The sequence below is a fragment of the Cnephaeus nilssonii genome, assembly GCF_951640355.1.
Source record: "Cnephaeus nilssonii genome assembly, chromosome: X".
Classification (NCBI taxonomy): Eukaryota; Metazoa; Chordata; class Mammalia; order Chiroptera; family Vespertilionidae; genus Cnephaeus; species Cnephaeus nilssonii.
This window is the reverse complement of record NC_137071.1, coordinates 92,587,315-92,659,403: the sequence shown is the minus strand read 5'-3', so window position 1 is coordinate 92,659,403 and position 72,089 is coordinate 92,587,315. Positions and strand designations below refer to the sequence as shown.

General features: G+C 40.7%; 1 pseudogene across 1 annotated transcript; it reads left to right on the top strand.

Moving 5' to 3' along the window:
* Window positions 1–25,547: 25,547 nt before the first annotated feature.
* Window positions 25,548–60,508, top strand: LOC307095381 (integrin beta-1-binding protein 1-like; annotated as a pseudogene). Its single transcript has 3 exons — window positions 25,548–25,638; window positions 25,750–25,949; window positions 59,958–60,508. The product of its transcript is annotated as an integrin beta-1-binding protein 1-like (transcript).
* The last annotated feature ends 11,581 nt before the right edge of the window (window positions 60,509–72,089 follow it).

Below are 72,089 nucleotides of genomic sequence, written 5' to 3'. Positions count from 1 at the left end.
TGAAAGAACAAACACTTGAAGATGTGGATTATCACAAACTTCTGAAGAGGTAGAATGGTGCAATGATTAGGCACTCAGGGAATCAGACAACCGTGGCTTCACAATCTAACTCTTCTATTGGTTTAGCTGCAAGATCATAGGTAAGCCAATTATTTAATATTTTGAAGCATCCTTCCCTTGTCTGGAGTTAATTATATGTACCTATTGTAGTACCATTATTGTGAAGACTAAGCAAGATAGTATAAATGGAGGGCTTGGCCCAGAGTCAGTGTCAAAACCATGCTCCAGTCATTGCACTACCTGTGGATTTCCACAAAAGCAAGGCTCTTTCTCGCCAACTGAAGTCCTCTTTGCTCAGTCAGAAACACAACCTCTATGCCCTTTGCCTCACCTGGCTCATTCTACATGTTCTTTGGTGTGCATTCAGAGTCACCTTCTTTATGAAGTCTTTCTTCTTATTATTTGTGTTAAGTGTGATAACAGTTATGTTTTAAACAAATTAAAAAAGCATAATAAAATTCTTATTTGTGGAATGACATGATATCTGTGATTAACTTTGAAATACTTCAGGAGAAAATGAGGGAAAGAGAATGAATGAAGGTCAGTAAAATACTGATAACTGTCAAAGCCGGGATATAGGTACATTGTGGTTTAATATACATTTCCCTTTACTTTGGGGTAAATTTTAAATTTTTCATAAAAAACAAACAAAACTTATTTGAATTCCCTCCCCAAGCTGAGGTGTCCTTCCAATATACTCATTAACAATGCTATTATATTATCTCTTAAATGCTCTCCTTAATAATCTGTTTCCTGCATAGTCTTCACTATTAGACCATGAGCTCCTTCAAGGCAGAGGCCTGCATATTATTCATTAATGTATCACTATTCCTGGGACAAAACATAAAAATGTAAAAGGATCATTTGGGAGCAAATTACTTACTGAGTTAAATATACATTTTGTTTGAAATGCCTCTTTTATGTTTTGAAGCCTCCTTCTCCGATGAGCTCCTTTTCAGTACCTTCTGAGAGCAGTCTCAGCTACTGATAATGCCCTCCTATTTCAGCCACTGGCTTTTAGAATTAATTCAGGAGAAAAGCCATTATAACACATCCTGTGCTCAGAACTGAAAATATTCCAGCACTAGTTTTCTTTAATTAGAAGTAGGCGAATTTCCACTCTGCTCAAAGAATGAAATGTCCACCTTCTCCCAAAAGTTTTAACCTGAAACTTTGCTTTAACAGATGTGTACATAACACTTCCTTAACAGTTCTCCAGGAATGGCTGTGGCCTCCAAAAATATAATTTTCTAGGTTTTGAATATAGATTTAAGGCATATTTATGACAATGTTCGTGGTGCTACCTATAGGTCTCCCAAATGACCACTGGCCCAGCACTTTGACATTGTATATAAAAGTAACAACATATATTTAAAACACATGGTATGTATTTGAAGACCTAAGTGTTGATGTCAGAATCATTCCATTTAATTGTCAAGTCTCTAGCACTGTTCTGCCTATCTTGAAGCATTAAAGCCTATTATCATCAAACTAGTGGCCCGGTGCACGAAATTCATGCACATTAAAAGGGAATTAATAGAGGAAATATTTTAATATTGCTATTTGCCCTTTCTCTATAATAGAAGTGTCAGAGATGAAAGAAAATTAGTAAAATGTATATGGAAATCTTCCTCCAGTCAGAGTCTGAGGCACGCCGCAGGACCCAGAGTCAAGTCCCTGCCCACACTCATGCACCGCAAAATCATGTGAGACCCAGAACCGGCCGTCCCCATCTCCATTGGGTGATATCCAAACCTAGTTGGCCCCAGCCCCATCAAGCCCTGTTGGGCGAGGGGCGGAGCCTCAGGTCCCCTGTCAAGCCTAACCAGGTGGGGGTGCAGCCTCAGGTCCCCCAGCACACACCAGGCAGGGAGCGCAGCCTCAGGTCCCCCAGTGCACCCTCAGGTTCCTTGGCCCGGTGCCGGGGCAGGGGTTGTGGCCTGAGGTCCCCTGGCCTGGCACCTGAGGTCCCCCATCAAGCCCCACTGGGCGGGGGCCGCAACCTGAGGTCCCCTAGCCTGGTGCCGGGGGCGTGGCTTGAGGTCCCCCGGCCCAGCACTGGGGCAAGGGGTACGGCCTGAGTTCCCCCGTCAAGCCCCAGTTGGCAGGGGGCACAGCCTCAGGTCCCTTGTCCCGGCCCAGCACCATGCAGCCTCAGTTCCCTGCTGATTGCTCCTTATGGGAACCCCACTTCCGCTGTGGGCGCAGCCATCTTGTGATGGTGTGAGGGTTAATTTGCATATTACCTCTTTATTATATAGGATAATTAGAAGCAAGTTAGTCACTCAGTCAACAAATATCTCTTAACCTCTTACCATATGTTCCAGACCCTATTCTAGGCACTAGGAATGCAGTAGAGGATGAACCACAGAAACACCTCTGCTCTTTGGAGTTTACATTTTGGGAAGTTCCACTAGTTCTATCTTAGAGATGCAAACAAATAATAGGAAAGTTCTAATTGGAAGACCTCAGTTAGCGTTATTCATTAATGTGCAATACTCACCCTTCTCATCTACTAGTCAAGGGCCTTACCATAATCATTCTCATCTCTCCCTCTGCATCATCAGTTTTCTTTCTTGTACTGATTTATTTTTCATCAACATATGCATCATGTCACAATTTCTTCCAATTAAGAAAAGACCCTCTTCACCCCACATTCCTCTCTAGCTACCACCATGTTTTTTACAGTAAAAATTCCTGAAAAAAGTTGCCTATGCTAATTGTTTCCACTTTCTCTACTCCCGAATAGTCACTTTTTTCTCTCATTCTTTCTGGAACCCATTCATATCAGCTATTTCCCTTCCACAGGAATAGCTTTTGTCAAGCTCACCTATGACCTGCACTTTGTTAAAGCCAATGATCAAGCACCAAGTCCTTATTTTGCATGACCTGTCAGAAGCATTTGACTGTTTATCAATTCCTTCTCTTTGAATCACATCCGAGACACTAGATTTTCCTCTTCCTTTACTAACCATTTCTTCTTAGGGGATCCTTCACTCTCCAAATTATCTTTTTCTGGAGTATTCTCCATCTCAGGAAATGGGAATTATCTCCTCCCATTTTTCCAGTCAAAAATCCTCAAGTCATCCTTCACTCCTCTCTTTCTCTTACCCAACATCCTACCCTCTAGCAAATACTTTCAGCATTACTTTAAAAATATATGTAGAACCTGATAATTTCTCTGACCTCTACTGCTCTCATGTTCGTCCAAGCCAACATCATCTCTTGTCTGTTTTAGCATTAATATAGCCTTATAAAATACCTATCTGCCTTTACCCTTGCCCTCTATAGTCTGTTCATAACAGCCAGAGTGGCTGTGCTGGAATATAAATCAGATCTGATTATTCCCTTCCTCAGAGCCCTCCAATGCCTTCCTATCTCCTTTAGAGTAAGAGTAAAGTTTCTATAATCACCTACCGGATCTCTATGTTTATTCCTTCTTCCTGGAATACTTTCATCACAGATATTCACATGGTTTGCTCTTTCTGCCTCTCAAATATCATGTTCGCAGTAAGACCTTCCCTGACCACTCTATTTAAAAACTATAATCGTCCTCTCCCCACAATCCATACTCTCTCCTCTGTTTTACTTTTATCCATAGGACTTGCCATAATTTAACATACTACATATTTTACTTTCTTGTTTATCTCCCATGCCCCCTCCACACACATATTCTATAAACAATAGAAGAATCAGGGATTTTTATCTGTTTTAATCATTGCTGAATCCCCAGTGCATAGAACAATGCTAAGCATAAAATAGGCACTCAGTAACTATTGATTTATTGAGTGAATGAACACTTATTATTTTCCAGACCAAGAGATACAGTAATCAACAAGACATGATCCTATTTCTATTAAGAGGAGAAATAGAAAAGTTACCAGAATTTCTGTTCAATATGCTAATTGCAATTCTTGGGATACATGCCAAGAGAGCTATGGGAACACATGGTAGACACTCAATAAATGCCTGTTAAATGTTGAGTGAATAATTTCAAGTTAGTTTCATTAATAACAACAGAAATACTTATCTTGAAATATTAACAACCTCCTAATGACTCATCCTTTTCATCCCCTGGGCAAGAACTGGAAACTAAAGAGATATTGTTGACATAACACTGACCAGCTCTACCTTGCAAAACTTGAAGCATTGATCTTTGTTATTTGTTAAAATTACAAAGAACTAGAGTTAAACTGAAAGCAAAAGATAAAAATGTGCCAGGATATGTAGTTCCCCAGAGAATTTCAATGAAACATTAGTCTGCATTAAGATGTAAGTCTTATAGTCCTTTCAGTCAATATTTGCTGATTGTACATTTATTTTAGCCAAAGGTGAGTCAGTTTGAGGACGAGAAAATAACAGAAGCATGAATTATTTTGGTTAATTGTAACCTTTCCCCATTGCTACAACTTTGCACTGGAGCTATGTCTGACAACAAAGCAATAGATCGAAAAAAAAATTGAGTCAACCAATTGTTCTGTCCACATGACACATATTCTTTGACTTCTTTTCCCACTGAATTTATATTGTGTATATGTACTTTTAAGGGTATAAAATGGGAAAGTGGAGGGGAGAGTATTATAAGATCCATTTGGGTACAGATCCTTCTCTTTTTCTCATTGTCTAGCTTTTCCTGGATTGTAAGAGATCGGGAGTCAGCATAACTGTTTTGCAGCTATACCAAACATTGCATATTGGGATCCCAGATACTCATGTTTTATGTTTCTTCACATCTTGGGAATATTATACTTTTATCTGTGCTAGAAATAGATTAAGTTTTCACAGGGGCCATTGATAGTTGGTACTGTGGAATAGGGGTGCTCACCTAAGCACAGTGAAGAGAATGAGAAGAGGACCATGGCTGAACTTATGGGAAACTCTACATTGAAGGGGGCCCATAAGAGAGAGAATGTGAACTGTCATAGAAGTTGGAAATAGAAGAGCTGTCATAGAAGTTGGAAATGTGGTCTATTTCAGTAGACAAGGCAAGAAAGGATTTATGATGGAGGTGAGCAGTGTCACGTGCTTCTGAATGGTCAATTAATATGAGGACTAGCCAAAAGGTGATGATTGCACATGTAAATGTACTAAATGTCACTGACTTGTACAGTTTAAATGGTTATTTTATGTTAATGTGAGTGTCATCCAAGTAAAAAATAAGATTAGGGCTGAGAAGTGGTCAATGGATTAAGAAGTCATTAAGACTTATATGTGAGCAGCATCAGTAATGTGGTAGGAGTAGAAGCCAGACTCCAGTCAGTTGAGGCATAACTAGGTATTAAGAAAGGGGTTGCAAGGAATATAGAGAAATCTTTCAAAACAGAGAAAAATAGGGTTAGATTTGGAGGGTTTAAGGAGGGTGTTGTTTATTAACTATAAAATGTGTGTGTATGGTGGGGTCAGGATGGGGGGGGGGGGACCTGAGTCTTTGTATTATTAACTGAGGAGAAGGAGCCAATGAGAGGTAAGGGTTGAGGATACAGAGAGACATTGGTTGTTTGATAGAGCAAGGACCTTGTGGAGGAGATGCTGATAGGAGCCAGAGAAAAGGTAAAAGGGTGAGGCTTAAATAGAAGGCAGGCAGGGCTATGCCTTTCCTCAGATGGAAGGCAGGAAGTAGGGATGCCAAAGCAAGGGATGTGGAGAGAAAGTTGAGAATATTTCCATTTACTCTCATTATCTCTATGAAATGGGAAGAAAGGGCAATACATAGAAGAATGATTAAAGCTAACCACTTGGAATAGCTCCATGAGGTTAACATGAGATAAGACTTATTTCCTATAATTCATAATGGGAGAACAAAAACTGGTCTCAAGATTTTTTAATTGTTATTTATTTCAAATGTTTATAATGGGCTCATATATTTTATCTTATAAATCCTCACCATCCCCCCCACACATATTTAAATTTTGAATTTCACTTGTGTAATGAGTAAATATAATTGTAATAATAAAATAACAGTAAATTTAGAGAGTGATCCAATTATAATAATCTTAAAATGCAGTGTTGCCCTAGCTGGTTTATCTCAGTGGATAGAGCGTCAGCCTGCAGACTGAAGGGTCCCAGGTTCCATTCTGGTCAAGGGCACATGCCCGGGTTGCAGGTTTGATCCTTGGTTGGCGGCGTGCAGGAGGCAGCCAACCAATGATTATCTTTCATCATTGATATTTCTCTCCCTCTTCTTTCCTCTCTTAAATCAATAAAAATATATAAAAAAATAAATAAAACACAGAGTCCAAGGCATCTAAAGTTCAATACCTTAGCAAGTTAATTAAGTTAAGTTAACTGAAAAAAATCTAATCTCCAGATAGGTAACATGGTTGATTATCTGGTTGATTATCTTATGTACTAGTGGCCCAGTGCATGAGATTCATGCACGGGAGGGAGGGTGTCCCTCAGCCTGGCCTGTATCTTCTCCAAACTGGGACCCCTCAGGGGATGTCCAGCAGTTGGACATCCCTCTCCCAATCTGGGACCGCTGGCTCCTAACTGTTCACCTGCCTGCCGGCCAGATCGCCCCCAACTGCCCGCCCCCGCCAGCCTACTTGCCCCAACTTCCCTCCCGCCAGCTTGCTCAACCCCAACTGTCCCCCCTACCGGCCTGCTCACTCCCAACTGCCCCTCTGCCAGCCTTCTTGTCCCCAACTGCCCCCCCTGGCCTGCTTGCCCCCAACTTCCCCCCCACCACCAGCCTGCTCACCCCCAACTGCCCCCCCCCCCGCCATCCTGCTCCTAACTGCTCACCTGCCTGCTGGCCTGCTTGCCCCCAACTGCCCCGCCTGCCAGTCTGATCACCTCCAACTGCCCCCTGCTGGCCTGCTTGCCCCCAACTGACCCCCTGACAGCATGGTTGCCCCCAACTGCCCCCCACCCCCGATAGCAGCCTGATTGCCCCTAACCACCTCTGCCTCAGCCCCACCACCATGGCTTTGTCCAGAAGGACGTCCGGAAGTCTCCCAGAAGGTCTCACAGTCTAATTAGCATATTACTCTTTTATTAGTATAGATGCTTAAACAGAGTAATAGAGGTCATTAAAAGACTTTTTAGAAGATTATTCATTGACTAGAGACCCAGTGCACAAAATTCGTGCATGCAGAGGGGGTTCCTTCAGCCCAGCCTGCACCCTCACCAATTGGAGACCCTTGATCCCACAGGAATCCGGCCTAAACCAGCAGTCAGACATCCCTCTCGCAATCTGCGACTGCTGGCTCCTAACTGCTCACCTGCTTGCCTGCCTTATCACCCCTAACGGTCTCTGCCTGCCAGCCTGATCACCCCTAACTGTCCTCCCCTGCTGGCCTGGTTGCCCCTAACTACCCTCCCCTGCCGGCCTGATCTTGCCCCCAACTGCCCTCCCCTCTTGGCCTGGTTGCCCCCAACTGCCCTCCCCTGAAGGCCTGATCTTGGCCCCAACTGCCCTCCTCTGATGGCCAATTTGGTTCTGATTGGTTGGTTTCTATGCCAGTCAGCATCAAAAGCTCCACCTCCTAGGCAGCAATTGGCTCCCCACAGCACCCAGATTTGGTTCTGATTGGGTGGTTTCACTGAGATTTCAGTGGTATAATATTACAACTGTTAAGATATTTGGTTATCTAGATTCCTCTGTTTCCTCCAAAATATCATCATAATATTTTATTCTCTTTTTTTTATAACTACCTATTTCTAAAAATATATACCTAAAATGACTTCTGAAGGCAAATTAACTATCTTTTCTGGAATATTCCATATATTAAGGCTACTGATTTCAAAACATTTATCTGGGGCAAACCATGGGCTTTTGGAGGAGTTCATGTTGATTCTAATTCACTTGGATTACTCACTTCCAAGTTTACAAGTTACCTTCACCAAATGTCTGCTATTCTGGCCATTTGAGAAGCATAAAAGACAATGCAAAGGATTAAATTAAAAATAATGGAGAAAATTGACAATAATACATAAAGCAGCTGTGCTTAAAGAAACCTTCAAATATCCCCTACCTCATCATTGGCACAACTGTAAGGTAAACTGCTGTAAATGAACATGTTTTATTTGGATAATATAATGAATTTTCCCATAACACTTAAGCAATTAGCTAAGCATTGGTGTTTTGCATAGAATTTTGTCCATGTTATAATAATTGCTTACATGTTTATATCACTTTATTTTATTTCATTTTTTATTAAGGTATTATATGTGTACATATCTTACCATTGCCTCCCCCACCCCACTCCCATACATGCCCTCACCACCCAGTGTTTTGAGTCCATTGGTTATGCTTATATGCATGCATACAAGTCCTTCGGTTGATCTCTTATCTCCCCCACCTCTCCATTGTATGTTCATGCCTCCTTTGTCAAATATTAACTGAGCATAGTGGTTTGGGTATATCTGGATGCTCTATTCTATTCCATAGGTCTACATGTCTGTTCTTGTGCCAGTACCAGGCTGTTTTGAGAACAGTGGCTTTGTAATACAGCTTGAAATCTGATATTGAGATCCATCCTACTTTATTCTTCTTTCGCAGGATTGCTGTGGCTATTTGGGATCTTTTTTTATCCCAGATGAATTTTTGGACAGTTCTTTCTAGGTCTGTGAAATATGCCACTGGTATTTTAATGGGGAGTGCATTGAATCTATAGATTGCTTTGGGTAACACGGACGTTTTAATGATGTTGATTCTACCAATCCATGAACATGGTATGTTCTTCCATCTGTTTACGTCTTCCTCTATCTCTTTTTTCAGTGTCCTGTAGTTTTCTGCGTATAGGTCTTTTACCTCCTTAGTTAAGTTTATTCCTAGGTATCTTAAGTTTTCGGTGCGATGGTAAATTGCTTTTTTAGTATCTCTTTCTGTAAGTTCACTATTGGTGTATAGAAATGCCATATATTTCTTGGTGGTAATTTTGTATCCTGCTATATTGCTGAATTAATTTATTAAGTCTATAAGTTTTTTAATGGAGTCTTTCGGTTTTTTGTGTACAATATCATGTCATCTGCAAATAAGGACAGCTTTACTTCTTCTTTTCCAATTTGGATGCCTTTTATTTCTTCTTCTTGTCTAATTGCAATGGATAATACTTCCAGTACTATGTCAAACAAGAGTGGTGAGAGTGGGCATCCATGTCTTTTTCCTGTTCTTAGGGGAAATGGTTTTAGTTTTTGCCCATTGAGTATGATGTTGGCTGTGGGTTTGTCATACAGGCTTTTATTATGTTGAGGTAAGATCCTTCTATTCCCACCTTGTTGAGAGTTTTTATCAAAAATGGGTGTTGGATTTTGTCAAATGCTTTTTCTGCATCTATTGATATGACTATGTGGTTTTTATCTCTCAATTTGTTTATGTGATGTATCACGTTTATTGATTTGCTGATATTGTACCATCTTTGCATTCCTGGGATAAATCCTACTTGGTCATGGTGTATGATCTTTCTGATGTACTTCTGGATCTGATTTCCTAGAATTTTGTTGAGGATTTTGGCATCTATGTTCATGAGGGATATTGGCCTGTAATTCTCTTTCATTGTGTTGTCTTTATCTGGTTTTGGTATTAGGCTGATGCTGGTTTCATAAAAGGAGCTTGGAAGTGTTCCTTCCTCTTGAATTTTTTGGAATAGTCTGAGGAGAATAGGTTTTCGTTCTTCCTTGAATGTTTGGTAAAACTCCTCTGTTAAGACGTCTGGCCCCGGGCTTTTGTTTGATGGAAGCTTTTTGATGACTGATTCAATTTTTTCCATAGTTATTGGCCTATTGAGCTGTTTAGATTCTTCATGATTGAGTTTTGGAAGGTTATATTTTTCTAGGAATTTGTCCATTTCCTCCAGGGTCTCAAGTTTGTTGGAATAGAGTTGTTCGTAGTATTTTTTAACAATCCTTTGTATTTTGTTGGGGTCTGTTGTTATTTCACCTCTTTCATTTCTGATTTTGTTTATTTGGGTCCTCTCTCTTTGCTTCTTGGTGAGCCTGGCTAGAGGTTCATCAATCTTCTTTATCCTTTCAAAGAACCAGCTCTTGGTTTTGTTGATCTTTTGTATTGTTTATTTGGTCTCTATGTCTTTTATCTCCACTCTGTTCTTTATTATTTCCTTTCTTCTGCTTACACTGGGCTTTTCTTGTTGCTCTCTTTCTAACTCTTTGAGTTGTAGGGTTAGGTAATTTATTACCATTGTTTCTTGTTTTTTGCAATAGGCTTGTAGAGCTATGAACTTCCCTCTCAAGACTGCTTTCACTGTGTCCCGTAGATTTTGGATTGTTGTGTTTTCATTGTCATTTGTTGCCATGATGTTTTTTATTTCTTCCTTGATCTCTCTTGTAAACCAGTCACTGTTTAATAGCATGTTGTTTAGTCTACATGTGTTTGATTTTTTTGGATTGTTTTTATCATAGTTGAATATCCAGTTTTATGCCACTGTGATCTGAGAAGGTGCTTAATATGATTTATATTTTCTTGAATTTGAAGAGACACTGCCTATGTCCCAACTTATGGTCTATCTTTGAAAATTACCCATGTGCACTTGAGATGAATGTATATTCTGTGACCTAGGGGTGAAATGTTCTGAAGATATTAATTAATTCCTTTGGTCTAGTGAGTCATTTAGGATTGATGTTTCTTTGCTGATTTTTGTTTAGAGGATTTGTCCAATGGTGATAGTGGGGTATTAAAGTCTCCTACTATTATTTTATTGCTATCAATCTCTCCCTTGATATCCTCCACAAGCTTTTTTATGTATTTGTGTGCTCCTGTATTGGGTGTATATGTTTATCAGAATTATTTCTTCTTGTTGGATTGCTCCCTTTAGTATTATGAAGTGGCTTTCCTTATCTCTTGTTATGTCCTTCACTTTGAGATCTAATTTGTCAGCTATAATATTGCTACCCCAGATTTTTTTTGCATATCCATTTGCCTGGTAAAACTTTTTCCATCCCTTCACCCTCAGTGTGTGTGCGTCTTGTTTTCTGAGGTGGGTTTCTTATAGACAGTTGATATATGGGTCTTGTTTTCTTATCTAATCCATTATCCTATGTCTTTTGATTGGGGCATTTAATCCATTTAAATTTAACGTTATTAGTGATAGGTGCTTGTTTGTCGCGATTTTTATTCTTTACCTCTGTGTTCCTTCTTTGCTTCCTATTTTTTTTTTTTAATATCAGACCCTTTAGCACTTCTTGCATTGCTGGTTTGGTGGTAATACATTCCCTTAGTCCTTTTTTGTCTGTGAAGCTGCTGATTTCACCTTCAATTTTGATTGATAGCCTTGCTGGGTACAGTATTCTTGGATTCAGACCCTTCCTTTACATAACTTTGTATATTTCATTCCATTCTCTTCTGGCCTGATGAGTTTCTGTTGAGAAATCAGTTGCTAGTCTGATGGGGGTTCCTTTGTATGTAACTTTCTGTCTCTCTCTGGCCGCTTTTAAGATTCTTACTTTGTCATTGGTGTTTCCCAATTTAATTATAGTGTGCCTTGGTGTTGGTCTATTGGGGTTCATTTTGCTTGGGACTCTGTGAGCTTCTTGGATATGTGTGGGGTTTTTCTTCCCTATATCAGGGAAGTTTTATGTCATTATTTCTTCAAACAGGTTTTTTACTCCTTGCTCAGTTTCCTCTCCTTCTGGAACCCCTATTATGCAGATGTTGTTTTGTTTCGTATTGTCCCAAAGTTCCCTTAGGCTCTCCTCCTGCTTTTTAATTTTTTTTTTCTAGAAGCTGCTCTACTTGGGTATTTTTTCCCACCTTGTCTTCTAGCTCACTGATGTGGTCCTCTGCTTCTTCTAGTCTACTTTTGATGCTTTCTATTGAGTTCTTTACAGCCGCGATGTCATTTTTCATTTCTTCTTGGATCTTCTTCATTTCCTCTTGGTTCTTACTCATATTGTCAAATTTGTCTTCCATTCTTTTCAGCCACCTTATGACCATTTCTCTGAATTCTTTCTCTGACAGGATGCTTGCCTCTATTTCGTTTACTTCCTTTTCTGGCGATGCCGGCTTATCTTTCATAGGCGGGCTGTTTCTTTGTCTCTCCATGGTCTCTCTTCTCCAGATGTCTGGTTATGTAGTTCTCTCTCTCCTGTGTTGATTTAAAGGCACAAAATACAAAAGAACCAGGTACAACACACAAGGCACTGAACAGAAATGTATTCATGATATTAATAACCCCCAATAAAGGTGACTACCAGAGAAAGGCAAATTAGGGGATAGGAGAGAAAGAAGATGAGGAAAAAGAAAGAAAAAAAAAGGATTGCCAAAATGAAATTGGGAAAAGGAAACAAAAAGTAAGAGAGAAAAGAAAGAGACTAAGAAAGAAAAGGGGAACAAACTATATATATGGGGAGAAAACTCCAATAGAACAGCCACTAATCCCAGCAAATGCCAGCAACAAGTACCTGGAGATTAATACAAACTACCAACAACAACTAATATCAAGCAAGGTGAAGGAAAACAGAAGCAAAAAACAAACAAAAACAAAGCAAACAAAAACAAACAAACAAAAGAATAAGCAAAACAATATCACAAAAAAGCATAAAAATTTATATAATCAACATTCAAGCAACAACAACAAAAGGAGAGAGAGAAAAACAATTTTTTGGATAGTTAGGACAGAGAAGAGAGAGGTGTGTATGGACTTGGAGCAGAGGATTTGAAATTAGATATATAAGTAGGGTGAAATTTTAACAAGGGGTAAACAGAAAGAATAGGGAAAATCTAAATCAGGAAAAGGGTAAGAGAAACAGGACACCAAGAGGGGAAAAGTTAGGAAGAGAGAGTGATGGCATAAAGGTAGACTTGAGATAGAGTAAAATGATGCTAAAGGAAAGATGAAAATAGAATGTAGAATACTTATCCCAAAGTAAAATAAAGAGAAAATAAAATGACACTTTAAAAAAAGAGTAAAATAGTAGTAGTAGTAATACTGATTGAAAATACAAATGTAATAATTAAAAAGGTAAAATCAAGTGAGGAAAAAAGAAAAAAATTAGTTTCTTAAGTAAAAGATGAAAATAAGGAAAATAAAAAAAATAAAATGTGCAGTAGTGAAGGTCATTCACTTCCTCTATTGTTCTGTTTGGCACGCCTGTTGCCCAGTCAGTACAGTATTGCAGTTTTCTGCATTCCACTGCTCCTCAGTGTTGTAAGCCAATCCTGATTTTTAAGCAGGTGGTCTCTTAATTTCTTGTATTCCTTTATTTTTGATTACACAAGAGTCAATTTGTGATTCAGCCCCTGGGTGGCAGTGTTTCTGGATTGACTTCCGGGTCTATATGGCCTCTCTAGCCAGTGCTTAGATTCTGCTTTCCCTGTGGCATTCAATACAGGTTTGTGAGAGTGGGCTGCCCCAGAACTAGCTCTCCGATGGTCACTCCCCGCTCTGATCCCCAGTTTCCAGAAAAACAACTTTCCCCTTCAGTCTCCCAGGGTGTCCCCAACTGGGTGATCCTATGTATTGGGCTTAGTAATCAGAAGCAAGGATTTGAAGAGGAAAATGCCCAAGTGTGCGAACAATGGGGCTGCACGTAAGTCTCCGCAGTCCCCTTTTCCCTCTTAGGTCTAAGCATCCGGCACACTTTTAAAATTTTTTGGCTGTCCTTTTGAGTCAGATCAAAATGGGTTGCTTTTTAGAGATCCCTTCTGTTAGCAGCTCTGAGGACCCCCTTCCACATTCACGGATCACGCCAGCCCCAACAGCCACGGATTTTTCTAGGCACAGACTTTCCCCGGTCCTCCAGCTCCCTCAGTGCACGAGTTTCTCTCTCCCGCCAGGACCAGAGACTTCACCTTATCCCAGGCGAAATGTGACCTTCCTGTGGTGGAATGTAGAGCTCCTCTGAATCCGCATGTTTGCACCAATTGCGAACCAGTGTTCTGGGGCTCGCAGCTGTTCGGTGGTTGCCGCAGTTGTAGATTTTCAGGCTTCTGATAGCATCCACTTTCCCCTTCAAGATGGCCTGGTCTCTGCATCCAAGCCTGTAGCTCTGGGAGGGGACCCAGCAGCATTGGGGGCTGCCCGGTCAGGGGAACCCCGTCCAGCAGTCCCACACCTTCTCCTGGAGTATAGCTGTCCCTCAACTCACCAACAAATACTCCTCGTGTGACCCTCAGCTGTTCTTTCTTTCTGCTCTGGGAAAAAGCTCGGGACCTGTCTGTTTATTCCGCGGCCATTTTTCTTCCAAGCTGTTTATATCACTTTAGAGTTTGCAACAGGCTTTTATGTACACTGTCTCACTTTAACAAGTTACCCAACAGTTCATCTATGCCAGACATATGGCATTCTATGCTCTATTTCATTAAGCCCCCACAACAACCCCATGCAGTAGGGTTTGTGATCTCAGTTGGTAAATGAGCAGACTTAGGCTTGGCTTGGGTAAGTGCCTTGTGCCTGCTGATGTAGTTAGGAAATATAGCCCTACTTCTAACTCTGACTCAAGTGACCAGGAGCTCTTTACTACCATGCTCTGTGTCCTCTCTTTGCCTTCTCTTTCTGCCTGTTTTACCCCCATCTCTCACTAACTTACCATCCCTTTTTATGCAAAAGCTTTATTTATAGTCACTCTAAATAGTGATATAAAAAAGTGCTAAACAATGCCAACCTAATTACAACCATAAAAAGAGTAGTTGGTCATATTTATTGAGCTAAACTGACTATCTGGCAGTCCATGGGGGCTTTAGATTCCTTATATCATCAAATCCCTACATCATAGTTGTGATGCATTTGATCCTTACTCAGCCCTTTGAGGCTGGCAAAGCTAGTATTATTTTTCAATTTAAAGGAAAGAATACATGTTCCTTGAGGTTAAAGGGCAGCTTTAAGGTAACACTGCATTTCACAAATACCAATGCTTGGCCACTATGCACCATTGATGATACTCTCTATGCTTATTTACCATTTTATTTCCACAGTGAATACCAATACTGCATTAGAATTAATGCTTGTGTCCCTCTTTAATGTTCCTCTATTCAAATTGCTTTATGCTCCAAGGATAAGCAAGTGATGGTCTTTTAGTTAATCTGTGTCTCTTTTTCATTTTGTCTTATCCCTGACAAAAAAAATCTAACTTCTGATGGGGATAGATAAAGCTTCTGACACATTGAGCTTCAAGGCAAGAGTGACTCACTAGAATGAATGTGTTGTCCTGGAAGTCTAGAGAAGTGATTTTAAGAAAGAAGTGTATGTACTAAAAAACTATGTCTCTCTCTAGGATGAGTTACTGAATCGATGTCCCAAAGCATATAGTCCATTTTCTCCAAAGTTCTGTGAGACACATAGCTACTTTTCTTCCCTTATATAGAAGGAAGCCAGAGCATAGGAGTCAGGAGAACTGCATTGTAGACCCAGATCTACCACTTATTAGTTGTGTGACCACTTTCCTTCTCTAAATCTAAGTCTCTTCATTGCTGAAAGATGAAAGGAGGATGTTGTACTAAATACTCTCTAAATGTCTTCCTGCTTCAAAAATGATAGCTAAGGTTTGTAGAAGACTTTATGAACCACTTCTATGAACTCTATGTCATTTGATCAGTACTACAATACTGCAAGGTGGGTAATTGTATATTTTAATTTTACAGATGAGTAAAGAACAAGGGCTCAAGAGCCTAAGTGACTGGTCTAAGGTCATACAGATAAAAGTGAGAGTTCAGAATCAAATTCATGTCTCTTTGATCTTGAACTCCATATTCTTTTCACTACCAAACACCTACATTTGCTTATTCTATGTACAATTGTGCTAAACATTTTTCTAGATCTTATTGATTGATGTGAAAGTCCCAACAGTTGATTCAGTTGTTTGTATATATTTTTTTCTAAATGTCCAAACATTACCTTAATTTGTTGACTTTCAAAGCAGAGCATAATATGATATAATTTTGTGGGAGAATAACCTTTTTAGATAGGGGAAAATTAGAAAGTAAATAATCTCCTGAATAGAAGTTAATATTTACAAACATCTCTCTATATTTAGGGCTTAAGCTTACTCAGAACCCAACAAATCCTGAAAAGAATTTTTCCTTCTGCAAGGCCAGCCAAGAGCTTCTTCACAATCTCTAGCAACCTCTGCTTTCCAAACAAAAGTCTGATATAGAGACTCTAGCTGATATATGGCTTGTCGTTTATACTTTGTGACAGAGACCAGGGGGATATAGATCTAGCTAGAAAGAGATTTACTTTCACCTGGGTTTCTGAAGGGGAATTCCATCTTCTCAAAAACAGAAAACATACATGACATTTCTTTTTTACTTCTTAAAAAAATAAACTTTTTATTGTTGATAGTATTACAGGTATCTTCCCTTTCCCCCTCTTTACCCCCATCCTCCCAGCCCCTATCCACCCTCTCATGTCTTCACTATCCTATTGCCTGTGTCCATTGGCTAAGCCTATAAATATATAAGTTATTTGGTTTATCTCTTCTCGTACCCCCAACCCCACATCGAGGTATGTCAGTCTGTTCCATGCCTCCCTGCTTCAGGTCTATTTTGTTGGTCAGTTCATTCTGATCATTAGATCCCATAAATAAGTGAGATCATTATATTTATTAAATTTGATTATTTCACTTAGAATAATATTTTCCAGGTCCATCCATGCTGTCCCAAAGGGTAAGACATCCCTCTTTTTTACAGCTGCACAGTATTCCATTGTGTAAATGTCCCATAGTTTTTTTTATCCATTAATCTACTGATTGGTGGAGAATTTTGGAATATATGGTTTCTAATGGTCTTGTTAAGTTTTACTTCAGTAAACATGCACTGATCTTCATAGAAGGCCAACTCTGTGGTAAGTGGGAGGAAGAATAAATTTTAAGAGAGGGATGGTTTCAATTCATAAGGAGCTTGGATCCAAGTGGTAAAGAGAAACAAATCATAATTACAATTCCACACTGAATGAAGTAATTAATACATGAAAATATGAACAAGGAATGGGCTATGGAAGCCCAGAGTGTTGAATAAAGTAAAACTGATGTGGCAAGGCCTGGGGAGTAGAATTGATGAAAAATTTTACATTTTCTCTAAGTATTTTTCAGTCTGTTCCCTCCTCTCCATCACAAGTTCACCATCCTCTCTCACCTGGATGACCAAACAGCCTTCTAACTAGCCTCCTTGCCTCCTGGCTTGCCCCCTAAAATCTGTCCTCTACTCTGTTGCCACAGTGATCTTTCAAATGTGCAAATTTCATGTCCCTTGATTTAAAATCTTAGGTGGATCCATCTCTACTGCCTTCAGGAGACATTTGTGCCCCCTTCCCCCTCATAAGGTATCCAAGTCTGCTTGGGGCCTTCCCTGGAATACATACCTTTCCAATAGTATATATTGTTGCTTACCCATATGGATCCAACATTCTAGTCAGACCGACCATTCATACTTCTCATAATTCAGTGTGAACACTCATGCCTTAGCATTTATTGCATCATGTACTCCAATACTGCCTGGAGAACTATTCTTCAGGTCTCAGATCCTCAGCTCTTCTCTGAAGCTTTCTTGAGTATCCCAGGCAGGTTCTTCTCCTTGCCTTTATTTCTGTCCCCATACTGCACCATTTACACACTCCCATTATTAGAATCACCATGCAGGATTGTCCTTGTTTTACTACAAGGGTTAGTGATTAAGATGGACTTCAGAATCAGACAAACCTGAGTTCATACCCAACACAATAATTTGCTATTTGTGTGACTGTGAGAAGAACATATTACACTCTGCAGAACAATTGCGAGGATTATTTAGGACAATGTGTGCAATGTACACAGCTTAGTGACAGGCACAGAGTATATGTTTAGTATCTCTTTTAATTAGCAAGGCAGAAGATGAAAAGAGGGTAGATTAAGAAGATGGTGTGGGCTTCAGGGACAGAGGAGCTGCTAAAGAAGGTTTAGGCAAATTACACTGCAGAACATGGACAGGGTAACGTAACTTTTGGACCTGATTGTATCAGGTCTATGGGAAAATGAACAGCTTCCACTGAAGTATATTGCTACACAATGACATTTTAAAGATTTGAGTTAGAGTTAAGGCAATGGAAGTGGCAAGAAGGAATGTTGAAGGTTTCCATTGGAAGTTGCATGTGATATTGTACTTGGGAACCCTCACTTCTCCTATGCCAGAGATCAAATTGGCCTAACAGACTGAGGGAAAAATGGAGTCAATAGTGATAAGTAATGGGAAGAAGGCCAGCTGTGGAGCCACCATAGATACCAGTGAAGTTTGAAGTATCTTATTTCACTAGTTGTTCAGGGTTTTGACAATTCAGAGGCATGAAACTATGTATTCCTTCTGAGTCAGGTATAGAAAATGGATCCTGTCCAGCCTTGACAGTGGTTGAGAACTGACCTATGAACCAGGAGGTCACAGTTTGATTCCTGATCAGGGCACATGCCTGGGTTGTGGGCTTGATCCACGATCATGTAGGAGGCAGTTGATCAATGAGTCTCCCTAATCATTGATGTTTCTATCTCTTTCTCCCTCTACCTTCCTCTCTGAAATAAATAAAAAAGAGAAAAAAATGAAAATTGATCCCAAAGCCCTGCTTCATGATATGATTTCTGCCAGCCCTCTATCTTATAACTTTGTGTCCAACCTCAGAAACCAAATCCCCTTTAATTACTTTGTACCACTTTCTCCTGGAAGACTCTTATGACTTTGGTCTTTGGAAACTTCTATGCCATGAGAATGGGAAAGAGCTGCACAATCTTCTTTTATGGTCTGAGGTCCTTATTGGTGCACTTTTTGCTTTCATGTACATTCCTGGAAGGCCTTCCTGAGTGTTTGACTAGTATCTTAATTCCAGTGGAATATATATCCTGATGCTCTGATGTCTAGAACCAAGGCAGGCCTAAACTGGAGTGGTGACCATTTATAGCGACTGATGTTCCTTTTGTTTGTGAAGCTTGGGTCTCTGCTCTGATAAAGGAAGAGATGAGGGAGAGAGGGAGAAATGAAAGAGAGCGAGAGGGTGAGAACAAACAATTCACTGTGTATTTTAAAGAAATCAGCCAATAAAAATATAGACATTGGAGACAGACAGATCCAGCTTCACCACTTTTTAGGCTAGTGGTGTGAGCTTAGTTATTTCATCTTTCTGAGCTTCCATTCTTTCATTGGTAAAATGAAGAAGATACCATCGCATGAACATAAGCATGAACAAGTGGGAATAAACATACACAAAAGCTGTGGACTTTTTTTCATATTGTGTTAAAGAAATATTGTAAAAAGCAAAAGCTGGCCCAGAAGTTATCTTATTGAAAGCACAGTGATTTCAATATGCACCCTGACCTATGATGGAGTCCTGGCTTGTGTGAGAGTGATGAAGTCACATAGGATTTCAAAGCCTCAGTGGGGCTCTGAGTGTTAAACTTCTTAAATTGAATTAAAGTCAGTGTAAAGCTAACATGAAGTACCTAGTCCAATTTATGAAGCATAATTGGCCCTTAGCAATTGTTAACATTATTTTTATTGTAATCCTCCTCCTCTTCATCTTCCTCCTCCTAAGCATCACCATCATCATTGTATTATGAATGGTGACACAAGCAGGGAAATAATCATCTCTGGAACATACACTACACATCTTTGCTTTGTCAGTTTTGTTGTCACTAGCATAAACAAACATTTATTTGATGTTTATTTTATTCAATCAGGTATCTTCTGTTTGTTATCTCAGTTATTAATTAAATGTTGAATAGTCTTGAGTTATAGAAATGAGAGTATATACAATATACTGTATATAGAAAGTCCCTAAAACTTCTTTATCCTAAAAAATATGAAGCCTCCTTATATCACAGGGAACAGGTATTGTCTTCAGGTCCTGAAGCAGTTGCTATCTATTTTTAGTCCCTACATCAAAGGGTTTTTTCCTTCCCTCTTTTGCATGAATATGAGATGAGTGCTGGTTGTTGAAGGAAAGGAGCTTGAGGATGGAAATCTGCCAAATCTCTTCCTTCTTTGTCATTTAAAAAAATGATTCAACTTTCCATTTTGGAAGAATCTAAGGGTCATCTTTAGTCAATTATAACTCATTTTTGTTTTTTTGTGTTATATTCTTAGATTTAAAAACTTATACAAATGGGATTTTATATGTTTTCTTAACAGTGGAAGTGACTAAAACTCACTAAAAATAAAAGATGTGTGTACAGGTGTCACTTAAAAATAGAAAAACAAATATTTTATAGAAAAAATAAACTCATAAGTAGTAGTAATTCACTCTCTGTTAACAATGCCAAGGGGGTGAAAACTTATTTCAGAAATTTAAAAAATGGAAATGGATGGACTTAACTTTTCATATCCTGAATTGTTAACAAAAGAACAAAAACAAGAAATACTTCAGTAGGCTGACATGCACATACACCTGGGACCAATTAAATACTTAAGCAGAACACTGGAACTCCTCTATTTCATAGTAGACCTACATTCCTCAAGTTTGTTTATTTTAATGTTATTTTTAACAAGCCAAGTTCACTGATATTAATTGATGATTTATTTAAATAAATGAAGGGAGGAAGAGAGGTAGAGATAGAGAGATGATAGATATATAGATAGATAGATGATAGATAGATAGATAGATGATAGATAGATAGATAGATAGATAGATAGATAGATAGATAGATGATAGATAGATAAAGAATAATAGTCTTTAAGGTAAGCAGGCAAGGCAATATTATCTTCTCATTTTACACATAAGGAAGCTGAGTTTTACATCAGTCCAGGATTACACAGGCTCACACATTAGCAACAGAGCCAGATTCAAACCCAGGTCGTCTGAATGCCTATCCCAGTGCTCTTCCAGATGTACTACCCCATGACTCAATTCTTCTTTGTTTCCTTTCCACTGATTTAAAGTTTCATGAAGAACTGTATTAGTTTCCTGTAGTTGCTCTAACAAAGTACCATAAACTGCCAGTTTACAACAATAAATATTTATTTTCTCCAAATTCTGGAAGCTGGAAGTCCAAAATCAAGGGTCCAGCAAGGCCACATTTCCTTGTAAGGCTCTAAGAATGAATATTTTCTTTCTCCTGCATACATTTTGGTGGTTACTGGCAGTTCTTGGCATTCCTTGACTTATAGCTGCATTGCTCCAGTCTCTATCTCCATTGTCACATGGCCCTCTCGCTGTGTGTCTTTGTTTCTGTGTCCACATTTCTCTCTTTTCATAGAGATAACAATCATATTGGATGAGGGCTCACTGTATGGCCTCATCTAAATATCTACAACAATGCTAATTACAAACAAGATAACTCTCTAAAAAGTACTGGGGGTTAGGACTCCAACTTCAAAGTTTTGGGGAGACACAATTCAATCCATAACAGGAATGAACCATGGCTTTCTTTCTCTGGGGTATAATTTGACATATTATACTAAAGACCATAATATTTTATCACATGAATAATCAAAAACATATATAGATAATGACAAAAATAACTTAAGCAGTAGTATATTGTTTGGTGATTGGAATCTATATCACAGATGGCTGGTGGGTTGGTACTTTTATTACACTTTCTGAACATTTTCTTGTGTGGGGGAATGTTTTCAAAAATAAGTGACCTCTCTTCTTTGAGTGATACTAAAACCTTTTTGTTCCCAAGGGGAAGGGTGGTTACTATGATAGGATATTTTTGGAAAATATCTTTAGGTATTTATTTGCGTCTTTCATAATGTGCATTTGGATATCACAAAAGCTAAAATAGGACCCATGTTTGAATGTGATTCTCAGGAGAAGTTGCTTTTGGAGGCTGCTTTGAGGGATTTTGTAACTAGATAGGAATCATAAGAAATATCTTCAGAATGTATTTTCTTTCGACTTAGACAGGAGTGTAAGTTTAGCTTTGAGGGATGGCCTGGGTCAATCTGTGTGGTGAAATATCCATTACATTCATGACAACAGGCCTTGAAGAAGAAGAGAAATTGAAGACAGGGAACATAGACTATTATTTTAGGAGATTTGCTGAAAAAAGGAAGGAGACAAATTTGGTAGTTACCAGAAGGGAAATCAGTCAAAAGAAGGTTTAATTTTTAAAGTTTTGGTCAATATGGAGAAAATAACAGCATATTTTTATGTTCTTGAAGGAGAACTTGAGATGGAGAACAGTGGGGGGTGGGTTAATTGGAACAAAGAAGTTCTTGTTTCAGTGAGGGGATGGAAAAGTTCATCCATAGTATCTGTATGCAAATGCAGGTAGGTGGGAGTTTGTGGGGGTTCTCTTCTATTTTGTCACCAAAATAGGCAACAATGTTACTAGCTGAGAGGGAGTTTTGGAAATGTTAGAGGTATAAGAAAAGAAAGGAAAATGTAAGAGTTTTCCAGATCAGTGCAGGAGAAAATCGACTAAGAAAATATGATTGCGAGAGAGAGACAAAATGGTGGTAGAATAGACAGACGTGTCCCGAGACTTGTCCCAGAGAAGATAGAATGAACAGCTGAAACAAATAACATCCAACCCAAACTGGCGAAGGAGACTCAACGGGTGAGACAGTTTGCAGCCAGGAAGGGCATAGGATCCCTGGAAAAAGGTAAAATAAAGGTTCTGGGCAGGAGAGTCTGCCAGGCCTCTGAGCCCAGAGGGTCAGAGGGAACCTGTACAGCACCAAGCCACATCCCTGGGGACAGGCCCAGCACCTGACTATGGAACAAAGGGCCACAGGACTGCTGGACCACAGGGGATTCTAGAAGTGGGTCCACAGTCACAAAAGTCTGAACCCAGCGGGTGCAGCCTGAAGGGCTGGCCAGACCACACAGCGCCAGTAAAAGAGGAGCTCGCAGAGGCTCAGTCTTTCCCCTCTCTGTGGCCTGAGCCTTTCTTCGCTGAGCCTAGTTCACAGGACCTTTTGGATACAGACACCCATGGCTGAGGAGAGGGAGAAGGTGCAGACTCTTGGAGTCTGGGGAGAGTAGGGGGTTCAGGAGTAGTGGAGTGAGTCTGAAGCTGAGTCATACCTGAGCCCAAGACCTGGGAAGCCATTTTGTCTTGAAGAGATAGCCCCTTCCTCCAGTTTCCAGGCAACCAATACAGCCACACCCAGATCCCACCCTGAATGGTATTTAAAAAAAATCTAAATAGCCCCTGAGAGTCCAAAGGGACTGGCCTAAAGACAGTACAGAATACTGGGATCTTAGGCCAGCCAAAGGAATGACACTGTAAGACCCCCAAAAGGAGACCCTTACTCTGTCCCACGAATCGACGGCAACCCCAATCAACCACAGGAGGCATCACTTGATGCAAACAGCAAGAGGCTTTATTCCAGCATGCTGGGGCTCAACTCCTAACTCACGCAGGAGCAGAGGAGTTAAGCAGCCCAGTAGGAAATTTTACAGGCTTATAAAGGCAAAAACTACACGTTGGGAGGGGTCACACACGAGAGGGAGGAAAAGGGGACCAAATGCTGCCGGGGAATTCAAAGGGGGAGCTGGGCTAGGAGTTGAGATAAGATACGCAGCTTTACAACTTTGAAGGTCTTGTTCCCATCACAGGAAGGGAGGGACACCTTGGGGAGATAAGACACACAGTTTTACAACTTTTATGGTCTTGTTCTCATCATTGGGAGAGAGACCTTGGGGAGTTGAGATAAGACAGACAGCTTTCAAAAAATTCTTTATTCTTACAACACTTCACTTTTTCATTTTTATTTTTATTTTGTTATTATTATTTTATCTCTTTTTTTGCTTCTTTTTTCTTTGATTCCTTGTTTTTATTTGTTGCTTTATTTTCTATTTCTTTTCTCATTATTTTTCTATCACTCTATTTTATTTTATTTTTATTTTTAACCATTTTTGAAATCAATTTTTTTGTAAATTTATTATTATTATTTTCTTCTCATTCTCTTTCTTCTTATCCACCCATCCCCTTTCTACTTCCTCTACACTGAACTGAGGACCTCTCCATATTCATCCAATTCTTAACCTTATTTTCTGTATATAAGCTCAGTCTCTACAGATTCTGCCCCCACATACTTTGCTGGGTGTTTGGTGTTTGTATTTTTTTGGTTTATCTATTGATTCTGTAGTGTTTTCCATATATATATATATATATATATATATATATATATATATATATATATTTCTCCTTTTTCTTTCTTTTTCTTTTCTCACTTATCTTTTTCTCTCTCTTTGATATCATTTGTGATCTCTTTGCTCTCCCCTCATTCTCTTTTCTCAGGTGATAACTTATAGTGCGGTCATTGGTGTTGTGAGTATAATTGTGCTTTGTTCCCTTTGCGTTGTGTCTTGTTGAGGTGAATCTTATCCTGTCTGGCCAGGAGATAGTGAGTCACATTAACCAGATACCTGGAGAGAAAACTTGATCCATGAACAGGTCAATAACACCCGAGACACAACTACAGAGGCAGGAAGAAGACGGCAGTGAGGGAGAGAGAGTGAGGGAGGGAGGGAGCAAAAGAGGAGTGTGTTGTCATGTGGTGTGTGTGTGTGTGTGTGTGTGTGTGTGTGTGTGTGTGAGTAAGGCACAGTTAGATCCTTCAGTACCTTTGGGGGCAGGCTAACCAGGCTTGCTTAACTAGGCGGCCTATGCTACCATTGCAAATAGTACTGGGAGGTTGGCTTGTCCACAGAGGCCTAGCCTTTTTGAAGGGGAGAGCTGCTGTAACTGGGAGCCCAGCCTCACCTCCACCTAGGGTGCCCTCAGAGAACACCTGGGACTCTAAAGCCACCCTTGCCAGGGACCTGCTACCTCGGCTGTGATCCCATGGTTAATGAGTCTCCAGCCACCCCGGGTGCAGGATCCTGTGAGTTCTGAAGCATGCTCCCCTCTGACTGGCCCAATATTTTAGCCCAGGGCACTGCAACCACGTGAGCAACATACACATGAGCAGCCCGCTACTGTCCAAGGAGCAGCAGCCCCATGAGCAGAACACCCCAGGACTAAGATCAGCAGCCTCAAGTGGCCTGCCCCTGTCCAAAGATCAACAGCTGTATAAGTGGCTCACTCCCCAGGCCGAGGAGCAGCAATGATGCAAGCAGCCCCCCCCCCATCTGAGAAGCAGCAGCCGCAAGAGTAGCCTGCCCTTGATTGAGGAGCAGTAGCCCCACGCAACCCACCCCCATCTGAGTAGCAGCAGCTGCATGCAGCTCACACCCTGCACCAGTCCAAGGAGCAGCAGCTGTGTGAGCAACCTGCTCCCATCCGAGGAGCAGCAGCCTCACGAGCAGCTTGCCCCCATCTAAGGAGCAGCAGCTGTGGGAGCAGCCTGCCCCCGTACGAGGAACAGCAGCCGCCCAAGCAGTCCACCCTGGACCAAGGAGCAGCAGCCACACAAGCAGACAGCTCACGTCCGAGGAGAGGCAGTCCTGCACAGCCAGAACTGGTCCGAGGAGCAGCAGCCACACGCAGCTTGCACCTGTCTGATGAGCAGCAGCTGGGAGTGGCCTGCCCCCATCCTAGGATCAGCAGCCGCACATGCAGCTCACTCCTGCCTGAGGAGCAGCAGCCGCCGTGCAAGCAGCCTATCCTCCGTCCAATGAGCAGCAGCCTCCCAAGCAGCTCACCCTGGACTGAGGAGCAGCAGCCACATGAGCAGACTGCCCATGTCCAAGGAGCGGAAGTCCTATGCAGTCTGCACTGGTCTGAGGAGAAGCAGCCACACACGCCTGCACCTGTCCAACAAGAAGGAGCCGGGTGAGCGTCCTGCTCCTGTCTGAGGAGCAGCAACAGCACGTGCAGCTCACTCCCACCCAAGAAGCAGCAGCTGCGCAAGGAGCCCGTACCCTTATGAGAATGACCACCCAGCAAGCAACCTGCCCCTTTCCAAGAAGCAGGAGCCTCATGACCAGCCTGCACCATCTGAGGAACAGCAGCAGCGTGCAACCAGCCCTGACCCAAGGAGCAGAAGCCACATGAACAGTCTGCCCCTGTCTGAGGAGAAGAAGCCTCATAATCAGCCCACCCCATCCAAGGAACAGCAACTGTACGAGCAGCCTCCTCCACCAGTCAGAGGAGACACCACTGCTGCTAACAGCACCCACCAGAGGAGCCACTGCCAACTGAGGAGCTGCCACTTCAATGACTGCCTGAGGAGCAACTGCAGCCCAGGGAGCCACTGCCACCCAAGGAGCAGCTCCTGCATGACTCAACATCTAGATCAGTTGGTAAGACCCAAAATGGGTAGACAAAGAAACCCCCAAAGGAAAGAAAAGGTGGAATCACCACAAAAGCAATTAAGTGAAACAGAGGTAAGCAATATGTCAGAAAAATAATTCAGACTAAGGGTCATACAGTTCATAAACCAGATGGAGGAAAAAAACAACAACTTATGTAAGAATCAATAAAAAATAGTTGAAAATATCAATAACTTATTAAGAATCAAGAAGAAATTAAGAGTGATATAGCTGCAATAAAAAACACCATGGAAAGTTTCAACAGTAGACTAGGCCAGTGGTTGGCAAACTCATTAGTCAACAGAGCCAAATATCAACAGTACAATGATTGAAATTTCTTTTGTGAGCCAAATTTTTTAAAACTTAAACTTCTTCTAACACCACTTCTTCAAAATAGACTCGCCTGGGCCATGGTATTTTGTGGAAGAGCCGCACTCACAGGGCCAAAGAGCCGCATGTGGCTCGCGAGTTTGCCGACCATGGGACTAGGAGAAGTGGAGGACCGAATTAGCAAATTAGAAGACAGGGAAGCAAAACACACCCAACATAAACTGCAATTGAAGAAAAAAATGAAAAGACAGGAGGATAGCCTTAGGGAGCTATGGTACAACATGAAACGAAGCAACATACAAATAATAGGGGTGCCAGAACAACAGGAAGAAGAACAATGGTTGGAAAACCTATTTGAAGAAATAATGTCAGAAAACTTCCCTGATGTGGGAAAGAAAAAAGTCACACAAGCACAGAGAGTCCCAAACAAGATGAACCTGAAAAGACCCACACCAAGACACATCATAATTATGATGGCAAATGTTCAGGACAAAGAGAGAATCTTAAAGGCTGCAAGAGAGAGACAGAAAGTTACATACAAGGGAGCTCCTATTAGATTATCAAATGATTTCTCTATAGAAACACATCAGGCCAGAAAAGAATGGATGGAAATTTACAAAGTGATGCAAAGCAAGGGACTGAATCCAAGAATACTCTATCCAGCAAGGCTATAATTCAAAACTGAAGGGGAAATAAGGAGCTTCAATGACAAAAAAAGGCTACAGGAATTTATCACTATCAAGCCAGCAATGCAAGAAATGCTAAAGGGACTGGTGTAAAAAGGAGAAATAAAAAAATAAGAAAGAACAAAGGGACAAAAAATAAAAATGGCTACAAACAATTACCTTTCAATAATAACTTTAAATGTAAACAGACTAATTGCTCCAATGAAAAGACATCGAGTGAGTGAATGGATAAATAAAAAAATAAAAAAACATGACCCATATATATGCTGTTTACAAGAGACCGACCTCAGAACAAGGGACTATGACATACTGAAAATGAAGGGGTGGAAAAATATCTTTCAGGCAAATGGAAATGAAAAACACTAGGGATAGCAATACTTATATCTTACAAAATAGACCTCAAAGTGAAGGTCATAACAAGAGATATGGGAAGGCCATTTCATAATATTAAAAAAACTCCTGGAAGATATCAAGGGAGAGATCAACAACAATACAATCATAGTAGGGGATTTTAATACACCACTGACATCACTGGATAAAATATCTAGACAAAAAATCAGCAAAGAAACAGCAATCCTAAATGATTCACTAGATCAGATGGACTTAACTGACATCTTCAGAACATTTCACCCCAAAGCCACGGAATATATGTTCTTCTCAAGTGCACATTGGACATTTTCAAGAATAGACCACATATTTAGTCACAAGCAAAGTCTCCCCAAATTCAAGAAGACTGAAATCATACCAAGCTACTTCTCAGACACCAATGGCATAATATTAGAAATAAACTACAATAAAAACAGCCCAAAAAAATTCAAACACTTGGAAGCTATATAACATGCTATAAAACAGTAATTAGGTTACCAAAGAGTTCAAAGAAGAAATTAAAAACATCCTGGAAACTAATGACAATAAAAACACAACAATCCAAAATCTATGGGACACAATGAAAGCAGTCCTGAGAGGGAAGTTTATAGTGCTACAAGCCTACCTCAAAAAACAAGAAAAAATGGTAATAAATCATCTAACACTACAACTCAAAGAATTAGAAAGATAGCAAGGAGAAAAGCCCAGAGTGAGCAGAAGGAAGGAGATAATAAAGATCAGAGCAGAAATAAATGACATAGAGACCAAAAAAAAAAAAAAAAATACCAAAGACCAATGAAAGCAAGAGCTGGTTCTTTGAAAGGATAAACAAGATTTATGAACCTCTAGCCAGTTTCAACAAGAAGCAAAGAGAGAGGACCCAAATAAACAAAATCAGAAATGAAAGAGGGGAAATAAAAACAGACCCCACAGAAATACATAGGATTGTTAAAAAATACTATGAATACTATGAACAATTCTATTCCGACAAACTAGACTACCTGGAAGAAATGGACATATTCCTACAAAAATACAACCTTCCAAAACTCAATCAGGAAGATTGTAAAAATCTCAGTAGGCCGATAACTATGGAAGAAATTGAACCAGTCATCAAAAAGCTTCCAGCAAACAAAAGCCTGGGGCCAGACGGCTTCACAGAGGAGTTTTACCAAACATTCAAGGAAGAACTAAAACCTATCCTTCTCAGACTATTCCAAAAAATTCAAGAGGAATGAACACTTCCAAGCTCATTCTATGAAGCCAACATCACCCTAATGCCCAAACCAGATAAAGACAACACAATGAAAGAGAATTACAGGCCAATATCCCTCATGAACATAGATGCCAAAATCCTCAACAAATTCTAGGAATCAGATCCAGCAGTACATCAGAAAGATCATACACCATGACCAAGTAAGACTTATCCCGGGGATGCAAGGATGGTACAATATCTGCAAATCAATAAATGTGATACATCACATAAACAAATTGAGAGATAAAAATCACATAGTCATAACAATTGACGCAGAAAAAGCATTTGATAAAATCCAACACCCGTTCTTGATAAAAACTCTCAGCAAGGTGGGAATAGAAGGATCATACCTCAACTAAATAAAAGCCGTATATGACAAACCCACAGCCAACATCATACTCAATGGGAAAAAACTAAAACCATTTCCCCTAAGAACGGGAACAAGACAGGGATGCCCACTTTCACCCCTTTTGTTCAACATAGTACTGGAAGTATTAGCCATTGTGATCAGACAAGAAGAAGAAATAAAAGGCATCCACATTAGAAAAGAAGTAGTAAAACTGTACTTCTTTGCAGATAACATGATACTGTACATAAAAAACCCTAATGACTCCATCAAAAATCTATTAGACTTAATAAATGAATTTGGCAATGTAGCAGGATACAAAATTAATGCCAAGAAATCTATGGCATTTCTATACACCAATAGTGAACTTACAGAAAGAGAGACTAACTCTGAGGGGTGAGGGCATGTATGGTTGTGGGGTGGGGGTACAATGCTAAGATATGTACACATATAATGCCTTAATAATAAAAAAGTACTTATCCATAAAAAAAAGAAAGAGAGACTAAAAAAGCAATCCCATTTACCATCGCACCAAAAAAATTAAGATACCTAGGAATAAACTTAACTAAGGAAGTAAAAGTCCTATATGTGGAAAACTACAGGACACTGAAAAAAGAGATAGAGGAAGACGTAAACAGATGGAAGACCATACCGTGTTCATTGAATAGTAGAATCAACATCATTAAAATATCCATACTACCCTAAAAAATCTATAGAGCCAGTGCACTCCCCATTAAAATACCAATGGCATATTTCACAGTTCTAGAAATAACTCTCCAAAAATTCATCTGGAATAAAAAAAAAAGACCCTGAATAGCTGCAGCAATCCTGAGAAAGAAGAACAAAGTAGGTGGGATCTCAATACCAGAGTTCAAGCTGTATTACAAAGCCACTGTTCTCTAAATAGCCTGGTACTGGCACAAGAACAGACATATGGACCAATGGAATAGAATAAAGAACCCAGAAATCAACCCAAGCCACTATGCTCAATTAATATTTGACAAAGGAGGCATGAACATACAATGGAGTCAAGACAGTCTCTTCAATAAATGGTGTTGGGAAAATTGGACAGATACATGCAAAGAAATGAAACTAGACCGCCAACTTACACAAAGATAAACTGAAAATGGATAAAGGACTTAAACATAAGATGGGAAATGATAAAAATACTAGAGGAATTCACAGGCAGCAAAATCTCAGACATAGGCCGAAGCAATTTTTTCACTGATACTGCTCCCTGGGAAATGGAAACTAAAGAGAAAATAAACAAATGGGACTACATCAAAATAAAAAGCTTTTGCACAGCAAAGGAAACCATCAACAAAACAATGAGAAAGCCCACTGCATGGGAGAACATATTTTCCAATGTTATCACTGATAAGGCTTTCATCTCCAACATTTACAGGGAATGGAAGATAAACAAACCAACCAAAAAATGGGCAACGGACCTAAATAGATACTTTTTGAAAGAAGATAGGAGTAAGGCCAAGAGGCATATGAAAACATGCTCAAAGTCACTAATCATATGAGAGATGCAAATCAAAACTACAATGAGATACCATCTCACACCTGTCCGAATGCCTATCATCAACAAATCAACAAAAGACAAGTGCTGGTGAGGATGCTGAGAAAAAGGACCCTCATGCACTGCTGGTGGGAATGCAGACTGGTGCAGGCACTGTGGAGAACAGTATGGAGTTTCCTCAAAAAACTAAAAATGGAACTCCCATTTGACCCAGTGATCCCACTTCTAGGAATATATCCCAAGAAACTAGAAACACCAATCAGAAAGGATATATGCACCCCTATGTTCACAGCAGCACAATTTACAATTGCTAAGATTTGGAAACAGCTTAATTGCCCATCAACAGTAGAGTGGATTAAATAACTGTAGTGCATCTACACAATGGAATACTATGCTGCGGTAAGAAAGAAGGAGTTCTTACCATTTGCAACAGCATGGATGGACCTGGAGAGCATTATGCTACGTGAAATAAGTCAGTCAGAGAACAATAAATATCACATGATCTCACTCATTTATGGAATATAATGAACAAGGTAAACTGATGAACAAAAACATATCCAGAGACAGAGAAACATTGATCAGACCATCAAACCTCTGAGGGAAGGTAGGGAAGGGTGGGGGTAAGGAAGAAAGATAAACCAATAATCTCCTCCTTACCTGCTATTAGCATGGAGAGGTATGCTAAACTAAAGATTGATACCCTAGAGAGCACCACTTCCTGCCTACTCTGAACCTTCAGGAAATTTGGGGTCAACTCATTACATATCTCTTTAAACTCTTTACTTATAGAGCAGAGGAAGTAATTGTAAGGACTCTTAGTGCCTGGATTCACACAATGGCTTTGTCACTTACCAGATGTGGGACCCTGGGTAAGTGTCCTAATCTGTCAGCACTGCCATGTACCCAGCTATAAACTGTTCTCATTTGTGAATAAGCACTATCTTATTAGGTTGCTGTGAGCCTTCAATATTTGATGTTCAATGATATCATACTTGAAAAGTGCTTAGTCAGTGCCTAGTATGTGTATTATCTATAGCTTCTTGAGTCTTTTTATCAGTATTGAAATAATCTCAAGTGTCTTCCACCTAAAAAATAAAAGTCCTTGTGGGTCCCACAAACTACTCTAACTATTGCCTCATTTAATTGCCACAACATAAGAAATGAACAAATATTCTGTGTACATTGTACTCAGGTCCTCCTCTCCCCTCCCATTCATTCTTCAAATTCTTCCAATCTTGTCAAGGTCACCAATGACTGGAGTGCTGCAAGATACAACAGATGCTCTTCTGTCCTTATCTTATTTAAACTTTCTGAAGAATTTCCATGGCTTCTGAGCATAACCTCATAACTGCTTTTGATTTCAGGACCCCCTTGATCTTAGTTCTCCTAACATTCTAGAAGAACCTGCACAACCTTTGTTGCCCAATTCTTCTCTACCCAAACTTTTACTATCGTGTTCTAATGTCTCTATCCTTCTCATGACTTCAATTACCAACTGCATTAGTCACTACAGGCTACAAATTTGCTATGGTCACAAATTAGTCCTGAAATATCAGGGATTTAACACACAACAATGATTTATTTTTCACTCATGGCCAGTGGAAAGACCGAGCTGATGCCTTGTTTTATCACTATCTCATGAAATGGTATCAGTGGCCACCAGATTAGGGAAGATAGAACATGGAGAACTTCCACTCCCTAATAAGTGCCTCAAACTTTACAGTGACAGATGTCACTTCCACAGCCAAAACTATGCATATTACCCAACCCAAATGCAAAGGCGATTTTGAACTCATATTATGAGCATAGAAAGAAGAAAAGAACTGCATATGGTGAGTTCTGTAAATTTCTACTGCAGTATCTATATGCCAATAATTCACCAAATGGTATGTCTAAATCATACCTGTCTTCTGACCTCTAGATCTGTTTAAGTTGAAGCTCCTGATTACAAATGATAGAAATTTAACTCAGATGAATTATGGAGATTACATAATTTGTCTGAAAGATTATTAGCCTTTAAAAATCTAGAGTCTACAACATCTTCCAGGAATGAACTGGAACCAAGGAAACTAGAACCCAAGAAGGACTATGTGCAGTTACTGCTTATATTCTTTTTTCTGTATGTATCTAATTCATGATTTCCTTTTGCTCCTACCTGAATGTTTCTGCCTCCAGTCATCATAGCAGAAGAAGATAACTGCCAGCCCCTAGGTTTCAAAGTCTTCTGTTTTGGCCAGCAGAAGAGAGTATGACTCCTCTTCATCAGTCCTGTGTTCCAAATGCTAGCAAGGAATGCTTATTTTCCCAATTGGGGTAGGTGTCAGCTCCCTGGCTAATTTATTGTGTCCAGAGGTCAGCAACCAAGTTAGTGATCAGTAAGAGGTATGCAGTGGGGTAGGCAATTCCTAGAAATTAAGGGAAGTTCAGAAACAAACAAAAGAGTAGATGTCAAATTAAAAAAGAAATTGTTATAGATTGAGCAAAAAGTTAATGGATGTTCACCATATTCATGATCCTATTCTGTACACTAGACATACATTACTGAACACAATATGATAAAGCCCCTGCCCTTAAGGAGCTATATTCTGCTGGAAGAAAACTAATATAACAAAATAAACAATATAATCTTATGTGATCATAAATATTACACAATAAAATGAGATAAATGGGATAAAGAGTGGTAAGGAGTGACACTCTTGATGGGATAATCAGCAATGGGTTGGCTCTTTGAAGAGGTGGTATTTGAACAGATACCTAAATGAAATGTGAAAACTATTTATGAGACTATCTCAAGAAAGAGTGTTCCAGGCAGAAAGAAGAGCAAATATAGACGTTCTGAGGCCAGAATGAGTGAGACATGTCCTAGTAAGAGCAAGAATGTCAATGTGACTGAGAAAAGTGAGCTAGGGGCAGGATGGTTGGAACTGAGCTTGGAGAAGCAGGCAGGGTCAGGTCATGGAGAGGCTTGTTGGCTCTGCTCAAGAATTTGGATTATAATCTGAACATAGTGGCAAGCATCTGAAGAGGTTTGAGAAGCAGTATGCCATGATCTGATATACATATTTTAAAGATTATTCTGGCTGCTCTGTTGATAGTAATCTCTAGCAGAGTGGGAGCAGAATTAGGGAGCTCAATAGAAGACTGTGGCAGTTGTTCAAAGGAAAGAGGACATCAACTGGTACTGGGGTGGTAACAGTAGGGATAGTGAAAAGAAGTGGTTGGACTGTGCTTATATTTTGAAAATAGAGCTGCCAGATCCTCTGATAGACCAGGTATAAGGAGTAAGAGAAAGGGAAGGATCTAGTGAGATTACTACATTTTTAGCTGGAGCACCCATATAGATGGCAATATCATTTATTGAGATGGGAATGATAGGGAGAAGCAGGTTTAAATATTAAGTGAGGATTCAAGTTATGGATTTTTGAAAAAAATTAAACTTGAACTAATGGATGTTCACAAGGTGGGAGCCACTGGCTTATCTTACCTAATAATAGACAAATATGTATATTGACCATACCTCCACTACACCCATAGCCAATCAGAGTGAGTATGCAAATTAACCCAACAAAGATGGCGGGTTAATTTGAATATGCAGGCACAGAGTGGCCGGAAGGGGTGGGACTCTGCTATGAGGGTGAGGGGGGCGTGGCAGAGGGAGCTACAGGAGCGGTGCTCTGGACAGAAGCGAGGACTTGCTGGCTCTCGGGCGGGCCGGGAGCAGGGACTTACCAGCTCCCGGGTGGCTGGGAGTGAAGCCAGGGAAAGGAAGGCCTATTTTTGCACGAATATTGTGCAACGGGCCTCTAGTTGATAATATAAATCCAAGAGATTGGATGTGTCACAGGCACGTCAAACCAAGCTCACAAGCTTCCCACATTTTCCTCTTCAACCTGTAGCTTCTCCCTGAAAGAAGATATCCAATCACCAAGTTACAATTTATTTCAAAGCCAAAATAGTCCTTGAATCCCACCACTTGTCACAGAAGTGATCATGCCATTCCCTTGCTCAAAACTATTCAAGAAATTTTCAATACTCAAAGATAAAGCCAAACCCTTCCCCATGACCCACAAGGTTTCAGGTGACTGAACCACTGCTGTCCTCTCAAGCTTTATCTTATATCTCAGATGGTTCTTCTCTGGTGCATTCTGTTAGTGTCATACTGGCCTTCTTTCAATTCCTTGAACAGATACAAACTCTCTCCTGCAGACCTGTCCATTTATAAAAATACTCTTTCTCCAACTCTGTGCAATTTAATTTCAATAGGCAGTATAACTTTGTAGTGACAAGGGCAGGCTCTTCAGCTGCAGAATCTAGGTAAACCACCTAAATTTTCTGTGTATTTAAGTTGACTGAACTTATTCAATGAAGATACATAATTTTGTGAGGATTAAATGTGTTCTCTGGGTCCAATTTCAGTGTCCCATCCTCTTTTTTTAAAAAAAATATATTTTATTGATTTTTTACAGAGAGAAAGAGAGGGATAGAGAGTTAGAAACATCGATGAGAGAGAAACATCGATCAGCTGCCTCTTGCACACCCTCTACTGGGGATGTGCCTGCAACCAAGGTACATGCCCTTGACCGGAATCGAACCTGGGACCCTTGAGTCAGCAGGTCGACGCTCTATCCACTGAGCCAAACCGGCTTCAGCTGTCCCATCCTCTTTTTTTTTTTCAATGACATTTTTTTTATTGAGGTATTATATGTGTACATATCTTACCATTACCCCCCCCACCCCACACCCATACATGCCCTTACCCCCCAGAGTTTTGCGTCCATTGTTTATGCTTATATGCATGCATACAAGTCCTTTGTTTGATTTCTTATCTCCCCCACCTCTCCCTAACTTTCCCCCTGTAATTTGAAAGTCTGTCTGTTGCTTTACTGTCTCTGTATCTATCTTTTTGTTCATCAGTTTATAATGTTCTTTATTATCCACAAATGAGTGAGATAATGTGGTATTTTTCTTTCATTGACAGACTTATTTCACTTAGCATAATATTCTCCAATTCCATCCAGGTTGCTGCAAATGATGAGAATTCCTTCTTTTTTATGGCAGCATAGTATTCCATTGTGTAGATGTACCACAGTTTTCTGATCCAGTCATCTGCTGACAGGCACCTAGGCTGTTTCCAAATCGTAGCTATTGTAAATTGTGCTGCTATGAACATAGGGGTGCATATATCCTTTCTGATTGGTGTTTCTAGTTTCTTCGGATATATTCCCAGGAGTGGGATTACTGGGTCAAATGGGAGTTCCATTTTCAGTTTTTTGAGGAAACTCCATACTGTTCTCCACAGTGGCTGCACCAGTCTGCATTCCCACCAGCAGTGCACGAGGGTTCCTTTTTCTCCGCATCCTGGCCAACACTTGTCGTTTGTTGATTTGTTGATGATAGCCATTCTGACAGGTGTGAGATGGTACCTCATTGTTTTTTGATTTGCATCTCTCGGATAATAAGTGACTTTGAGCATGTTTTCATGTGTCTCTTGGCCTTCCTTCTGTCTTCTTTTGAAAATGTTCTGTTTAGGTCCGTTGCCCATTTTTTAATTGGATCATTTATCTTCCTTTTATTAAGTTGCATAAGCTGCCTGTAGATGTTGGAGATTAAACCTTTATCAGTGATGGCATTTGCAAATATGTTCTCCCATGCACTGGGCTTTATTGCTGTTTTGTTGATGGTTTCTTTTGCTGTAAAAAAGCTTTTTATTTTGATGTAGTCCCATTTGTTAATTTTCTCTTTAGCTTCCATTGCCCTAGGGGCAGTGTCAGCGAAGAAGTTCTTTTGGCATATGTCTGAGATTTTGTTGCCTGTGGATTCCTCTAGGATTTTTATGGTTTCCCGTCTTATGTTTAAGTCCTGTATCCACTTTGAGTTTATTTTTGTGTATGGTGTAAGTTGGTGATGTAGTTTCATTTTTTTGCGTGTGTGTCCAATTTTCCCAACACCATTTATTGAAGAGACTGTCTTGACTCCATTGTATGTTCATGCCTCCTTTGTCAAATATTAATTGAGCATAGTGGTTTGGGTCGATATATGGATTCTCTATTCTGTTCCAATGATCTATATGTCTGTTCTTGTGCCAGTACCAGGCTGTTTTGAGAACAGTGGCTTTGTAATACAGCTTGAAATCTGGTATTGAGATCCCTCCTACTTTATTCTTCTTTCTCAGGATTGCTGCAGCTATTCGGGGTCTTTTTTTATTCCAGATGAATTTTTGGAGAGTTCTTTCTAGGTCTGTGAAATATGCTGTTGGTATTTTGATGGGGAGTGCATTGAATCTGTAGATTCCTTTGGGTAGTATGGACATTTTAATGATGTTGATTCTACCAATCCATGAACATGGTATGTTCTTCCATCTGTTTACGTCTTCCTCTATCTCTTTTTTCAGTGTCCTGTAGTTTTCCGTGTATAGGTCTTTTACCTCCTTAGTTAAGTTTATTCCTAGGTATCTTAATTTTTTTGGTGCGATGGTAAATGGGATTGCTTTTTTAGTCTCTCTTTCTGTAAGTTCACTATTGGTGTATAGAAATGCCATAGATTTCTTGGCGTTAATTTTGTATCCCGCTACATTGCCGAATTCATTTATTAATTCTATTAGTTTTTTGATGGAATCTTTTGGGGTTTTTATGTACAATATCATGTCATCTGCAAATAAGGACAGCTTCACTTCTTCTTTTCCAATTTGGATGCCTTTTATTTCTTCTTCTTGCCTAATTGCGACAGCTAATACTTCCAGTACTATGTAAAAAAGGAGTGGTGAGAGTGGGCATCCCTGTCTTGTTCCTGTTCTTAGGGGAAATGGTTTTAGTTTTTGCCCATTGAGTATGATGTTTGCTGTGGGTTTATCATATACAGCTTTTATTATGTTGAGTTATGATCCTTCTATTCCCGCCTTGTTGAGAGTTTTTATCAAGAAAGGGTGTTGGATTTTGTCAAATGCTTTTTCTGCATCTATTGATATGACTATGTGATTTTTATCTCTCAATTTGTTTATGTGATGTATCACATTTATTGATTTGCGGATATTGTACCATCCTTGCATTCCTGGGATAAATCCTACTTGGTCATGATGTATGATTTTTCTGATGTATTGCTGGAGCCGATTTGCTAGGATTTTGTTGAGGATTTTGGCATCTATGTTCATGAGGGGTATTGGTCTGTAATTCTCTTTCATTGTGTTGTCTTTATCTGGTTTTGGTATTAGGGTGATGCTGGCTTCATAGAAGGAGCCTGGAAGTGTTCCTTACTCTTGAATTTTTTGGAATAGTCTGAGGAGGATAGGTTTTAGTTCTTCCTTGAAAGTTTGGTAAAACTCTCCTGTGAAGCCGTCTGGCCCCGGGCTTTTGTTTGATGGAAGCTTTTTGATGACTGCTTCAATTTCTTCCATAGTTACTGGCCTGTTGAGCTGTTTAGATTCTTCCTGATTGAGTTTTGGAAGGTTGTATTTTTGTAGGAATATGTCCATTTCCTCCAGGTTGTCCAGTTTGTTGGAATAGAGTTGTTCGTAGTATTTTGTAACAATCCTTTGTATTTCGTCGGGGTCTGTTGTTATTTCACCTCTTTCATTTCTGATTTTGTTTATTTGGGTCCTCTCTCTTTGCTTCTTGGTGAGCCTGGCTAGAGGTCCATCAATCTTGTTTATCCTTTCAAAGAACCTGCTATTGGTTTTGTTGATCTTTTGTATTGTTTCTTTAGTCTCTATGTCGTTTATCTCCTCTCTGATCTTTATTATTTCTTTCCTTCTGCTTACACTGGGCTTTTCTTGTTGCTCTCTCTCTAACTCTTTGAGTTTCTGGGTTAGGTAATTTATTACCATTGTTTCTTGTTTTTTTGCAGTAGGCTTGTAGAGTTATGAACTTCCCTCTCAGGACCGCTTTCGCTGTGTCCCATAGATTTTGGATTGTTGTGTTTTCATTGTCGTTTCTTGCCATGATGTTTTTTATTTCTTCCTTGATGTCTTTGGTAACCCAGTCATGGTTTAATATCATGCTGTTTAGTCTCCATGTGTTTGATTTCTTTGGGTTGTTTTTATTGTAGTTGATTTCCAGTTTTATGCCACTGTGATCTGAGAAGATACTTGATATGATTTCTATCTTCTTGAATTTGGAGAGACTTTGCCTATGTCCTAACATATGGTCTATCTTTGAAAATGACCCATGTGCACTTGAGAAGAATGTATATTCTGTGGCTTTGGGGTGAAATATTCTGAAGATGTCGATTAATTCCATCTGGTCTAGTGAGTCATTTAGGATTGATGTTTCTGTGCTGATTTTTTGTTTAGAGGATTTGTCCAATGGTGATAGTGGGGTATTGAAGTCTCCTACTATGATTGTATTTCTGTCAATCTCTCCTTTGATATCTTCCAGGAGTTTTTTTATGTATCTTGGTGCTCCTGTATTGGGTGCATATATGTTTACCAGAGTAATTTCTTCTTGTTGGATTTCTCCCTTTAGTATTATGAAGTGGCCTTCATTATCTCTTGTAATGTCCTTCACTTTGAGATCTAATTTGTCAGATATAAGTATTGCTACCCCATATTTTTTTTCATTTCCATTCGCCTGGAAAACCTTTTTCCATCCCTTTACTCTCAGTCTGTATGCGTCCTTTTTTTTGAGGTGGGTTTCTTGTAGACAGCAGATATATGGGTTTTGTTTTCTTATCCAATCTGTTACCCTGTGTCTTTTGATTGGGGCATTCAATCCATTTACATTTAAAGTTATTATTGATAGGCACTTATTTGTCACCATTTTTATTCTATACCCCTGTGTTCCTTCTTTGCTTCCTATTTCTTTCTTTCTTTCTTTTTTTTTTTTTTTACAGCAGACCCTTTAGCATTTCTTTCATTGCTGGTTTGGTGGTGATAAACTCCCTTAGCCCTTTTTTGTCTGTGAAGCTCCTGATTTCACCTTCAATTTTGATTGATAGCCTTGCTGGGTACAGTATTCTTGGATTGAGACCCTTCCTTTGCATGACTTTGTATATTTCATTCCATTCCCTTCTGGTCTGATGAGTTTCTGTTGAGAAATCAGTTGCTAGTCTGATGGGGGTTCCTTTGTATGTAACTGTCTGTCTCTCTCTGGCCGCTTTTAAGATTCTTACTTTGTCGTTGGTGTTTAATTATAATGTGCCTTGGTGTCGGTCTTTTGGGGTTCATTTTGCTTGGAATTCTGTGAGCTTCTTGGATTTGTGTGGGTTTTTTCTTCCCTATATCAGGGAAGTTTTCTGTTATTATTTCTTCAAACAGGTTTTCTATTCCTTGCTCCATTTCCTTTCCTTCTGGTACCCCTATTATCCTGAAGTTGTTTTGTTTTGTGTTTTCCCGAAGTTCCCTTAGGCTCTCCTCATGCTTTCTAATTTTTGTTTCTAGAAGCTGTTGTAATTGGGTATTTTTTTCCATCTTGTCTTCTAGCTCACTTATGCAGTCCTCTGCTTCTTCTAGTCTATTCTTAATGCTTTCTATTGAGTTATTTACAGCAGTGATGTCATTTTTCATTTCTTATTGGTTCTTCTTCATTTCCTCTTGGTTCTTACTCATATTGTCGAATTTGTCTTCCATCCTTTTCAGCCACCTTCTGACCGTTTCTCTGAATTCTTTCTCTGATAGGTTGTTTGCCTCTAATTCATTTACTTCCTTTTCTGGTGATGCCTGCTTCTCTTTCCTATGGGGGCTGTTTCTTTGTCTCCCCATGGTCTCTCTTCTCCTGATGTCTGGTTATATAGTTCTCTCTCTCTGGCGTTGATTTAAAGGTACAAAATACAACACAACCAGGCACAACACACAAGGCACTGAACAGAATTGTATTCACGATATTAATAACCTCCAATAAAGGTAACCACCAGAGAAAGACAAATTAGGGTATAGGAGTGGAAGAGGGAGAGTAAAAAGAAAGAACAAACAACAACAACAACAAAAAAAGTGTGAATCTGAACTTGGGAAAAGAGCAGAAAAAAAGGAAAAGAAAAAAAAAGTAAGAGAGACAAGAACAATACTAAGAGAGAAAAGGGGAACAAACTATATATATGGGGAGTAGACTCCACTAGAACAACCACTAATCCCAGCAAATTCCAGCAAGATGAGCCTGGAGATTAATACAAACTGCAACACCAACTAATATCAAGTGAGGCAAGGGAAAAAAAAGTAAAAAACAAACAAAAACAAAGCAAACAAAAGAACCAACCAAACAAACAAAAAGAATAATCAAAACAATCTCATAAAAAGGCATAAAAATTCAATCTAATCAACATTCAAGCAAACAACAACAAAAGGCCAGAAAGAAAAATAATTTTTTTTGGTAGCGTAGAGAGAGGTATGTATGGATTTGGAGCAGGGGGTTGGGAATTAGATATATAAGTAGGGTGAAATTTTAGCAGAGGGTAAACTGAAAAAGTAGGGAAAATCTATAGCCAGAAAGGGTTAAGAAAAACAGGAGACCAAAAGGGGAAAGGTTAGGAGGAGAGTGATGGCAAAATGTTATCGTTGAGATAGGGTAAAGGAAAGATGCAAATAGAATGTAGGACACTAATCCCAAAATACAAGAAAGGGAAAATCAAATGACATTTAAAGAAAAAGAAAAAAAAAGTAAAATAATAGTAATAATAATGCTGATTGAAAATAAAAATGTAATAAGTAAAAAGGTGAAAATCGAGTGAGGAAAAAAAATTTAGTTTCTTAGGTAAAAGATGCAAAAAATGAAAATAAAAAAAATTAGAATAAAAAAATAAAAAAATTTGAAAAAAGAATTAAAAATTAAAAAATAGGAAGACTAAAATGTGCAGTAGCGGCTGTCATTCACTTCCTCTATTATTCTGTTTGGTATGCTTGTTTCCCAGACTGGGCGGTATTTCAGTTCAGCTTTGTTCCACTGCTTCTCAGTGTTGTAAGCCAGTCCTGCTTTTTGAGCCGGCTGTGTCTTAATTTCTCGTATTTATTTTTGATTACACCAGAGACAATTAGCGTTTCAGCCCCTGTGTGGCAGTGTTTCTGAATTGACTTCTGGGCCTCTCTAGCTTATTTTTTTCCCCCTCTATGGCACTCACTACAGGTTTGTGGAGGTGTGCGCCTCAGAGGTGCCTCTCCGATGGTCACACCCAGCTCTGCTCCCAGGTTCTGAAAAAACAACTTCCCCCTGCAGTCTTTCAGGGTTTTTCCACCTGGGTTTTCCTATGTATTGGGCTTAGTAATCAGAGTCAGAAAGAGCCCAAGTGTGCGGACAGTGGGTCTGTGCGCCAGATTAAGGAGCCCGCACTCCTTTGAAAATTCTTAGTCTGATCCTCCTCGTCAGATTAAAATGAGTTGCTTTTAAGAGGTCACTTCTGTTAGCAGCTCAGAGGACCCCCTTCTACATTCACGGATCACGGCAGCTCCAACTGCCGCCGATTTTTCTAGGCACAGACCTCCCGGTTCCTGCTGGTCCTGCGGTTCGCGCGCTTCCCTCCCACCGCGGGGATTAGAAACCACATCTTATTTCAGGCGAAATCTGACCTTTCCGTGGTTCAGTGAAGGGTTCCTTTGAATCCGAATGTTTGCGCCGATAGGGGACCAGTGTTCTGGTGCTCGCAGCTGTTCAGTGTTTGCAGTTGTCGTGGAAAGTCAGGTTTCCAATACAATCCTCCTTTCCTTGCAAGATGGCGAGGTGCCCGGTGAGCCTGCAGCTCCGGGAGGGGACCCAGCCCCTGTGGGTGCTGCACGGTCAGGGAAACCCTGGCCAGCACTCCCCCGCCTTCTCCTGGAGTTTAGCTGTCCCTTGGCTTGCCAACATGCACTCCTCTGCGAACCTCTGTCGCTCCTACTCTCCGCCCCAGGACCAGACTCCAAGCACGACTCTATTCCGTCGCCATTTTTTCCTCTCCTCTGTCCCATCCTCTTGATGCTGGCTGTCCATACCTAATTTAGCTTTCCCTAGTAGATGAGCCCATGGTCCACTCAATATATCTTAATTTCCCTGATCACAGTTGTACTTTTGGGTGACCCTAAAGTTAGAGTTACTCCATTCCTGGGTCATTTGCCTCTGGCAGTTAAGCACAGTGTTATAGAGAGGTATTATCACTAAACCTGCACCTAACTCTGTTAACAGTTTCAACATCAGTCATTAAAGAAAGTAGTGCAGGTAAAAAAGTAATTCCTTTTAAACACAGGGTTTCACGGATATATTACTACAGTGAGTCATCCAGACACCTACCTCTGTGAAAAGTAGTTTAAATATATGTTCTTAAAGAAATGTACATGTAGCTTGTATTGCTAAACAGTGTTTCACACAGATGTCGCTGTAGTGACTCATTCACGTATCTAATTGTGTTAAACACCATTTCAACATAGGTCACTAAAGAAAGTAGTGCATGCACCACATACCACTAAACATAGTATTTCACAGAGATGACATTATAGTCAATAGCACATGCATTTTGCCCTGTTAAACAGAACATTTTTTATCATATTTAGGGAGGAAGGAGTGGGTCAAAGCCAGGGCTTCTCTGTCTTGCTTGCTCCTTCTCATTCCTCCAATTTCTACCTCATTCCACAGCCTGCAATTCCCATAGGATCATTTCCATAGTCCAAGGGATGAGTACACATATACATGCTTCCACAAGAAATCCACTTATAGGTTCACTCCAATACTTAGGAATGTTTTATTGTCCTTGGACTGGAGCCATGTACAGTTCCCATCTCCACAGAGAGCACCCCCACCTTCAGACCTCCTCTGTGTATTCCCCAGCAGCTTTAGGAAGGGTCCACCATACCTAGAGGGATGAGGTAGGCCTTCAGTAAAATCCATGCTTTCCCTCCTGGGCCACAATTATTTCCCATCACCCATGTCTCAAACTTGGGTCTAGTTTATAATAAATCCTGCTGCTTAGGATTGAGCACTTCATCAGTAACCCCAGATAGGCTTCAGCACTCCCCTTCCATTCTCTTTGACATCTCCCTGCTGGAGTGAAGGGCTAACTAACATGCTTTCTCCTTCCAGATGAACCAATGTGTACTTGGAAAAAGACATAAGCATACATACAGACATACGCATACACCCAAATAACACATACAGATTCTCCAAACAGAGTTGCCTAAATCTTTATTAAAGAAGAGAAACAATTCCTGACAGCACGGTGATCAGCTCAGCTCAGGACCCCTCTGGAGGTAACATTTTACTCTATTATGCAAAGTTGTGTCAGTCCCTCTTTGTTCATTTTATTGCTTTTAAGACTGTTCCCTGGGGGCCTGTAGGTGCATAAGAAATTTCCATTACCAGGCAGCTTACCTCTTAATGGCCACCACTTAGCTACAAAAACACCTGGCAGAAGCTCTAAAATGAAAGTTTTCTTTGTCTTGCCTTTTTGAGTGTGGTCACTTTGCTGGGCAGGGTGCTCAGCTGTAATCTCAGTGGGCCCAAGGGGGTCCAAATTGAGGATCTAGTATCCTCTAGTCTAAGTAACTGCCTGGACTGGAGATGCTGATGGGATAACAATGTGCTGTTCTTGAGGTTACCTACAAAATGATTTGAATGATTTTTAACATCTATATTTGCCTCAGACTGAATGTTCTATGTTTGTCCCCATATCCTAGTACCTGACACATAGTAAGTGCTTAATAAATATTTAATCAATGAATGAATCTTCTGTAAGTATAAGTAGGTGATCATACTTTTAGATATAAGGGAGAAAAGAATTCAAAGAGCTGTAGTGACAGAGCTGGTGGTGGAAGGTTTGAGAACAGAAAGGGAACTGGCCAAGTTCACTAGGCAGTAAGGGACTCCAGGAGGTGAATTTGTATAGGATTTGTTCTGCCAGCTACTATTGGTCCAGATGAAGAGGTGAAGTCTTGAGGCCCAGGGCTATAATGCAGTCAAAAACTCAGCATCATGAAGTGGCAACTTTCCTAAGGAGGAAGCCAATGCAGGGGAGAAAGGATAGGTTCCAGAGGTCTGAGCAAGCACCCTGGTAGAGAAACAGTCCTGGTGTACACAGAAGCTGGATACTGGAAATTAGAACTTTGGCTCAGGGTAGCTGGCAACAGGGAGCTGATATACAAGCCCAGATGAACTCATCAATAGAAGTCACCAATTCACATACCCAGAATATGAATCCTAAGCACAGAACTATGGGGTCTGAGCAGCAGACCTGGAGTAGCAGCAAAATTTGACTCAATATTGTAAGAAAGAGGCTGTGCATCCTGTCTAAGGCAAGAACTAGGCTCCAAGTGTTGGCAGAATGAAACCCCCAAGTGGAAACTGACTTGATTCTGGGAAAGTTTACAAACTAATGGCGGAGAGCCAGGCAGCTCCTCACAACAAAGAATGATGGGATTAAAATGTATACCTGAACTATTCCAACCTCTTTAGCATAGTCACATTCATTTATATTTATTCCTATACATTTACTTTTGCACCTTCTTTTTTCTTCTTTTTGTCAATTTCATCTATTACTTCCATTATTATTATTATTATTATTATTATTGCTGCTAATGTCAAATAGGTAATATATGATTACTTTTTATATTCATTTATATAAGATTCTGACTTTAACATTAATAACTTCTCTGAAATTCAGCTCAAGACCAATATATTTTAAGAAATCTTTTTTACCCTGACCCCATTCTGATGTTTTAATGTGTCTCCTTGGAAATTCTGATTCTGTTTCTTCTTTATTTTTTCTGTCCCATTAATATTATCTCAATTATGGTCACTTTGTAAACTTTCTAGAATTTCATTTACACCATTGAAAGATTTCAAGGATAGTATCTATTTCCTTAGTAATCCCCATTATCAATTCATTCACCTAAAGCACATATTGAGTACTTTTTTTGGTACTAGATGTTGTTTAATGTACAGATTAATTGCTTTCAAAAGTAGAAGCTGCTGATCAGAACAGAAAATATATTTGTTGTCAGATATCTTTTTTTAAAAAAAGAATTAAAGAGTAAAGTAGTTAATATTGTGAATGCTGATTAAGCAACCAAACTCAGTCCAATTTTATGGTAGGACTAATAGTTGGTCTAAAATAACTGGATTGGCCATTTGCCAGGTTTTTTTTTTGTTTGTTTGTTTGTTTGTTTTTTTGCACAGCCTCAAATGTAGCCCTCTGATACCTGTTCCACTGACAGGGAAGTTAGCTGTTCTTGCTAAAGGTCATCATTATTGCAGGCTGCTCTAGTTTATTGCTCTTAACCTGGAAGTATTCCCTTTAACAGGCTCAATTTTCATAAATTCTTTTCTGCTCCTGGACCAGCCATAATTTAGTGTCTCCAATTAAATGAGGAAGCTAAAATTTCATATAGTTAACTGCACCTTCAATCAGTATTTGGTGCCTAGAAAAAAGTCCCCAATGGACATTTTCCCCTACAAGTCATACTGCACTGAAAAATTGGTGCCTGTTTGTAGACTGTTTCTCCTTCAAATGTTCAAGTTCAGTAATGATATCTGTTGGACAAGTGGAGAATGTTTCTAAGAAAATTAGCATTCAATGCTACTCTAAGATATCCGACAGAGAGATGGAAGTGACTTTACTTCCTTCAGGTAGGTAAGTCAATGGTTATATTATCTACTGTTCAACTCATGCTAAAAGAGTGAGGGTCCCCAAGAAGCTATCTATTTTATTCCAATCCTCTCTAATAAAATGGTAATATGCAAATTAACCATCACTCCACTACATAAACCACACCCACCAGCCAAGCCACGCCCACCAGCCAATCAGGGCAAGTATGCAAATTAACCCCAATCCAAGATGGCTACAGCCACAGAGAGCAAGGTTTCCCAGGTAACAGAGTAAGCCAAGCTTTCCATAGCCGTTGCAGGCCTAAGCCTCCACTCAAGCTACAAAGTTTCAATTATAGAAGGTAAACAAATTCAAACAAATGGCGGCAGAATGGAGCTTGAGAGAGCAGGCCAGGCTTGCCGGGGGCAACAGGGGAAGCAAAGCTTTCCGCACACCCTGGCGGGGCTCACCCGCTTAAGGCTACAAAGTGTCAATTGTAGAAGGTGAATTAACTGCCACAGAAATGGCTGCCGGAGCCCCAGGCTTGGCTCCGCTCCAGGCTACAAAGTTTCAATTGTAGAAGGAAAATAAATTCCAGATACCAAAGCCTCCCCTTGGGTTGCCAGGGGGCGTGGCCGGCCTGCAAACCACCACAGGTCCCTCGCTCAGGCCGCCCCACACCCCAAGGGAACCCCCACCCTTATCTGTGACACCCTTCAGGGCAAACCAGCTGGCCCCCACCCGTGCACCAGGCCTCTATCCTATCTAATAAAAGAGTAATATACAGATTGATCATCACTGCAACACACAATATAGCTGCCCCCATGTGGTCAAAGATCCTGCCCCCATGTGGACACAAGATGGCCACCACAAGATGGCCAGCAGGAGAGGGCAGTTGGGAGGCACCTGGCCTGCAAGGGAGGGCAGTTGTGAGGGACCAGGCCTGCAAGGGAGGGCAGTTGAGAGGGACCAGGCTTGCAAGGGAGGGCAGTTGGAGGTGATCAACCCTGCAGGAGAGGGCAGTTAGGGGTGACCAGGCTGGCAGAGGAGGGAAGTTGGGGGCAAACAGGCTGGCAGGGGAGCAGTTAAGCATCAACCAGGCTGGCAGCGGAGTGGTTAAGGAGTGATCAGGCTGGCAGGCAGAAGCGGTTAGGGGCAATCAGGAAGGCAGGCAGGCAAGCAGTTGGGAGCCAGCAGTCCTGGATTGTGAGAGGGATGTCCGACTGCCCGTTTAGGCCCGATCCCATCCTGGTGGGATCGGGCCTAAACGGGCAGTCGGACATCCCTCCAGGAGTCCCAGATTGGAGAGGGTACAGGCTGGGCTGAGGGACAACCCCCCGCCGTGCACAAATTTCGTGCACCGGGCTTCTAGTAGGTTATAACTGTTTGGAAGAAGCAGTTCATCAGCACAGTTGCTGACAGGACCTCACCAATAATGGATTATTCAGATATGGCAACTACCCCTATGTACTATTTCAAACCCCCAGGAAGAAATATTTTCAAAGGTTCACACAGAATTCTGACCATTGTGGGAAAGGGCCAAAACCATGGCTGGGAATTCAAGAGATCTGGGCTCTGGGTATATCTCTGCCATCAACTCCTTATGTGAGCTCGAACATGGTCCTTCCAAAATCCTGTCTCTGTTTCTCCCTGTCTAGGACTCTAAATTTTGCCATTTACCTCTACAAATGGCAAGAGGACTACTAACAATTGTTCATAGTTGCCTTATTCATAATAGTGCAAAAATGGAAACAACCCAAATGCTCATCAATTGGTGAATGGATAAACAAAATGCAGTATTCCCACACAATGGAACAACATGGATGAAGCTTGACTACATCATGCTAACTCTAAGAAGAGATACACAAAAGGCCACATATTATATCATCCTATTTATATTAAATGGACAGAATAGTAGTAAAATTAATAGGGACAAAAAAGTAGATTAGTAGTTAGTAGGAGCTGGTAAGGAGGTTGGCGAGCACAGGTTTCCTTTTGGGGATGATGAATATGTTCTGGAATTGGATGGTAATAATGGTTTCACGACTTTGTGAATATACTATTAAAAACCACTGAGTTATACACTTTAAAATAATAAAAAAAAAATCACCAGAGTAGTTTGTTGAAAAATATGGATTCCAGTCCTCTCCCTTATAGGTCCCACAATCAGAAAGTCAGAGGTGGGTACTGAATAATCTATATATTTAAGAAATGGAGAGGTAACTTTAATTGCCAGTTAAGTTTATTTCAAAAGAACTGTTGTAATGACCTTTTCCTAAGGGCTCTTACAGGTCTCTATAGCTTCTTTGTTATTCGCATTACTCATTTTTTAATCTATGTGCTATGTGCTGTATCATTGAAGCAATGTACCAGACAACCCCCTAGAGAGGTAGAGGTGGGTAGTACTTTGGATGCAGAGGATGATTCTAAATGCCTTTTAAATTTTAATTCACATTCTACTAAACCAAAATATAGTCATGTTCTACTTGATGATGGGGATACTTTCTGAGAAATGTGTCATTAAGCGATCTCATCATTGATTGAATACACAGAGTGCATTTACACAAATCTAGATGGTATATCCAACTATACACCTAGGCTGTATATATAATCTTAAGGAACCACCATTGTATATGTGGTCCATCATTGAACAAAATGACATTATGAGGTACATAACTGTACTATAAAGAGAGAGCCCAGCTCTAGCTGGTTTGGATCAGTGGATAGAGCATCGGCCTGCAGACTGAGGGGTCCCAGGTTCAATTCCAGTCAAGGGCTCATGCCCGGGTTGTGGGCTTAATTTCCAGTAGGAGGTGTGCAGGAGGCAGCCAATAAATGGTTCTCTCTCATCATTGATGTTTCTATCTCTTTCTCCCTCTCCCTTCCTCTCTGAAATCAATAAAAATATATTTTACATAAGAGAGAGAGAGAGAGAGAGAGAGAGAGAGAGAGAGAGAGAGAGAGAGACCAGCCCGGCTGGGCTTGGCTCAGTGGTTGAGCATCGACCTATGAACCAGGAAGTCATGGTTCAATCCGGGGAACATGCCCGGATTGCAGGTTCAATCCCCACTGTGGGGTGTGCAGGAGGCAGCCGATTGATGATTCTCTTTCACCATTGATGTTTCTAACTCTCTCTCCCTTCCTTTCTGAAATCAATAAAAATATATTATAAAAAAACACACAGAGAGAGAGCACAGCACACCTACTTAATAAAATCATTTTAGGTGGAAAAAAATCAGGGTAGCAAACTGTGGCTTTCAACCAAATTACCCTCCTCAGGTCTAGTCCTGCAGAGCTCATGGATGTCTTTCAGAATCCCCATGGTTTGGTTAAATTGATAACTGGAGAGACTTGATGGTCTTTTGGAGGAGTTCGAATCATATGAAAGACTCCACACTGAGGCATTATTTCTGAGGCAGCTCTAGTTCATGGCAACACAGAAGGCTGAATACATTCAAGGTTTGAGGGAAAGCCTTTCTAACTCATAGATGGGTGGGGGTTCACAGCAGATAACTGTCTTGGCACGGGAAAAGCATTGCTTCTCACACTATCTGTGGCTGTCACAAAGCCTTGAAAATTCTGAGGTTGGCCTTGAGAAAAAAATGAAACCACTACATAATGGTGAGATTGAAATTTCAGAAATAGTGCCACATTAACTAATGCTTAATGTTTGGAGACAAATTGTCTGGAAGTTGCTAATGTTTTCTAATGCAATAGAAAATTATGTATTCTTAACCAATAATAGGCACTCAATAAATTTTTAGAATTGAATTGAGGAAAAATGATAGAACAGGCTTTAAAAAGAAGGAGGGCACCTAAAAAGTTCACAGAATTTATGTATTCTTGGCAAATTCTCCTGCTGCCTATCTTCTCTACATCTTGAGAACTCTAATGGTCTTCAAAAGGGCCTTTGCAGAAAAAGAGAAGCGAGGTTAGAGGAGGAGGTGAGAATGATGTAAACAAATAATTCACTTTTCTTGCAAAAATATTTCTGCTTTATATAGAGCTAACCAAGAATATCCTTTAAAAAACCCCACAAAACTAGAGTGCTGGAAGGCTCATGAAGATCTTCTGGTTCTAGCCCCCATGCCTCTTGACAGAACTAGGTAGGATAAATCTGGAACAGGCTTATCTATGGACTTCCCTTCATCTGGTTGGTTGCAGCAGGGATTCACACTTATTTCTTCCCTTTTTTCTTCTCCCTCCATTCCCCTCTCCCTCTTCCCTTTACTTTCTCTACCTCTTATTTCCCTGCCTCATGACCTGATCTAGATTCTAAGGAACCAGAGATAGTGATTTTACCTCCTGGCTCACTGTCATCTCTCCAATCCTACTCCTGTATTAATTATTGGTGATTTCAATACCAATGTAGATGATCCTTCCAACACCCTGGCCTCTCAGTTCTCGACCCTTTCCCTTTTTCCACTAGCCTTGTTCTCTACGCATCCTCAGCCAGCCACTACACTAGCTCATTCATTACCAATAACTGCAACCCCTACAGCTTCAGCTTTATGTATCCTATTCTCTTTTGGTTACTTTCGATCTTTCTGGATCACTTCCTTTAATACCTTATCTCCAAGTGTCCCTTCAACTATAGCATTTTAATTGCTTTCTGTATATATCCTCAAATCCTTTGCTCCACTCTCACTTTGCTTAACAAGATCACAACCTACTTTACAACTGTACTTGTATGACCATACATGACTAGGAACAACTTCACAGTGATGGTTGCTGGTCTTACTTTAAATTCACAGCCATGATCCTCAAGTCGATCTTTATTATTGCTCAGCAGCCATACACTACTTGCCAGGTCCTTATACTTTGCCATTCTCCAAGATGACTATTTCATACCTCTCCTCAATCCCTAACCTCCACCTCCTCCTCTCCATCTTCATTTTCAGCTTATAACCGTGCTTCTTCTTCACTGAGAAAATGCAGCCAATCAGAACAGTTTCCTTAGACTCCTGCCATGGCATTTACTGGCCTGTCTTCCCTCCTATTAATTTTAGAAACTATTTGTGATAAATCTAATCTGCAATTCTTACTTCTCGTCTTACTTGACTTAGCAACAGCTTGTTTACAGAGTTGAGTATTCCCTTCTCCTAGAAATGCTTTAATCACTTAACAATCAGGGATCCCAAACTCCTAGTTTTTCCTCCTCACTCTCTGGCTGCTCCTCTTCAGTATCCTTTGCTGACTCCTCTTCATATCCCCAATCTCTAAATACTGGATTTGCCTGGGACTTCTTATCTATCTGCACCCAGGGTCAGTCCTGGGACTTCTCTATCTACATCCATTTCCTTGGTGATCTCTTGCAGTCTCTTAGCTTTAAATATAATATGCATGTTGATAACTCCCACATTTATATCTCCAACCTAGACGTGATCATTCTGTATAAAAAAATGGAACCTTCCTATATCCCCAGCAATTACCATTTGCACTTAATAGGTTGTATTTTGTTTTTATTTTAGCATATAGCAACATTTAAGGAACTATGTGATTTTTAGAGATGTTTGTTTTAAGATTTCCCCTATTAGATTTAGCTCCATTGAGACAGAATTATTTTCTGTGTTAATGTTCAAGATGGTACCTTCTATGTAGTAGATTATATTAAATCAGAATTTCCAGAGGAAAACTCCTGGCAATTAGTATATCTTACATGAACCCAAGGTAATTAATGGTTAACAGGGAAGTTGGGGGAGTTCTGGCTTAATCAAACCTTCTATTAGCTGGCCCCTCTTTATTTCCCTGACTTAATTTTTTTCATTCTCTATCCTGCTCATATTGCTCTACCACACTGGTCTTTTTTTTTAATTGAGGTATAATTCACATAATGTTATATTAGTTTCAAATACAAATATTAGATATTTGTATATAGGGTTGGACAAAAGTGGGTTTACAGTAGTGAGTACACAAAACACAGTTTATTATTGTATTATTAATTATTGCTTATTTTTTATACAAACAACTGTAAACTGCCTAGCCAACGTGGCTCAGTGGTTGAGCATAGGTCCATGAACAAGGAGGTCATGGTTTGTTTACTGGTCAGGGCACATACCTGGGTTACAGGCTCGATCCCAAGGAGCGGGTGTGCAGGAGATCAATGATACTCTCTCATCATTGATGTTTTTCTCTCTCTCTCTCACTCTCCCTTCCTCTCTAAAATAAATAAAAATATTTTTAAAAAAGCAATATTATTATCAAAAGGCAGCACAAGATGTTTTTTAAAAAGGGACAAACAACTGTAAACCTACCTTTGCCCCACCCTGTATATTAAAAAACTAGAGGCCTGGTACATGAAATTCGTGGACTGGGGGGGTGTCCCTCAGACCAGCCTGCACCCTCCCCAATCTGGGACCCCTTAGGGGATGCCCTGTGGGATAGGGCCTAAACCGGCAGTCAGACATCCCTCTCACAATCCTGGACTGCTGGCTCCCAACCGCTCGCCTGCCTGCCAGGCTGATCACCCCTTAACTACTCCCCTGCCAGCCTGATCGACACCTAACTGCTTCCCTACTGACCCGATTACCCCCAACTATCCTCCCCTGCTGGCCTGATAGCCCCCAAATGCCCTCCCCTGCTGGCCCAATAACCCCAAACTGCCTTCTCCTGCCAGCCAGGTCGCCAACAACTGCCCTCCCCTGCTGGCCCAGTCACCTCCAACTGCCCTCCCCTGCTGGCCCAGTAACCACCAACTGCCCTGCCCTCCCAGCCAGCCTGGTAGCCCACAACTACCCTTCCCTGCCAGGCCAGTCACTCCCAATGGCCCTCCCCTGCCAGCCAGGTTGCCCACAACTACCCTCCCCTGCAGGCCAGGTCCCCACCAACTGCCCTCCCCTGCAGGCATGGTCACCCCTAACTGCCCTCCCCTGCAGGCCTGGTCCCCCGAAACTGCCCTCCCCTGCAGGCATGGTCACTCCCAACTGCCTACCCTGCAGGCCTGGTTGCCCCCAACTGCCTTCCCCTGCAGGCCAGGACCCCCCAACTACACTCCCCTGCAGGCCTGGTCTCCCCCAACTGCCCTCCCCTGCAGGCCTTGTTCCTCCCAACTGCCCTCCCCTGCATGCCTGGTTGCCCCCAACTGCCCTTCCCTGCAGGCCTGGTCCCCCCCAACTGTCCTCCCCTGCAGGCCTGGTTCCCCCCAACTGCCCTCCCCTGCAGGCCTGGGTCCCCCCCAACTGCCCTCCCCTGCTGGCCTGGTCGCCCCTAACTGCCCTCCTCTGCTGGCCCAGTCACCCCTAACTGCTCTCCCCAACTGGCCTGATCGCCCACAGCTGCCCTCCCCTCTAGGCCATCTTATGGTGGCCATCCTGTGTCCACATGGGGGTGGCCATCTTTGACCACATGGGGGCAGCCATCTTGGGTGTTGGATTGATGGTCAATTTGCATATTATTCTTTTATTAGAAGGATTATCACCATAAAAAGACCTGTAACATTCATCACCATACAAATTTACAAAATCATTTCTTTCTCTTGATGGTAACTTTTGAGCTCTGGCACACTGGTCTTTTTGTAGTTCCTATGTAGCATGATAAACATCTTCCAACCACAGGGCCTTTGCATTTTATTTTATCTCTGTTGGGAATCTTTTCTCCAAGACTTGGCAGTTTATTCAGGATGATAATTTAGTTAAGCAGTTTAGTTAAGTTTATTCAGAGCTAATAAATATCAAGGTTTATGCTTAAAAGATCCCTTGAGAGGTCTTTCTTGCTCCTGTTATGCTCCATTCCCTACCTAGTTTACTTTTCTATATAGCACTTATCACTACCTTGAATTAGGTAATATTTTTTTTATTTTTGTCTGTGTAGTTTGCATTGTAAAAATAATAATGTAATAGCTAACACTTGTTCCCTTCCAGATAATATTATAAGAACTTTGCATATAATATTTTTTCAATCCTTAGAGTAACTCTTATATTATTATTATTACTACTAGAGGCCCGGTGCATGAAATTCATGCACGGAGGGGGGTTGTCCCTCAGCCCAGCCTGTACCCTCTCCAATCTGGGAACACTCGAGGGATCGGGCCTAAACAGGCAGTCGGACATCCCTCTCACAATCCAGGACTGCTGGCTCCCAACTGCTTGCCTGCCTGCCTTCCTGATTACCCCTAACCACTTCCTCCTGCCAGCCTGATCACCCCCTAAACACTCTGCTGCCAGCCTGTTTGCCCCCAACTTCCCTCCTCTGCCGGCCTGGTCACCCCTAACTGCCCTCTCCTGCAGGGTTGATCACCTCCAACTGCCCTCCCTTGCAGGCCTGGTCTCTCTCAACTGCCCTCCCTTGCAGGCCTGGTCCCTCTCAACTGCCCTCCCTTGCAAGCATGGTCCTTCTCAACTGCCCTCCCTTGCAGGCCGGGTGCCTCCCAACTGCCCTCTCCTGCTGGCCATCTTGTGGTGGCCATCTTGTGTCCACATGGGGGCAGGATCTTTGACCACATGGGGGCAGCTATATTATATGTTTCAGTGATGATCAATCTGCATATTACTCTTTTATTAGATAGGATAGAGGCCTGGTACATGGGTGGGGGCCAGCTGGTTTGCCCTGAAGGGTGTCCCGGATCAGGTGGGTGTTCCCTTGAAGCGTGGGGTGGCCTGAGCGAGGGGCCTGTGGTGGTTTGCAGGCCGGCCATGCCCCCTGGCAACCCAAGCAGAGGCCCTGGTATCTGGAATTTATTTTCCTTCTACAATTGAAACTTTGCAGCCTGGAGCAGAGCCAAGCCTGGGGCTCCCTCCGTGGCTGGCAGCCATTTGTGTTGGGGTTATAATTGAAACTTTGTTGCCTTAAGTGGGTGGGCCTGGCTAGAGTGTGCAGAAAGCTTTGCTTTCCCTGTTGCCGCCGGCAACCCTGGCCTGCTCTCTCAAGCTCTGTTCCGCTGCCATTTCTGTTTGAATTTGTTTACCTTCTATAATTGAAACTTTTAGCTTGAGTGGAGGCTTAGGCCTGGCAAGGGCAGGCGGAAAGCTTGGCTTCCTCTGTTACCTAGGAAACCTTGCTCTCTGTGGCTGTAGCCATCTTGGTTGGGTTAATTTGCATACTCGCTCTGATTGGATGATGAGCATGCTTGTGGGCGTGGCTTGTGGGTGTGTCGGAGGTATGGTCAATTTGCATATTTGTCTATTATTAGGTAGGATACTCATTTTACAGATGTGGAGACTGAGGCACAGAGGGGTTAAGTAGTTAACACCTGGAGAATTAAGATAGCAAGATCAGAATTGTTACCAAAGACAGGAAATGCCAGGGTAATGAATAATTCATACTCCATGTAGTCCATTGGCTTTCAAACTTTTTTAACCACTTGAAGCTCTATCTCAAAAGCAATCTTTTCTGGAAGCCCGCTACAGCAAGCATGCAAAAAGAGGCTTCACTGTTGGCAGCTAAAGTGGAAGGCTGTGTGGACCCCCAATTGAGTAGTGCCCCTGGAAGGCCTCTAACCAAATCCAAGCACCTCACTTTATAAAAGAAACTTTTGAGTCTATAAAGCAGCATGGACACTCTCTACATTCCATATGTCTAACAACAGGCTTGATCTCAGCTCAGAGAGGGCAACTGAATCTCTAGCTCAGGGTTTACAGGCTCCAGGTGGAAGCCTGGAGTCCTTGACAGCAAGGAAGCAGGTGGGATTTAAACTAAGAAAGTGAAAAAGGTGCCCATCACAACTACAGCAGGTATAGCTGAGGAGGCTCAATTTTGGCCCAATCAGAATAACGACCTGACTGCTGCCACCTCTGTATTATTAGCAAGTGATCATTTTAATGAAAGGTTTAGGCTGAGTTTGAGAAAATCAAAACAAAACACTGATGTTAAAGTTCTCCAATTGTACAGATCTATATCACCTTCATTCTAAAGCACAGGAATTGTTGAAAATATTATAAATCACTCTCAAGTGCCTCAGTTCAAATATTATCTTACTATGCAAATTACAGTCATAAAACAATGAAACACATTTAAATATCTAGTACAAAAGTCATCATCCTACCTAATAATAGACAAATATGCAAATTGACCATACCTCCGACACACCCAAAAGCGACGCCCACCATCCAATCAGAGAGAGCATGCAAATTAACCCAAACCAAGATGGCTACAGCCACAGAGAGCAAGGTTTCCTAGGTAACAGAGGAAGCCAAGCTTTCCGCCTGCCCTTACCAGGCCTAAGCCTCCACTCAAGCTACAAAGTTTCAATTATAGAAGGTAAACAAATGGCGGCAGAATGGAGCTTGAGAGAGCAGGCCAGGGTTGCCGGCAGCAACAGGGGAAGCAAAGCTTTCCGCACACCCTGGCCGGGCTCACCCGCTTAAGGCAACAAAGTTTCAATTATAATCCCAACACAAATGGCTGCCGGCCTCGGAGGGAGCCCCAGGCTTGGCTCCACTCCAGGCTACAAAGTTTCAATTGTAGAAGGAAAATAAATTCCAGATACCAGGGCCTCTGCTTGGGTTGCCAGGGGGCGTGGCTGGCCTGCAAACCACCACAGGCCCCTCGCTCAGGCCGCCCCATGCCCCAAGGGATCCCCCACCTGATCCGGGACGCCCTTCAGGGCAAACCAGCTGGCCCCCCACCCCTATACCAGGCCTCTATCCTATCTAATAAAAGAGTAATATGCAGATTGATCATCACTGCAACACACAATATAGCTGCCCCCATGTGGTCAAAGATCCTGCCCCCATGTGGACACAAGATGGCCACCACAGAAGGCCAGCAGGAGAGGGCAGTTGGGAGGCACCCGGCCTGCAAGGGAGGGCAGTTGAGAAGGTCCAGGCCTGCAAGGGAGGGCAGTTGAGAGGGACCAGGCCTGCAAGGGAGGGCAGTTGAGAGGGACCAGGCCTGCAAGGGAGGGCAGTTGGAGGTGATCAACCCTGCAGGAGAGGGCAGTTAGGGGTGACCAGGCCGGCAGAGAAGGGAAGTTGGGGGCAAATAGGCTGGCAGCAGAGTGGTTAGGGGGTGATCAGGCTGGCAGGCAGAAGCGGTTAGGGGCAATCAGGAAGGCAGGCAGGCAAGCAGTTGGGAGCCAGCAGTCCTGGATTGTGAGAGGGCAGTCGGACATCCCTTGAGGGGTCCCATATTGGAGAGGGTACAGGCTGGGCTGAGGGACAACCCCCCTCCGTGCACGAATTTCGTGCACAAGGCCTCTAGTATAAATATAAAATAGGAATGAATGAGTGTGGTCAATGTTTTATTTTATAAATGCAATTTGCCTCCTAAAGCCTTTAACCTTTTGCACTCGGATGTAGAGTGTGACTCGACACCGTTAGCATTACAATAAAGGAGTTGAGAAAAAAGTAAGAGAGTGCAAATGGTTAAAGAGCTTCTGGCCAATATTTGGAAAGCCCAACTGAATTCCATGACCTGGAATTTCATTTTTTTAATTGTAAAAGAAACAAGAATATGAATGTATATATGTGCCTTTGTGGTAGATGTAGATAATAAATATAATTTGTCTTGTTCTCTGCATTTCCTAATTACTCCCCCACCTCAGTTTTGAGTATTTATCTAGCTTGGCCATTCCTTGCCTCAAGATTCTTACAGGTTGGAAATCGGAAGTATGCCCTGGACCACCTTGCTTACAGGGCTGAACCATGGAAAGAACTCCAAGCAGTATGGTTGCTGAAATCTATATAATAAAAGCCTAAGCGACCATTATGGCAGAACGACCAGAATGACCCGGTCGCTATCATGCTCACTGATCACCAGAGGGCAGATGCTCAATGCAGGAGCTACCCCCCTGGTGGTCAGTGTGCTCCCACAGGAGTAGTGCTGCTCAGCCAGAAGCCTGGCTCATGGCTGGTGAGTGCAGTGGCTCTCCTGCCTCCACAGCAGCACTAAGGAGTAGCAAGCCAAGCAGTAAGGAGCAAGCAAGTGGGCAGTAAAGAGTGAGGGATCCCAGATTGTGAGAGGAATGTCTGACTGCTGTCTTAGGCCTGATCCCTGAGGGGTCTCAGACTGCGAGAGAACACAGTCCAGATTGACAGACACCCCCCTCCAGTGCACAGATTTTGTGCACCAGGCCTCTAGTAGTTGAATATTAGGCTACCTTAATGAAGAGTCATTTCTTCAAAATCCCAGAAAATGCTACCTATGTCATGACCATTAGTACTGCTCAATGATTTGATGTTACCTAAGTCCCTGGAAATTTTGTTTAATCCCAAGTGGTAGAGACCAATGTATGATTGAGTTTGGATAGTCTAATATTCCAGGAGTGTAGGACCTGAAAAGTGGAATTAAGAGAGAACATACTAACAGCTGTCAGATGGGAGGGGGGCTAGGGGTCTGAGTGAAAAAGGCGAAGGGGTTAGAAACAGACAATAGTGTTGTGATTACCAGAGGGAAATGGGGGTTGAGGGGGGTAAAAGAGGGGATAAATGATAACAGGAGACTTGACTTTGTGTAGAGAACACACAATATAATATGCAGATGATGTATTATACAATTTTACAATAAAATAGATGGTTTACAGAGACTACTAAAAAGATAATACCAAAAAATATTTCTTAAATTCCAACCCAAACATGTGTTCATTTCTGAAAAAAAAAAGGGAATAAAAGTCTCATCCTAGGCCTTGTACTTTGCTTTTGTTCATCTCCTTCCTTCCTTCTTTTTGTCAATTATACCTTATTAGATCTTTTTTTATTACATGGTTAATACAAGATTTGATTTTGTTGTCTAGGATTCTGAAGGTGCCATTGCTGAGATCCATCTCAAGACTGATGTTTCCTAAGAAATCTTTCCTACCCAGATCCTTATCTCTACTTTAGAGCTTTAAGGGTTAGTTTGTTCCTCATCACCAGGACTCAATTCAATAATCTAGTGTTAATGGAGTGCCTTCTCTGTGCAAAACAATGTACCAGCTTGATTACTTTTAGAAGGAGAAGATTCTGACCACATTTAGAAGAGGAGAGCCTCAAAGAATTATGCATCCAAGTTTGACGACCTTCAGACCTTGTAGTCACTTTCTTTGCTCCTGGATTTGGAAAATTTTATGATTCTTGGCTTCAGGAAACATTCTTGTCCCTGGATGATTCTCTGTCCTTTTCTATTTGTGTGACGCTGAGTTCCTATTCATTGTAAAATTCAACCTATCCACTGCAAAATGTATCTTCATTACACTGAATGGTCAGATTATTATGATCTCTGAATGCATAATAATCTGGCCACTCAGTGTACTTATGTATAAGGGAAAGTTTGCAAATCTTGATATGGCAAGGGACCAGGAGATAGTTGCCCCCAGCCTCTGGCTAGTAAGTCCTCTGCTTCTTTCTAAATACCCACAATGCAGTTCTTATACATGGAAAAACCTTCTTTTAAAATCCCAACTCTGTGGTCAGTCTACACTGAGTGGCCAGATTATTATGTGTTCAGAGATCATAATAATATGGCCACTCAGTGTATTTCTTCTAGTCCAACAATTTTCAACCTTTTTCATCTCATGGCACACATTAACTAATTACTAAAATTTTGCAGCACACCAAAATACATATATATTTTGTTGATCTGACAAAAATATAGGTATAATTTTGATTCATTCACACCAGATGGCTATTGTTGTGTTGGCTGTCATTTTTTTTTTCATTTGACAATCTGTGGGAAAAGAGGTAAGTGCCCCTGACTAAATAGGTATTGCCTGTTTTAAAAATTCTTGCAGTACACCAGTGTGCCACAGCACACAGATTGAAAATTACTGTTCTAGACTATGTTTTGGTTTAGTATCTCTAGTGTGAATTTTCTTAAAATATAGCTGAGTCCCCTAGTGTATTTGATAAAATGCAGATTCCTAAGCCTGATTCTGGACATTCCAAAATAATATGGGAGAGTGGCTGCCTCTGTGTGGGCTGCTAGGCAGTGGGTGTCCAACCACAGATGACCCCAGCGATGGACCAGCGGCTGTGAGTCTGTAGACTCCAGCCTTGGTAGCCTTCCTTGGTCCAGCACTGTGGCCAGCCTCGATATGGACTCCACCAAAAGCTTAGGACAAAGCAACAACAATTCAGACACCCGTGCAGAATTTCGAATAAGATATGTCGGTGCCATTGAGAAACTGAAAGTCTCTGAAGGAAAAAGTCTTGAAGGGCCACTGGACCTGATAAATTATATAGATTTTGCCCAGCAAGATGGAAAGTTGCCTTTTGTTTCCCTGGAGAAAGAATTTATTATGGGAGTTTCCAAGTGCAGTATAAAAGTATTCACATTAGATCAATATGCAGTGTTACACAGGCACACCTTCTACCTGATCATCCAGATGTTGTGCTATGAAGATGGCCTGAGAGCAGGGAAAAGCCTACTGGCTCTGAAGACCACCTATGCCAGCAACGAAGAGTTTAGCCTGTGAGTGTACAAGTGCAGCAGCCTGGAACAAGCACAAGCCATCTGCAAAGTTCTGTCCTCCGCTTTTGACTCCTGTTGACAGCTGAGAAGGCATGAATCTGCCACCAAGCGGAAGTTGGTGTCACAGACAGGAAATTTTGGCTGTTTTCTAAACAGTTGTTTTAAATCTGCAATGTTGGACTAGCATGAAGTGACCCCTTGTTCTAGATTTTCTGAGGAAAAAAATGCAACATTTAAAAAATCGGCCTTTTGTTTTCCTATTAAAATATCTTATTAACAATGAGTTAATCCAATAAAATTATGATTGGGACTAATCCTATATAATAAAGAGGTAATATGCAAATTGACCCTCATGCCCTCGCACAAGATGGCAGCCGCCACGTGTTCAAAGATGGCTGCCACAAGATGGCCAGCAGAAGAGGGTAGTTGTGGGTGATCAGGCCAGCAGGGGAGGCAGTTAGGAGTGACTGGGCTGGCAGGGTAGGGCAGTTGTGGGTGACCGGGCCTGCAGGGGAGGGCAGTTGGGGGCAACCAGGCCTGCAGGGGAGGGCAGTTGGGGAGGACCAGGCCTATGGGGGAGGGCAGTTGGGAATTACCAGGCCAGTAGGGGAGCAGTTAGGCATTGATCAGGCTGGCAGGGGAGTGGTTGTGGGGTGATCAGGCTGTTAAGCAGAAGTGGTTAGGGGCAATCAGGCAGGCAGGCAGGTGAACGGTTGGTTGGGAGCCAGCAGTCTGGGATTGTGAGAGGGATGTCCGACTGCCGGTTTAGGCCTGATCCCATAGGGATCCCCCAAAGGGTCCCAAATTAGAGAGGGTGCAGGCTGGGCTGAGGGACACCCTCTCCCAGTGCACCAGGCCTCTAGTAATAATAATAATGAATAATAATGGAAACTGCATACACAGAAGTGAGTCTAAAGCACACCAATATTTGAAAGCTCTAGTAGCTCCGTAGCCACTGACATAAGTTCTAACTATATCCTCAGTTTATCCACTTTGCCTCGTCTTCCTTTACCCACACAAAGAAGACTGCCTTCTCTTTATGAATGGCTCTTACTAGTCTCTTTATGAAGCCAGCTCTCAGATGCAAAGCAGATTTACCTGACAAAGACAGAGCTCAGTGACCAACAAAACCCATCATTTAAATAGCCACTTCTATTGCCCTTTCTTGGGAATATTCTTCACTAATTGAAAAACCCAGGTATCTTAAGGATTGTGGTCTTCTAGAAGCTTTCTTAATTTAAGCTGTACCATAAAACTCTAAATGAACATTAATTATGATGTAGGCAACAATCCCACCATGGAAAGAGGAAGTTCTGTGTATGTTTAAAGCCAAATATTCACATATAATCCATTTTCAACATTTTTGAAATATTGTATATTTGTATTAATTCCAATACTATTTATCATGCTTTATATACTGGATACTATGATAGGTAATAAGGTGCTAAAAAATACTAAGGGTTAATTCTTATATGTGGTCTGTATTTTCACATTCTGATTGGCATTTGTCTGATCAGCTTCCTAGAGAGTTGAGTTAAAAGGAAGTAAATAATTTATTCTTCAAATATTTAATGAGCACCAGGCACTGTGCTTGGTGCTAGGGACATAATAGTAACCAAGACAGATGTAGTTTTACCCTCTTGGGACTGGCAGTGTAATGGAGGATACAGGTAATAAATGGGAAAATGAACAGGTAAGACAAATACATATTGTGTAATGCATAAACTCAATGCAAGCGGTGGAATGGTACTGTTTCTAAGGGGTAGCATATATAATAAGTGGATGGATTCAAGATATATTTTGGAAGTGTAACCATCTAGATTTGCTTAAGAGTTGGATGTGGGGGTTGAAAGACCAGAAGTAATGAAAGCTGGTTCCTAGATTTCTATCTTGAGCAACAGAGTGGATGGTGGTGCCATTTAGTCATATGAAACAGATAAGGCATATGATATTTTGGTGATAGGCTGAGGAACTAAAATCACTAAATTAGATATTCTTTAGTTGAGATTTTCTATGAGAAATTCAAGAGTATATTTGGATATGTTAGCATGAAATGCAGGAAAAGGCCAGAGCTAGAAATACAAAGTTGGGAGCCATCAGCATATACACTGAGTGGGCACATTATTATGCGTTCAGATATCATAATAATCTGGCCACTCAGTGTAGACTGACCACAGAGTTGGGATTTTAAAATAAGGTTTTTCCATGTATAAGGACTGCATTATGGGTAGATAGAAAGAAGCAGAGGACTTACTAGCCAGAGGCTGGGGGCCACTATCTCCTGGTCCCTTGCCATATCAAGATTTGAAAGCTTTCCCTTATACATAAGTACACTGAATGGCCAGATTATTATGCATTCAGAGATCATAATAATCTGCCCACTCAGTGTATAAAGTAATTTTCATAGGTAGAGAATGTATAAACACAGAGAGAAATCAAAAAGTGAGAAAGCCCTTGAAGATATGCTCAAACTCACTAGTGATCTGAAAAATATAAATTAAAACAACAGTGAGATAACTCAATAGTAAGTTTCTCTGCTATTGTTTAGGACTTTCTTCTCCCTTCTCATTTCATGGCCACCCCACCAAGGTTTTTATGTTTTAACTCTGGAGATAAATAATACATTGATTTATATTGAGAGATGGTATCCTTCAACCAATAAATAGGCAATAAAAATATGTTGCACCTAAGTTTTCTCATGTGTGAAATGATGACTATTTTGCCTCCTTAATCTCTTGCCTGGCCTATACCAACAGGCTCCTAATTGATTTTATTGCCTAAGAGTTTTCTTTCATTCTACCCTGTTTTGTCAAAATGATATTTCTAAAAATACAAATGATCAAGTAATTCCCCTCATTTAATATGTTGTGTGACTCCCTAGTGTCTTCAGAACCAATATCCCCAACCAGGAGTAAGGCAGCATGATATTGGAAAAAGATTAGGGGTTTGGAGATTAGAGTCTAACCATTAGACAAATTAATTTGACCACTAACTGGCTGTATTACCTTAATGCAGGTTATTGCACCTGTCTGGATTTATTTTCCATACCTGTAAAACACATGATAAAAATTCTTAACTTATAGAGCAGTGGTTTTCATACTTTATTGTATCCCCTAAAAAGCTTGTTAAAACACAGAGTGCTGGGACCCATCCTTAGAGTTACCTGTTCTGTAGGTTTGGGATGGACTGAAGAATCTACATTTCTAATAAGTTCCTAGATGATGCTGATGCTGCTTGTCCCAGGACCATACTTGCCAAACCACTATTGCAGGTTATTGTGAGGACTAGAAACAATGCATGTCAAGAGCCTCCATGCTACTTCATCTATAAATGGAAGTTGCTATTGTTGCTTTTATGTCCCTCTCTACTTCTCCAGTTTCATTGTCTACTCCCAGCCTGCACACATCCTGTGTACCAACCACAGCAAACACTCACTGTTCTGTGAGCCTCTGTGCAGTTTTTGTCCTTTGGAGCTTTTGCCTGTTCTTGTTTTTCTTTTAAGAATTTCACTACCCCTCTTCCCACCCACACCACAATCCCACTTTGGAAGAACCTCCTTCTGTTCAAGGCTCAGCTCAAATGCCCAGAAATATTTTGTGACTCTTTTCCAGTTATGATTATAATAGTCTCTCCTATCCATAGGGAATATATTCTAAGAACCCTAGTGGATACCTGAAACCACAGATAATATCAAACCCTATATATACTATGTTTTTTCATGCACATACATATCATGATAAAGTTTAATTTAAAAATTAGGCACAGTAAGAGATTAACAACAATAACTAATGGTAAAATAGAACAATTATAATAATATACGGTAATAAAACTTATGTGAATGTGGTTTCTCTCTCTCAAAATATCTCATTGTAAACATCCCTTACTTGCAGTAAATGGCTCATTATCATTTGTTTTAGGGGATCTCTTGCTGAAGTATTTATATAGATTCAATGCGTTTGGGCACAACATGTTGCCCTCAATTGGAACACATTTTCGCTTCGTTTTCCATGCACAAATTTAATGGTTCCCACCCCCCCACCCCATTTCAACTAAGCACTTATCATGCACTGTGGCTGAACTTTTTGCAGTTTGAGGTGCAACAACAAAACTAGCACAAATTTATTTTCCTTCACAATTACACAGATGGATTTGTTCTTACCATAGTTCTTAGAATCATTGGCATACTTTCTTTTCCTTTCCTTAATAAGTTAGAGAGTTCACCTTTTCCCTTAAAGGAAGAACTTTATGGCTCCCCTTTGCCATATATAAATTTTCAGCATCACTACTCTTGCACTTTGGCACCATTATTAAGTAAAATAAGGCTGATTTAATTATAGCACTGTGATACTATGACAATCGACCTGATAATCGAGACAGCTACTAAATGACTAATAGGCTGGTAGCTTATACAGTGTGGATACACTCGATAAATGGGTAATTCAAGTCCTGGGTGGGATAGAGTAGGACAACATGGGATTTCATCAAGCTACTCAGAACAGTGCACACTTTAAAACTTATAATTTTTTTATTTCAGGAATTTCCATTTATTATTTTCAAACCCAGCATGACCATAGGCAACTGAAACCACAGAGAGTGAAGCCATGGGTAAGAGGAGGATGATTACAATTGGTCTTTCCTAACAACACTTCATCTACCTGTTTTGTTCATTTATTCATTCATTTTGTAAATATTTATTGAGTGTCTAATATGTGCCAGTCTTTATGCTAACTGCTGGGAATAGTGTTGAACAAAAACAAATATTGTCCCCGCTCTCAAAGAGCTCAGTGGCTTAAAGGAGAAAAGCAATGTCACTCAAACAAACACAAATGGATATAATAGTGACAAGCAATAAGGGGGTGGGGTAATGCTGCTTTATGCACTTATAACAGAGGAAGGTTCACATAAGTTTAAAATGGGACATTTTCTATATAAATTGTTGAACTCTATAAGGTTGGAATGGGGGAACAATAAAAAAATGACTTGGATTTGCATAGTGCCTTTATACAGTGAAACTATTTTCTGGCTTGTTATGAAGATTATTTCATTAATTCTTATAATATCATGATATGTAATCTCATAGCCAACACTTATTGATCACACTAGAGGCCCGGTGCATTAAATTCGTGAACTGGGAGGGAGGGGTGTCCCTCAGCCCAGCCTGCACCCTCTCCAATCTGGAACCCCTTGGGGGATGTCCCACTGCTGGTTTAGGCCTGATCCCACAGGGCCTAAACTGGCAGTCAGACATCCCTCTCACAATCTGAGACTGCTGGCTCCCAACTGCTCGCCTGCCTGCCTGCCTGATTGCCCCTAACCTCTTATGCCTGCCAGCATGATCACCCCCTAACCACTCCCCTGCCAGCCTGATTGATGCCTAACTGCTCCCCTGCTGTAACCTCCAACTGCCCTCCCCTGCTGGCCCGGTTGCCCCCAACTGCCCTCCCCTGCTGGCCTGGTCACCCCTAAGTACCCTCCTTGCCGGCCTGGTTGCCCCTAACTGCCCTCCCCCATAGGCCTGGTTCCCCCCAACTGCCCTCCCCTGCTGGCCTGATTGCCCACAACTACCATCCACTGCTGGCCATCTTGTGGTGGCCATCTTTGAACACATGGGGGCGGCCATCTTGTGTGAGGGTGTGAGGGTCAATTTGCATATTACCTATTTATTACATAGGATACTATGTTCACACCAGTATTCTAGCTAGTATCAGAGGTGTAAAGGTAAACAAGACATTGCTTTTGCTCTCAAGTTGCTCACAGTCCAGTTTGCCAGGTTGTATTGCACACAAAACTCAGCCCACACTATAATATAAGATAAAGCATAGTAATCTACTTCTCTTATTCCCCTACCAAATTTCAAACTTTGTGCAGATAGTGACATTTTCCCACTTGTTCACCAGTGTTGCTCAGGATGAAAAACAGTACCAATATATAATGGACAGGCAATAGTATCTATTAGATAAATGAATACATCCCTACTCTCACTGCCCATGTTCAGGGTTCTATCTTCATTCATCTAGACTTTACAACCTGGTCTTCCTGACTCTAGTGATACCACCTTCAATCCATCCACCATACCACAGCAAAACAAAACCATGTAACTCTCCTTTTAAAAAACCTTTCAACTACTCCCTTTATGCTCTTGGGGAAGCCCATACATTTTATGTGGGCTATTAGGCCCCTTGTGATCTGGTTATAATGTTTGTCTTCTGTCTCAGCTACCGTCCAGCACCAGCACCCCATATGGTCCAGCCAGAGTTGTAGTTCCTTAAAAGCTTAATTTCCCTACTTTGGGATAAAGCTGTCAAATACTTCCTCATCTACTTTGTTACATCCTCAGTTTTCAATCTAGGGGTGGAAGGATGGAGTTATTTATTACTGTGCAAAAAATGAGAGATAATTCCAATGGTTTTACAATACCCCATATACTTATAGCTCCTAATTTAGCCACCTTATTCTGAAATTAATTTCAAATGAATATGTGATAGTTGGATGAATGAGCACAACAGTTTTTGCAGAAGTTGAGATAAGCAATAGTGACCTGTCTTTAAAGGGAAGCTCCCCTATTTTGTAAATAAATGGGGGACCAGGAGTACTGTCCCTTGTGGCTCTGTTAAGGACAGAACATATCTCTGAATTTTAACTTTCTTAACTTACAAATGGAAAATCAATCTGTCTCCTTACCTACTGAGTGCTTTAGGATCACAAATGAGTTTGCCAATAAATTTAAAGCATAGTGTAGAAAAGTCATACATGAAGGCAATGGCTGGATAATGTGGCTACTACTCTAAGGAAAGTTCCAGTCTCAGGAATGTCTGCATCCTCTTTCTGCCATATTGTTGACTTTCTGCCATTTTGGTGCCATATGAAGAAACTTCATTAAAATATTTTGGCACTTCTGCTTTTAGTAGAACTAAGAAGCTTTTAGTAGAACTAAGAAGCCATGAAGCATCCAAAGAGGGCATAAAAATGAAACACATCCTCAGGATGGTTATGGAACTCTTTCAGACCCACAAAAAGTTTCACTTCAGTCTGCATTTCAGTTTGGGGTTGGATTCCGCATGATTTCCTTCACTTAAGGGAGCAGATCCATGCCTATTTTCTGACTATTAAATTCTTGGCTAAAATGGCCTACTGGTCTCCTTGAGGCAGACTTCGGCCTTTCTAACAATGTCAGGCAGTGGAGATTTCCATGTAGAGATGGGCCTCTGCTCTTCATTGCCCTTATCCTAAAAGTCAACATAGACCTCTGAGTAAACACTCTGTGGCCTGAAGCAACCCTGGGAGATAATAACTGTATCCTAAAAAGAACTTCAGACACAAGTCAGTTTATCTCATATTATGGTTATCTGTGTGCATATTTTCTCCACTAACATGTGAGCCTCTATAAGGCAAGAATTCTGATCATTATATTTTATTCTCCTTATCCAACTTCCCATTACCACCCCCACTCCACTCCCACCATCCACCCCCTGCTCTGACACAGTGCCTTAAAGGTCTTCATGAAATTTATTGAATTAAAAATTATCTTATATCCATGTTAGTATGCTGACCTACCTGAATTTTCTATAGAGTAGAATGCAATATACTAATAGGTGGTTGAATTTCCAGGGATACTTCCCAAGGCACAGGCCCTGAGTAGGGAGGCTTCTAAATAATAAAATTATACTTTTTTCCTTTAAAACTTACACTTCATTTATTTATTGAAAAATATTAAGTTACTATTTTTTTAAATTTTCTTTTAATGACGAGAAAAATAGCAGTCATGCTAATTGTTAATGAAATATCAAAATGCATCATTTTTTCTACCCTAAATCTTATTTATGAAGTCAACTCATCTGAAAAAAGAAATGGCCCCAGCCATTTCCCTTTTCTTGCTAGTGACACATGAGTTCCTAGAAAATCCAGGCAAGACCTGGAAGCATAGAATGTACCAAGGTTGTAAATTATGCCACAGCCAATAAGGAGAAGCAAAAGAAGCCCTGGACACTGAATTCTGGTAAGCTGCTGGCAGCTGAAATGGATTCTATTCTCCTCTCCGTTTCTAAGAAATGAATTATAATTATGAAAGAGCAAGCCACAACATTTGGATGCTTGGATAACTATATCTTTTATTAGAATCCATCCTGTCACTATGTAGGCTTGGAGCCTGGTTAGATAAAAAGATTCTAGAAATTCCCAATCAAGAAGCATTTTGGAAGTTGAAGCTTGGCAGGTCCCTGGAAGGGCAGTGTGAGTAATTTTCCTCTGAACTACTTATTGTTGCTCTGGATACCAAAGCTTATCAGTAAAAATGAGTAAAGAAATGCATTTCTAAATCAGAAAGTTGAGAAATTGTCAGCTCAGGTCCTTCTGGTTCCCTTTCAAATTAGTCATTTGCCACTTTTCAGCCTTCCAGTTCCTCTGGCTAAAAACCTTGTAGTGATGAGAATTCCAATGGCTTTACAATACCCCATATACTTGTAGCTTCTAATTAGCCACCTTGTTCTGAAATTAATCTTTGAATCTTTTCACACTCCAAATCCAAACCATCAAGGAATGCTATTGGCTTTACCCTCAAAACATGTCCAAAATCTGACCAATTCCAACAGGTTGCTTTCTTGCATTAATGCTTTTATACTTTTTATCAAAATAGGAAATTGTTAAATTATTACTTCATCAAATTTTTTTTTCTGTTTCCAATCTTCTCCTTTGGAAACTCCAATTAAACACACACATGAAGCTTGAAGTTGTCACAAGGTTCATTGATGTTCTGTTTATTTTGGAGGTAGATTTCTTCTTTGTTCTCTGTTTCTTTTTGGATAATTCCCATCTCTTAATCTAACTAATTTGTTAATCTTTGGTCATGCAATGTTGAATCTGCTGCTAATCCTAATCCAGAATCTATTTCATTTCAGACTTCATCATTTTCATGTGTAGAAGTTCAATTTGAGTCTTTTTTTATATCTTCCATGTCTCTATTTAACATACTAACTCTTTTCTCTAGCTTCTTGAATATATGAAATACAGTTTTTTTAAATATAGCTTTATTGATTTCAGAGAGGAAGGGAGAGTGAGAGAGATATAGAAACATCAATGATGAGAGAGAATCATTGATCAGCTGCTTCCTGCATACTCCACACTGGATATCAGCCTACAACCGAGGCCTGTGCCCTGACCTGGAATCGAACCATTATGTCTGCTGAGCCATGCCAGCAGGGCTGGAATACAGTTTTAATGTACTTATCTACTAAATCTATCATCTGTGTTAATTTTGGGTCAGTTTTAATTGACTTTCTTCTCATTATAGGTAGTATTTTTCTCCTTTTCACATCGGATAATTTTTGCTAGGATGCCAAACTTTGAGACTTTTTTTTTTTTTTTTTTTTACTTTGTAGGGTATTGTATATATTTTTTGTTTGCCTGTAGATATTCTTGAATTTTATACTGAGTGCATTTCAGCTTTTGGCGGAGACAATGGGAGCTAAATTTGTGGCCTAGTCTATGATACTCTTCACCTTTTATACTAGATATCTAGTGTTAGTATGAATTTTGGTGCTTTCATAGAAACAATTATCAACAAACTATCCTATGAAATATCCTTTGAACTAAAATACTCCTAGTGTTCCTTTGTTTCATATTTTGGCATTAATATATTTATCTCCTTCCAGATTCAGGTTCTCTATCCTTTTCAATGGGGACATTTAGGGCATCATTGAAAAATAAAAACTGGGAATGAATATATTAATACAAGGAACATGATTATAAGTAGAATTTTCCAAATTTCTAGAGAAATTTTATTCTACTTGTTTCTGATGCATTCTATATAATAAAAGCCTAATATGCTAATTGTCTGGTCATCTGGTCAGCCATTCAACCAATCAAGGCATAATATGCTAATGATATGCTAAGGCCACTCAACTGCTCACTATGATGTGCACTGACCATCAGTGGGCAGATGCTCTGACCTGTAGGTTAGCTTGCTGCTGGGGTCTGGCTGATTGGGACTGAATGAGAAGGGCCAGACATGACCTGGAGTCCTCCCACATTCCTTCTTTTGTCCCTACCCTGGTCCCGATCATGCAATGGTGGGATCCCTTGGCCTGGCCAGCACCCTCTTGAAATACAGGACCCCTCAAGGGATGTCAGAGAATCAGTTTCAGCCCGATCCCGCAGGCCAGGCAAAGGGACTCCACTGGTGCATGAATTCATGCACCGGGCCTCTAGTCTATAATATATCAAATCAGTATTTAGTAAGGATTGCACCTTAAATATATGTCATTTTAAAGTAGATACAGATCATATTTGTTAGTGGAGGAATGAATGATGACAAATGGAATGAAGCCATAGCATTTCCTGAATCCATACTATTGAAATTTTCTGTAATGTGTAAAAAAAGTAGGTGGCACAAATGTATTCCCTCTTGAAATGTTTTTGTTGTATAATGCCTATGTAGGCAAAAAGAAAGACAGATGATAGTTAATACTTTTTGTAAATGGTAACAGCGTCTAGAATCTGCCTGAGGAGAAATTATTTATGAAGACCATACTTCTGAATAAAAACAGGATTACCTGTGTGGTTTAATTCAATGAGCAATTATGGTAAAACATTATTAATTCAGATATTCTCATTTTCAATATATTATCCTTTAGACACAGTGGACTAAAGCTTACTTTTGTCTAGCAAATTTTTTCTTCAGGACTTTTTAGATAATTCTTACCACTGCCATTTGTTTGGTCATTATCCATAATTTTGTCTTATTAGGCCGCCATCCTTCTTAATCCTATTCTGCTTGTCATCATCCTAGCTACCTATCCCTTCACACAGTTCATTTGTGGCTCATTTTATCATCTTGATCACAAAGTAAAGTCCTCAGGAGCCACCTTGATAATAATCCTTTAGAAGTGTAGTGTAGAGTACTTTGCACTTTACAAAGACTTTTTTTTTTCATTTCATATGATCATTACAAAAAGTTATTTTTCTCCCTATGTTATAGATATTAACATTGAAGTTTAGTGTGTTAGTCATTATTATTGCTCATAAAATGTTTTCTTTCACTTCTCCCCCCTCCCATGCAGATGCTAGAGTGGCACTTTCTGGATTCTTTTTGGTTTTGTGGAGCCAAATAATAGGAACTCACCTATGAGTGCTTATTGGAATGACATGCACTACTTCTGGGCTGAGAATTTAGTTCTGAATGTCATACGTCCCAGAGCCTTTTCTCTTTGCCACAGTGACTGGAAATGCCCAAGACAGTGCTACTAATAGTAGTATGAACTATTGGAATTTGGGGGTTGTAGGTTATTGTAGGCATCCTGACTGCTACACTGTGTAATAAAATATAAACTTGACTGTAATGCAAGCCTGCTTAACCATTCCACTTTCCACTACACTTGTGTTGCCAGAGAGCAAAAATAGCTCTCAGATAACAGAGTTAAGCAGTTTTTTTTTAAATTTGGTTTTTCCAAGTCTCTAAATACAAAGATGCATTGTGAATCCCCAGTAAGCAAATGGTATGCAAAATTTTCAAGAATTATTTGTCCATAAAAACCTAGCTTTTCTTGCATAAAAATTTGCATGACTTGTATTGTTCAGAACACACTTTGGGAAGCATTGCACTAGAAGCCCTTTGCTACTGTCCATATACTGTTCTTCATCTTCCTGAGGTTAAGGGTTTTGATTAGAGACGTGGTTAGGTAAA